The sequence below is a fragment of the Pseudorca crassidens genome, chromosome 16, assembly GCF_039906515.1.
Source record: "Pseudorca crassidens isolate mPseCra1 chromosome 16, mPseCra1.hap1, whole genome shotgun sequence".
Classification (NCBI taxonomy): Eukaryota; Metazoa; Chordata; class Mammalia; order Artiodactyla; family Delphinidae; genus Pseudorca; species Pseudorca crassidens.
Window position 1 is genome coordinate 44878898 of NC_090311.1, and position 70821 is coordinate 44949718.

Below are 70821 nucleotides of genomic sequence, written 5' to 3' on the forward strand. Positions count from 1 at the left end.
AACTATATATAAATAATAAGTGAAAATCAAATCTCTGCATATTTATATATATATAACTATATATAAATAATAAGTGAAAATCAAATATATTTTATATTTATCTATCTATCTATATAAAACTTTATATAAATGATGCCCCCAGCTTTGTTAACTATGTATGTAAATGTATACATCTAGAAAAGACCAGAAGAAGATGTGTTTAGATGTTAACATGTATTTGTCCGAGTGTGGAAATTTAGAGAGTTTTTATTTTCCTCTTTATACTTATCTCTATTTTCAAGAGTTCCTACAGTTGAACTCATATTAATTCCATAACTAAACACAAAAGGTGTTACTTAAAAAGAAGAATAAAGTACTATACTTAACAGCTGTTAATACTTATTACATGCCTGGTACTGGTCTGTTCTAAGTGAAGAAATAGAGAAGGAGAAAGGGGGAAAAAAGGAAAACAAAGCCCAACTTTCTTCCAAAAGGAAAAAAACACCCCCTCACGTCCTGCACTGTGTGGGTGGATCACAGGCTGGGCTGGAGAGAAAGACGTGCTTCCTGCTGCAGAAGCTGAGCTCAGGTGCTTGAGACCAGGTCGACCCACACCCCGGGAGCATTTCAAAGTGAGGGGCTGGGACTTCCCTGGTGGCGCAGTGGTTAAAAATCCGCCTGCCAATGCAGGGGACACGGGTTCGAGCCCTGGTCCGGGAAGATCCCACATGCTGGGGAGAAACTAAGCCTGTTCGCCACAACCACTGAGCCTGCACTCTAGAGACTGCAAGCCACAACTACTGAGCCCACGTGCCACAACTACAGAAGCCCACGGGCCTAGAGCCTATGCTCTGCAACAAGAGAAACCACCGCAATGAGAAGCCCACACACCGCAACAAAGTATAGGCCCCGCTCACTGCAACTAGAGAAAGCCCGCGTGCAGCAACGAAGACCCAACGCAGCCAAAAATAAATAAATGAATCAATGAATCAATAAACTGAGGGGCCGTTCTGGTCTGCAGGGTCCTGGCAGGCACCCAGCTGGGAGGCAGACCTCTGATTCCAGGCCCAGACCTGCCCCTGCATCTGGGTGTCAGGGAGCCTTTCCCTAATCCTCCAAGTCCCCTCTGTCCCTTCAAGTTGCCACAAATGAAGACCCCAAGACACTCTGTCTTGCAGCTGTGAGATTCTCCTAGATAACACAGGCTTGCATCCTTCCTTGACGCATGCATAGCTTTCTCCCAGATCCAGCTGTCCAATACAGATGTCCTCACAGCCCAGTTTACAGTCCAGGTCTAGACGTCATGGAGGCAAGAAGGCCAAAGTTCAGGAAAGGTGGATTTGCTTTCTTCTTGCTCAGCTATAAATGATGCTGTTCTGAATAATAAACTGGGGATAATTACTTTCAAACCCCCTTAGATCCCCAGAATCACCACCTGCTTGATTTCCCAGGGGTGTAAGGTGATCCCCTATGGCTCCAATCACTTCCACGTGCCTGCTGAGCAGGGCCTTCTCCTTTCTGGCTTTGTTTTGTCTTCTTCCTCTCTGTCTCTTTACAGATCCTTTTGTAGAGACTACATTCTGTGACTTTTGCAATGATGCATATTGGGAGCAAAGCGTCTGTCCCATCTGTGTGGTCTCTGAAAGTGCACATAGAACCAGCCACAGTGTCCACATTCCACAGGCTCCACCCCACACTGAAGCCCAGCATCACGTTTCAGGCACAGGGCAAAGGAGCCACTCTCCTCTGTCCCTTTGCCCGGCCCTTGGATTACCTAGAAGACGAAAATCAGCACTGCCACCTGCTTCCCTAATGAGGCCACGAGAAGGATCAATTGCACTTTCCCATGTAAAAGAGCTCTGAGATTTTCGAGGTCTTGTGCAGGGGTAGCCATAGTTATTATTAGCTGGGAGATGGTCGTGACTCATAGGATACAATTAGAGACTGATTCCCTGCTAAATCCCGTGGCCCGGACCACAGCTGTGGCGAAATCGGGCTGCAGTGAGGCCAGCGTGACCACGGAGTAGAGGGACGGAGCTGGGAGGAGAGGAGGATGGACGTGGAGGGAACACTGAGGGGAGGGATGCAGATGGCTGCGTGCAGGTGCACCAGCCCGAGCTCCCAGCCTGGGACACACAGAGCCTGCCAGCACTGGACAAGCTCAGGGGGCCCCATCCTGTAGGAGTGTGTGTTTGTAAACTCTTAGTTTGAAGGTTTCCCATTTAAATTCCAGTTGAGAGTGGAACACAAACTTTGAGAGCGTAACTTTGAGTGGTTGTGAGAGGGCTGGTGGGTGTGAATTTCAGTGGGTCACGCCTGGTCTGTGTCCTTGAAAAGATCATGTAATCTCCCAGTGCCTCAGTTTCCTCATTTGCAGGATAACAAGAGAAGCAGCCCCACTGGGTTCTAGTCTGCTCACACACATTAATACATGGGAGCCCCCTCACCGAGGGGTCTGGCACAGAATAAATGTTAGCTATTATTACAGGGATGCTTATAATTTAAATTTAGATCAGTCCATGATCTACAGCTACAGTCTGAGAGCCTTCAACTCTCACGTTCCTAAAATGAGTGCCTCTGCCTGCACATCACAGGTGGGCACAGAGCAGGTGATCAAAAATCAACCAGGAAGTGCTAGAGACATCTCATTGGCACTGTGCCCGACCACTACAGATGCAGGGAGGAGTCAGAGACCCGCACACTCAGCAAGCCCCAGGCCAGCAGGGGCTTCGAACAACGCCTGTGGGGAAGCAAGACATAAGGCGGGCAGAGGAGGTAGGCCCAGAGGTCACCCGGCTCGGTGTTCAGGGGACTCCAGCCACCCGCCACAGATTTGCAACTGGAAGTGCAACCTCCCAGCTCCACCCCTGCCCCTGTGTGACCACCCAGGCCGTTGACTTTCTCTGGACCCCACCTCTCAGGCTCTGAGAGAACCAAACAACCTGAGACAAGGACCAGCTTTCTGAGCACTGTTGGTCTAACCGACCAAGCACTGTCACCTTAGGAGGGGGGGCTGGGCTTGCTTCCTGCACTCAAGCCTTTGGAAAGGATGAGACACATTCACAGTCAAGCCTCCTGCCACATAACCAAGCCCAAAGCAGAGGACAGCGGATGCGGAGGGCCAGGCACAAATGATGGAGAAACCTTCCCAGTCAGCTCTGGTGGACAAATCTGGAATGGTTTTCTGCATTCAAGCTGAGCCTTTATCATGGATCTGATATAAAAACTGCAAGTTAAAAGGGGGAGGGTGAGAGGCACTCCAGGAACGAGGGAAGGAAGAGTCTGGAACATAATCAGGGAATATTTATTAGTTTCTCTGCATATATGAACACCGAATTATGCTAGGTATATGCAAAGATGAGTAAGAAAGGAGTTCCTACTAGGCGGGCGGAGACACTTGGGAGAACAATGGGATGAAGGATGCGATAGACGTGCGGGGAGCCCCACCCGTGGAGATTTAGGGCTGGGGAACCAACGGCTCTGGTCTGCTCAGGACTGTCCCAGTTTTAGCATCCACAGTCTCACGTTGTAGAAAACCACTCAATCCGCTTCAAACCAGGGCAATTACTTCCCTACTTGGGGCTTGGTGATTTGGGCTGAACTGTGTCCCCCCAAATTCATATGTTGAAGTCCTAACCCCCTATACCTCAGCATGTGGCTGATTTAGAAATAAGGCCTTTAAAGAGGTAAGTTAAAAGGTTACTAGGGTGAGCCCTAATTCAACATGACCAGTGTCCTCATAAGGAACAGAGGCTGGGACAGAGACATGTACGTACAGAGGAAAGACCTTGTGAAGATCCAGGGAGAAGGTGGTCATCTGCAAGCCAGGGAGAGGGACCTGGAACAAACCTTTCCCTCATGGCCCTCAGAAGGAATCAACCCTGCCCACACCTTGACCTCGGTCTTTCCAACCTCCAGAACTGTGAGAGAATAAATATCTGTTGTAGCAGCCACCCAGACCATGGTATTTTATTGTGGCAGCCCTGGCAGACAAATACACTGGGTAAGAGGTAGCCTTGAAACAAGATGGGGGTCATTGATTCAAGGGGTCCAGCATGTGAGAAGACACACAAGTGGCAGTGACATTGTGGTTTAGTAAAAACCAAAATAGGTGGTCAGTCCAGAGACACAGCCAGGACTCCAATAGTTAAAGCCACATGTGCCAAACTGAGGAGTCTGGGAATTGTCCTCAAGGACGAGGGGATGCTGGGAGGTGACATGGGGCCTGAGACATCTGATCAGGTTGGAGTTTTAGCCAGTTTCTCTGCTGGGTAGAGTAGGAAGCAAGTGGGCTCGGAGAGACCCAGCGGAGACACCCAGCACAGCTGATGGAGGGGCTCAGAATCCCGCTGTTCACTTTCACCTTCGTCTCTTACTGACACGTGTCTTCAGCACCGTTCCTCCTGGCCTACAGCCCTCAGTTTCCCCAGAAGTAAACAATACCCAAAACGCAGGCCCCCAGGAGAGCTGACGCAATAATTTTCAGGCCAGAACTCTTCCAGGTGGTACCAAATCTCACTCGGGTGTGGAGTCCTGGAGAGCAGGTCCCCCCGCTTTTGCTTCTGTGGCTTCTGCTGAAACATTAGTCAGTGAGCAGGTCTGCGGGCTCAAGTCAGAGCCAGGCGACTGCCAGAGACAAGGCTAATCACAGTGCGCTGAAGACCAGGCTCGGCCACATGTGCTGAAAGTCCACTCGGAAATGTCTGTCTGGGCCTCAACAAGTCCCTAAAAACCAGTCGACCACACACGGGTGGGTGACTGGACCACTGGGCACTGGAGGGCTAATTTAATGTTTTAAATGTAAAGCTTTTAATGTTTTAATGTTTCAGTATTTCAAATCTGCAAACTTGGCAGATTTACCAAAGTATTTATTAAAGTCTCTAGCGATTTACATCTGATGGATTGGCAGGTCCTAAGAGAGCTGTAGGAGTCTGGGCTGTGAGGCCTCCATATTCTGCTGATACTGCCAGCCCCTCCCTCTCCGAGTCAGGCAGTCCAGGGGGATCCACGTGCTGATTGCCTTTGCCTGTCCTCCATCAGAGAATTCCTTTACGTCCCGGTGCCCTCCAGGATCCCTACAGCAGCACAAGTGAAACATCCCTTAAAACATCAATAAGCTGATAAAATCATCACATCCAGTAAGATTGCCCAAGTCTCAATAAAGAATCAAAAGAAACAAGTTGTTGATAAATCTGTTTATTTATATGGTCACTGAATTAGTCATTTTGCCAATTGATTTGTGACTTAATTGGCTTTCATTGAATTGGAAGCGCAGCTGGGGACAGCCCAGAAAAAGAGACAATGAAATCTGCAACACTCCAGTGGGGAACCGGGCCTTGAGCAAGGAGAGAGAGGGAGGCACCAGGAATGGATGTGGCCTATGGCCACTGAGCCTACACGTCCGGAGCCTGTGCTCCGCAACGGGAGAGGCCACAACAGCGAGAGGCCCGCGTATCGCAAAAAAAAAAAAAAAAAAAGTGAAGAACGGTCTTCCCTTTTTTTTCTCATTTGATCCTCACACAGTCTTGTGAAGCAAGGCAAGTCTTTTAATTCCATTTGCAGAAGACTAAACAAACCTAGAGATGTGGCTTACCAAGATTAAAATTAAGACTTTACAAAACTTAAAGCTCAAACCCAATTTTTTAGAGTCTAAGCTCCATGTTCTTGTCTGTTTCACAGGTGAGCTCTCAGTAAAGGATAGACAGACCCAGAGGATGGACCACTATGTTCTCAGTGCTTTGCACACGGTAGAAATGTATCTTTAATAAATGAATACTGATGATGACAACGAGGATGATAATAATTAAAATAGCTAATAATAATATAATTAATATTAATAATTTTAATAATAATTTTAATAATTTTAATTTTAATAATAATTAAAATAATAATTATTTTTATTTATTTTATTATTTATAATAATAAAATAATAATTATTTTAATAATAATTAAAATTGAGTTTGCAGGAATTATTTAATTTTCAACCATATGTGATAGTTCGTATTATTAAACCCATTCTGCAACAGCATGATGGAACCAACAGACCTTCTAATGAAGCATGAAGAAGAAAACGCTGGACCAAGCAATGCTTTCCCCCAGGAAAACTGCAGAGAGTAGCTTGATTGTGTAACAGGAAACCGCGTCTGTAATCCAACCCCCGGGTCCTCAGTTTATACTCAGGTTCCTGGGCCACGTGGTTCAAATATTTAGAGAAATTCTAAATAGTCCAACTGTGCCTGTTAACTATTCGTCCTTAGAGGGGATGCTGTGGGGAAGGGACCACTATCCTCACCAGTTTCCAAGTCCCAGGGCTTTGCCTGTCCCGGTGCCTCGCCCATCACTTCTGCCCCATCCTCCACTCCTCCTGCACTTGTACGATTGTACAGGACCTCTTTCCTGGAGACAAGTATCTGCTTTCTCATTTCAGCCTGCCCAACACACCACAACCAGGGCAATCTGCTTTAAGAGGATCTCAGATCACAGTACTCTCTTGCTCAAAACTGCTGCGGGAGCCCCCAGTACCTGGGAGCAGAGGGTCTCAAACAAGAGCCTGCCTCAGAGCTTGCTGGGCCCCCTCCCCAGAGTTTCTCATTGAGTAGGTCTGGGGTGGGACTGAGAATTTGTATTTCTTGTAAGTTCCCAGGTGGTGCTCGTGCTGCCCTTGCTGCTGGTCCAGGGATCACATTTTGAGAAGCACAGCTTTAAATAAAAGCCAAAGCCTCAACCTGGCATCCCAGCCCGTTTTCATCATCAGGTGGCAGTCCTCGTGTCCTGCATCTACTTCCATGAAATGTCTTAGGCACATTCAGCTGTTAACAGGGCTGCCATGTGTGTTCCTGCCTCTGCATATCCACTCATCAAGTGTCTCTGACAGAAATGCCTGTGCCTCTCCACCTTCCCCACCATTCCCCCAGCTTCTCTGCACATCTGTATCTTACACAGATCCTTCCCCCCTCTGCTCCAAGCCACCTGCTTCAGGAAGCCTTTCCGTACTTCTCTGAGCAGGACAGGTTCATTCCTTCTTTGCTCTTAGAATAATTTATCAGCTCCTTTCTTCTAGTACTTATCAATTTCAACCTCAATTTCTGGTCCTACACATCTGTGTTTTATGTGCCCTGCTAGAATGTGGGCTCACACAGAGGCAGGGTATAGCTGAGCTCGTTCAGGTCTCCTCTCTGCTGCTTACTAGCTGTGTGAACCACCACTCACCTCAGCCTCTCCAGATCTTAGTTTCCTCATCTGTAAGAGGAGAGGAACAATAACATGTGATGGTTTTTAGCATGTCTGAAAGTGCTTTCAGACTCCTTCCCTTAAATATGGCCTGACCTCCGTGATGCTCGCAGCTGATAGAATGCAGTGGAAGTGATGCTACGTGATTCCAAAGTGAGGTCACAAGAAGCTGGCCAGCTTCTGCCTGGTTCTCTTGGGCTGTTCCCTCTCAGCACCCAGTCACTCTCCATGAAGGACCAATGCAGACGTTCCAGCTGACGGTCCCAGTGGAGGTTCCGTGACAGCCTCAGCAGCCAGACCTGTGAGCGAGTGAGCCTCAGGTGACTTCGGCCCTCACTGCCACCTGAGACACGTCCATGGGGCGCTTCCAGCTGAGCTGAGTCCACCCAGGACCACAAGGATGGATAACGAAATGATTGTTCCTGCCGCACGCCACTAGATCTGAGGGTGATTGGTTCAGCAACAACGATAACTACTCTACATGCTTATTTGAAAAGTTAAATGAGACAATGAAAAAGTTTGAGTACAACCTTATACAGTAAGCACACTGAGAGGAGGCGTCTTGTGGGGCGTGCCCTCGGCCATCCCCTCAACCTGACCCACATTAAAATTTTAGGTTCTGCCTATATGCCCTCTTCCAAGTTGTCTACTCTGTCACACAGATTAGACCCATGGTACACAAGCCACAGCTTCTCCCAAAGCTCAGAGCAAGACAGCAGTTCTCTCGACGGTTGGTCCTACCCAAGACCTAGGACAAATGTGACCTTGACCATCCCCTCTTGTCTCCAGTAAGGAAATGCATTCAGAGGCTGTGTGATGATGCCAGGGCTCTTGGCACAGACACGATCTTCAATCTGTACTTCGTCTGGCTCCTTAGATAATTATTGGGAACATTTACCCTGTGTCTTAGCCTAGTTCTCAAAGGGCCATTGTGGATTTTATAGTGGGCAGGCTGTAAGACATGGACCCACATTCCTCGACACGCTTCCTGTTGAGAGGTGGTCTACACGCCCTCCCCCTGAATCTGGGCTTAACCAACAGAGCATGGAGCAGTGACACTCTGTGCTGGGGCTCAGCCAGGAAAGGCCCAGATGCTTCAGCCTTCCGATTAGGTCTCTCGGGATTGTCCCTCTTGAGCCCCTAGGTGGTAGGGTTCTCTAGAGAAACAGAACTAATAGAAACAGAACAAATAAACAGAACTAATCACATGTTTTAAGGAATTATCTCACCTGATTGTGGAGCCTGGCAAATCCAAAATCGTCAGGTAGGTGGATAGGCAGGCTGAAGACCCAGGGAAGAGTTGATGTTACAGTCTTGAGTTCCAGGGAAGTCTGGAGGCAGAATTCCCTCTTTGGGAGAGGTTAGTCTTTTTCTCTTAAGACCTTCACCTGATTGGATGAGGCCCACCCACATTACGGAGGATCATCTGCTGTATTCAAAGTCTACTGATTTAAATGTTAATCTCACCTAAGAAAAAACAAAACCAAAACCACAGTAAAACAAAACAAAACAAAAAAAACGCTTCACAGTGACATACAGACAGTGTTTAACCAAATATCTAGGTACTACGGCCATGCCAAGTTGACACATAAAATTAACCATCACAGGCCCTTTCATTTGGAATCCAAGAAAGGCTACATGGAAAGGCAAGGCCTTCGTGCTGTGGTTGGCAAGTCACAGTGGAGCCTAACCTGCTGGCTGTCTAGCCCAGGTGCCAGACATTGAGAGAAGGCACCTCCAGATGACTTCAGTTCGGCCCTCAGCTGTGAGCATCACTCCTGGCCATTCAGTTCTTTCCAGCTGAGGCCCCCAAGTGCATGGAGGGGAGACCAGTCACCCCCTTCTTCCCTGTTCAAACTCATGAGCCACAGACTCCATGAGCACAGTGAAGTGGTGAAGTGTCTTTATGTCACTGTGTTTGGGATGGTTTGGTAGACAGTAATACACAACTGAACTACTCACATCTTTAGGAGAAATATTCCTCAAATATTGCTGAGGGAGGATTTTGTTGGCATGGCTGAAAGCCTATAGCTCCCCAAACAGTACTCATTACACCAAATACTAAGACTTCTCACCTCTTCCTGTCTCATCTTTCTTTGTTTTCCTTCCCCAGAAACATAGCCTTCTCTGAACCAGCTCAAGAAATCTCAATTTTAGAGGGTTAACTCCCGAGTTCCCCTCATTTCATCCTCTCGTGTTCCACTGAACCCTCAACAAAAGAAATCTATAGGATGGATCCGTTAAAAGCTTTAAAAGGAATCCAGTTATATATAGGCTCTGGAATTTATATTTGATAAATTGCTTAGCTGAGGCTACATCGGGGGTTACTCTATTAATAAAAAGAAAAAAACCATCATAATTACTGGAGTTAGTGAGTGATTCTTTCCATCTACAGGGGCTCTCTTGTGAATTTCATAGTTTCCCTTGAGCTGGCTGCGAGCCACTTGTGATGAAGGACACTGAGAACATACACAAATAATAAGACTGCTTTGGAGGGAAATGCATTTCTTTAGGGAGGGAAGAGAAAGGAACAGACTATTTGTTTCCCAGACTCCACCGCCCAGCCCAGCTCGGTGTAAAGAGCCATGCCCACTTCTGTTGAGGGGAGGGAACAAGGGGATGGAACATCTGGCTCTCCACATCCCGCCTGCAGAAGGACTCTAGGCTCATCCTTTCTCTTTAAACTTTTCTGAGCAAGAATGTTTGGAAAAATGTCATTAGAACCTTGGTGTATCTCTAAGATGTGAAAATGGGATTGCAGTGGGCAGCGTGGGGCATCCTTTCCCCATGGGGTGTAAATGGGTCACAATCCAGCTGAGAGAGGCAAGGATGACCGTCAAATGGATTAGACGAAGGGGAGTCCTTGATTCCACCTTTTCCCCTGAGGGAGCGGGGAGTCTCAGAGCCCTGCTTTCTAGTCCAAACTCAGCTCTTGGTGCTATTTCTTAAAAGGCACCTAAAAAACTTGAACAGTACGGAAGAGATCCATGGCAGTAGTGAAGGAATTAAAAGACACGTCCCAAAGGAAAGAAGGGGACATAATGCAAGTTAGTCCTCGACAAGACCTGTCGCCCAGGTCTCTCTCATCACCTGCAGACTAGGGGAAGAAGGGTTGAGGTGCCGAAAGGGCATTTGAGACGTTGGTCCACTATAGAAGTTCTGATCAAGACTTTGACCGCGTGTAGATGGAGGAATTTCAACTGCCTTGGATGAAAGAACCAAGATCCGAAGTTAACCTACCAACCCAGAAATATGTACACAATTTAGCAAGCCCTACTGCAGAGAAAAAGACAGGTGAGAACTTGACAGCCTTGGACATGCAGCAGTCATGCATCTTAGGGCTGCCTTGAAGGTTACTGAGATCTTGGGGCGTGTAGATCGGCGGCAGCCTTCCGAATGCACGCACACCTCTCCTCTGCACTGCTCAGGGACCAGCCCTTTCACCCCACATTTTGGAGACTGTCACTCTGAAAAGACAGAGCCCCAGGGCAGAGGACAGGGCAGCCGTGGGTGCATGGGCAGTTAAGAGTGCCTCCACGGGGTGCCAGCTACATGTGAACCTGGACGTGGCAGCTGCCCAGATCTAGCTTCCCAACCTGACCTGCCACATCTCATTTCTTAGTTAAACTAGTGTAGCTGCAGGGCGTAAATTTTCTTGCATTTAACTTTCTGTACTTTCTTCCAAGGTGGGGCTTGGAAGCATCAAGCTAACATAGATTCCTCTGAATTTCCTGTACATTGTTAAGTTGTCCCTGGGGCTCTTTGGGGGAAGAATCCCATGACTTTTTTTAGGGGGTGGGGGGGACTCTGAAAGGATAAAATATTACATGTCCTATACTTTTAAAAATTAATCAATCTGTTCTTACATTCAGATTCATACCAACCACTCATCCCGCCCAAAAAGTGGCTTCTTAACACAGGGTCACCTGGAACTTGACAGAACACAGGATGTGCTTTCGAATTTCAATAAACTGGGGAAAGAGAGAACTTGGATTTCAGGGACTTGAAGGAAATGACAGGAATCTGCCACAAACTCTTAATTAGTGTACTGCATGTTGAAGCTCACGATTATTTTTAATGACCTCGAGTAATGAATCCAAAGTTTAAAAACACCGAAATTACTTAACTGGCAATAAAGTCAGAGTGCGTATTAGAAGAGCAATTATTTATTTCTGCTCTGGAATTCTTTGGAAAGGGTTTGGACATACTGACCTCCCTGGGTGCAAGCTGGTCAGATGGAGTTCCCTGGTGACGATGTCTCTTTAAGGGGTGTTCATAGTGAGCTCTGAGGAATAGCTCCCCTTTTAGTCTGGTTGCTAGGAGGAGGCAGCAGGAACAGCTGGGAGGTCTCCTGCAGTTTGACCACTAGAGGGTGGATATTCCTTTCTGCCCCAAGGTCCGGGAGGGAGAGACACCATGGTGCTGCCAGGACATACTTCCCCAAGAGGCTACATCAGCACAAGAGGGCTAGGTACTGACTACACAGGAAAGTCACATGGAAGTACCTCCAAAAGGAGATGTCATGTGTTATATGATCTTGGCCCTCCACAATGGGTGGGGTTTGAATATGTTGAGAAATGACCCTTTAGGCAGGGGAAAGAACAAAGGTGAGCATGTGGAGAAGGAGCTCAGAGGAGCCAAACTGGAAGACCTCCAGGGGCATCCTCCTGGAAAGGGGGCGGGGCGCAGACTGGGAAGGTCTGGAACGTCAGAGGGAAGGACTTACTATTATGTTGTCCAGCGTTGGGGAGCGCTAAGTGAGAACCCAAGAGAGCAATGTAGTATTCAGCTGTGGAGTCACTGCAGGCTCCCTGCTTCAACCTGGTGAGCTGTGCCACCTCTAAGCTCAGTTTTCCTCTTATTTATTTATTTATGTATTTATTTATTTTTTTTAATTGAAATATAGTTGACCTACAAGAATATGTTAGTTTCAGGTGTACTACATGATGATTTGACATTTGCATACATTATGAAATGATCACCAACATAAGGCTAGTTACCAGCTATCCCCATACAAAGTTACAATGTTATTAACCATATTTCTTATGCTGTGTATTACATCCCTCTGTCTTATTTACTATATAACTGGATGTTTGTACCTCTTAATCCCCTTCACCTATTTTATCCGCTCCCCCATTCCCCTCCCCTCTGGCAAGCACCCCTTTGTTCTCTGTATCTATGAGTCTGTTTTTGTTTTGATTTGTTTGTTTGTTTTGTTTTTTAGAATATAAGTGAAATTCCATGGTATTTGTCTTTCTCTGTCTGATTTATTTCACTTAGCATAATATCCTCTAGGTCCGTCCATATTGCCACAAATTGCAATATTTTATTTCTATGGATGAATAATATTCCAAGGTGTATATACACACACACATATATATATATGTGTGTGTGTATATACACACCACATCTTCTCTATCCATTTTTCTATTGATGGACAATTAGGTTGCTTCCACATCTTGGCAATTGTAAAGCTACAATGAACACTGGAGTTCATTTCTCTTTTCACATTAGTGTTTTTGTTTTCTTTGGGTAAATACACAGAAGTGAAATTGTTGGATCATATGGTAGTTCTATTTTCAGGTTTTTGAGGAACCTCCATACTGTTTTCCATAGTGTCTGTACCAATTGACAATCCCACTAATATTGCACGAGGGTTTCAGTTTTCCTCTTGTACAGGGATGGGGGGAGAAATAGGGGTACGTGCATAACGTGGTGACTTTGATGAGCAGGTTGATACCATGTATGTGAGATGCTTAGCACAGGGCCAGGCACACAGTAGGACATTTGTGTACGTGTCAAATATTAAACCTTGGCTTGAGAAAGATTTAGCTCGTCAAATGCATTGGAATGGAGGAAAACTGAAGAGGGGGACAAATGAAGATGCTACCCCGCATAGTGCTGTTTGAAGAAGAAGACGAGTTGGGGCAGCAGAGAGGGGACAGGGAGGGTGGCAGGGGTGGGGCTCACTGGGCTTCACAAGGGAGTGATTTCCATTTAGGTGGATGGTGGTGTCTGTTATCAATTTATTCACTCAGTGAACAGCCATTGATCACCTGCTTCATGCAAAGGACCTAGTAATGTGTGGGGAGGTGGAGGAATACTGCAGAAATACAATTGCTTTCCAAGCAATCCTTCTACTTCTCATTTTTGATGCACTCCTCCTATTTCTGTATATTACTTGATGATCAGAGGCCAGATTTTAGTAAGTTTGAGGGGTCGATGGGGCATCAGGCTGGAGGTGGTAATAGAACATGTGAGACTGAATTTTGGAAGTGAAATGAGGACAGAGTGGAGATTTGGGAAAGATTTACGTGGAACAATTGGGCTAGATAAGCTCTGGGTGGGAGACTGCGTAGGAAGCAGGGAGAAGAGGGCTGGACAGACCCGGCAGGGATGGTGCTAAGCTGCCTTATCTCTCTTCTCCACAAAGAGCACACACTAGAAAACGGAATTTCTGGAGAGACCCGTTCCTGGAAAGAGAGTGCTTCTGACTCGGGTGTTTGCAAGCAGGGGCTCCACAGAAGTTCTAACCTATGAAACTTCATATGTTGATCCCTTCAAAGTACCTCTAGCTTTTCAAAGTTCCATTTTGTTTAGTTTTACTTCAGAGAAATTACGTAATCACTCAGCTCTTCCTTTGCTTCTTCCTCGGTGTCTCACCCTCTCCTTCATTTTCCTCGTCTTATTTTCTTCCGCTTTTCACCCTTTTTCTCATGTATCCCTAGTCCCTCCCTCCCTCCCCTCTCCTCTTCTCCCCTCCCGTCCCTCCCCCATGGAGATTGAGCCAGGAAGGAGGAAAGTGTCCACACTTTCCAGTTTGTTTTCCTGCACTGGAGCTGTGGCTTCAAACCAACAGAGAAACTCTTTGGGAGAAAGAGACCCCCGAGGATTCCGCCCTTATCAAAGGCACATCAGCGTCCGGGCAGTGGACTTCCTGTTTACACAGCTCTCCCCCTCTGGGAAGGCTCAGCTGAGCCTGGCCAGCTGTGGCCTGGGCAAGCCGCCTAGCTCCAAAGCCCAGCATCCCACTCGTTGGTGTCGGGCTCAGGCTTGCTGGAAACCCACAGCATCAGCACCTGTCCTCCGCCACACCTGAGTGTGCTCCCCACACCTGAGTGTCTTCGGTTTCTGAATACCCACTTCTCCTGCATCCCCAGTCTCTCTGCATCAGGTGCACTGGGGGCCTGCACTCTTCAGAAGCCAGGCTGGGACACTTCCTACCTCTATTTCCCTGTTGTGTAACTGGTCCACAGGGGGCATGGCTGCCTGGGCTTCTCTGGGCTCTCTGGCCTGGAGCCAGGACCCCCCTGTCTCTAAACTGTGAGGCACTTGGGGAATCATCACCCATCCTCACCTATTTATTAACCCCCTACTATGTTCTCTTCACTGTCCTAGGGGCCTGCTGACACAGGTGGAAATGAACAGGCTCTCTGCCCTTACACGCTTACGTTCACAGACAGACAATGAGGGAGAAAATGTCAAATGATAAATGGGTTGGGGGAAGTTAGGGTGCAGGCAGGACTGAAGAGGAGAGGGTGTCTGCCTGAGGACCAGAAGAGGGCTCCCTGGGGGGGCTTCTTTAAGGTGGGGGTGAAGAGGGGGCAGTGTGGGAAGATGTAGGGGACAGTGCTCTAGTCAAGGGAACCCTAAGTACAAACGTCCTGGTCCTGAGGAGGGAGCAAGTGGGGCTTGGTCAAGGGACAGAGAAATGGTGGGGAGATTGGATCTCAGGAAACAGGTGATGGGGTGTTTTTTGATGAGCACTGGAAGGTAACCAGAGGCAGAGCTTCCTGAGCCTGTGGGTGGGCTCTAGAGAGATGCTTGAATTTTATTATAAAGGCACAGAAAAAAAGCATTGAAGAATTTTACTCAGGGAGAAGGGTATGAACAAATTTATATTTTAAAGATCAGTCTGGCAGCTGGGAGCTGTTGGATGCCCAGTAGAGGGTCTGGTGCCAAAGAGAACCCCACTGGTGGACACGTGTCCTGCAGCTGGGCCTGGGGTTGCATAGTGGACACCAGGAGCTGAGCCCCAAGCCACGCGGACCCTACACCCATGATCTCCGTGATCCTCCCACAGACCTGGGCCATAGATGTGCAGAGGGAGAGTGGCCAGGGAAGGACAGAAACAAGAGTGTGACACAGTCCATGGAGACCAGCTGTCCTTCGAGTGCCATCCCGAGAGGCTCCCGTGCGAGCCTTTGCTCCCAGCCCATAGGGGTGGGACAAGGAAGTGGCTTCGGTCTTTCAGGCCTGGAGACGTAGAGCTTCAAGGTGACCATTCCTACCTTCAGCTCCGATGAACCCCAGATGGACAGGGTCAAACACATAATGCTTTTTCCACTGAGGCCCTCTGACCACGGAGGAGTGGTTGGATGGACAGAGACGACAGGGTGCCTTTATAGGGGAATTGTCCCGTGTCCCGTGGGAGCACTGAGCTTGAATCTCATTCAGGAAAAGACTGTTCCCGAACAGCAAACGTTTAAGATGGCAGCCCCCAAACTACACTGAGCCAGACACAGAGCCCTCGCGTGACCGACAGCAAGATGCTTGTCCCAGCTGACCACCAGGCTGGCGGCTGGAGTCCTGGGAAGCTTACTGGAGGGAAGCTTTCCTCCTCAGACATCAGGTGGTAACACTCTGTGCATGAAGTGACCTTTGAATGACTATAGATCCTCAGACTGCGGATCTTCTGCCAACTGTGGCAAAGCCCTTGAGAGGAGGGCTTGCCACCCCAAGGCAGAGCAAATTGGGCCTCAGGTATTTAGGGACCCTCAGCTGAGGACGGACAGAATAGGGGCTGAAGACCTTAGAGCAGCCCAGGCCAGACTGGGACCAAAAATGCCTCTTGCCACACATGATATGTGAAAAACTAGAAGTGTGTATATCGTCACCCATCTTTGTATTCACGATTGCTCAAGGTATGGAATAGCATTTATAATAATTATAGGAGAATTATCTCCGTGTTTTGAGGACTTGCTGGGTGCTCATTTTGCTAAAGATTGAAAATATATTATCTCATTTAATTCTCTCCACAGCTGATATTCTGCCAATGACAAGGTTGGGGTTCAGAGAAGTTAGGTGACTTCTCTGAGGTCACTCAGGCTGGAGCCCAGGTCTGCCTAACTCCAAAGCCTGGCCTTGTAGCCTCTGAGCTTGAGGTAGACCTTGAAATGAATGCAGAGTAAAGTTATAACCTTCTCACTCCAGAGGGTGAATTGAGTCGTTCTTGGCAAATCCTTTTGCATCATCATAATTCGCTGAGTTAAAATCTTCCCCTGGGTATTTTATGCACAGATGCAGGGACCTGGGTCAGTTCTGTGTCCCCTTGGGGGTTGAAACCTAGGCCCAGAGTGGGCCAGGTCAGGGAGCAGCTCTCCGCCCCATGCAGCATACTGACTGCTGCCTTTCCTCGCTTCTCCTCTTTGCTGTTTACTTCTTCTACTGTAAAAGTAACATGGGCTTGTTATAAGAAATGCAAACATCATGGAAAAATATAATCTGAAAATGTGAAAGTAAACGTAGCAATCAGGGTCCCAGCAGAGATGAGACGGCACACTCCAGTTAACATCATTTCAGGAGAGTTTAATAAAGGAATTCCTTACAAAAGTGCAGGCAGGACACAGAGTCACCTCCCCTGGAGAGGAGGGAGGGGAGGGAGAAGTCACCAGATACAAAGTCAGGGAGCAGGCCTGGACAGAGGGACAGAGTTCCCACCTTCCATCAGCAGAAGCGGGCCGGGGGGGTGGGGGAGGTGGGATGACTTGGCTCAAGGTTCCGGGGAATAAACATCCCGTCGTCCTCAGCTCCTGCTGGTGATGCCGGCAGTGGTGTTGGCCAGGTTGGTTCCCAGGGCAGAGGTCAGGCCCAAGAGTGTGGGACTGGGTCTGGAAGGTGACAGAAGATATTCCACACAGTGCCCCAGAATCCCATCCTATAAAGTAACCTCTATTGGCAGCTATGTCTCTAAATACCATCTTAGGAACTGAGTGCTTGACACACTCACTAAACCTGGACCGTTCCTCCCAACCAAAGCCCCCGCAGCCCACTGCCCTCAAGTTCTGCAGGGCACTGAGTGAGTAGCATGAGGTCGGCCATATACACTCAGAGAATCCCACTAATCAAACGAGAGGGAAGGAAATTAATGCAGAGGAAGAGGGAGCAGCAACACAGAGGCTGAGTCCTCAATGACAAGCTGAGAAGAGGAAGAGGAGGGTGCCCATGGCTGAAGGCAGCAGATGGGCAGGACACCTGCCCCAACACGGCTGCAGGGCTGGCCCTGCCTCTGCCTCCGGACACCCCTCCCACTTCCACGTGCCACTCTCTCCCCGAAAGCCCTGAAAGCTTCCTGTGCAGCCGGGTGAGGTATAGGCAAAAGCAGGTATAATGAGGCATGGGGGCCCAGAGGCTGTGTGAAGCTATTAGAGTGTTTGATTTAGTTCTCAAACAATCCCTGGGGCTTTATCTTTTCCCCAAGGCAAAGCATCCCAGGTCCAGAGCACAGGCTCGCTGTCATCCTGTGGTCCTGGACCTGCAGCGTCACATCCCCTGGGACCCGTTAGAAATGCACCTGTTTAGGGGCCACCCAGGCCTGCCGAGTCAGAAGCTCTGGGGTGCTGCCAAGAAATGTGTCCTAAGAAGCCCTCTGATCACCTCTCAAACGTGAGCACCTGTGGTCTACAGCAGTGATTTGCCACCATGAGTTTCCCTAAGAGCAAAGAAAGTACTGCCACCTGGTTCCCAACCCCAGACTCTGATTTTGTTGCTCACAGTCTGGGAATTGTGGTCCTAACGTGCAGCTCGGGCTGAGCCCCTGGACTGGGCCTTCCTCCAGGAGGACTCTGTTGCCTCTGGACTTTCTCTTCCTATCTCTTTGCTTTCCCGTATTTCTTTTTACTAAATCCTCTTCTTGGATTTGCCTTCTCTTTTTTTCATCTACTCACTGAAAACAAGTTGGGGTGATAATCGTCTTTCCAAACATGCACTGCCAAAAAAAAAGTGCCTGAACAAGATAGATCCTTGTGAGCAAATCCTCTGGGGGTTTTGCACAGTATGTTAAAAATAACGTATTCGATTTTTCCTAATGCTTCAGCCTGTAGTCTTGGGGACTTACAGTGTTCCATATGAAACTTGCCAAATGATTTTTTTTAAATAAAATGAATACTACAGTTTATATTAATGTATTAACATACATTACAAATGTAACCACATGAAAGTTTTTAGAGAAATATTAACTTACCACATTATTCAAATTATGTCAATTGGACCAATGCAAAACCCTCAGGGCGTGTAAGCAACAGCAACAAAAAAGGTACTGCTTTGTAAATAGTTAACAGGAGACAGTTTTGCTGCCTTTCTTCTTGGGATAGTAGATCAGGCTTTGGCTAAAGACAAGGTAAACAAACTTGGACTTGGCTGTGTGACAGGAGAAAACTTCCAGAGAGACAAGACCGAGGAATGCCAGCTGCCCGCAGAGGCTGTCCTACCAGGGACAGCTGGGGTACGGTGTGGAAGAGAGTGCCTGGTGGGGCTGGCAACCAGGGGGAGGACAGACCACAGACACAGACACGTGAACAAGGGAGTGAAGATGATGTGGAGATCTGTGCGTTGTGAGGGAAACAGGGTGGAGCAGAAATGCTTATCGCGGAGGCATCTTGGTGGAGGGGAGGGTCCAGATGAAGGATCAATAGAGCCATGGGGTGGAAGGTCTGGGAAGAGGCTTGGGCAAAGGAAAGATGCATTTGAGGACCCTGGTGAGATGGTGTGATTGAGGATGGGGAAGGGAAGTGGGGCTGCAGAGGGGAGCTGTGGGAATTTCTTGGAGGGTTTCAAATAAAGGATGTTAAGATCCACGCAGAGCATTTTTATTTAGTGCCTACAATGAAGTCACACTTTCTTGAGCACACAGGGAACCCCAAAGCAAGGTGAGGCTGATCTTTCTTCTCCAGAATCTAACACGTTGCTACCTTTGAGATACTTTTCATTCGTCTGTGAGGAAAGACACTGAATCCAAAATCCTAAAAGGCTCAAGACCATTCCAAAGGCTCTCCTCACATTGTTTAAAATTAAATGTTTAATATTATTTTGTAAATTATGTTTTCCTTCCATCCATTTCCATTTTTGCTTGGTTTTTCCCTCCAGGCTCTTCTTAAATCACTGCATCTCTTTTCTCCCCATGGATGACGCCCACTGGCCATGTCCAGCGAATCAGGTAACCTCTTTTGTTTCTCTTTCTGGATGCTGGGAAGTGCAAAGGTCCAAAAACATGTCTTCCCTTGTCCTAAGCATTGGGGGCACACCCAAAGAGTCACATATCAGGCTGGAGTTACTCCCAAAGGTTGGCAGCAGCTCCCTGACTCATTCATTTCAGGTTTGGCTGGGTCCCTGAGACGGGATTTCTCATGTGTCTTTAATTCCAGTCACAATTCCAAGCCCTAACCCGCCAAAGATGCCTTCTTCTGTCTTTTGTTTCACTGTGATAGTGAATCGTGCAAGCATGTGAGCAAAAACAATGGGGAAGTTGCATTTGGTTGCTGGAAACTTCACAAGTTTGTTCCACTTTGATCTGATTCCTGTAAAACAGCCCACGGTGTGTGTTGGGAGAAGAGATGCAAGTCATTTCCAAGCTGCCTTGGACGTTCTGTACGTGTTTCTAAGCAACCTCTGGGTGGAGACCAGTTTGAGCGGTGAGTGGCTTAGGTTGAGGGGACGAGGTGGAAGACTCTGTCTGCCTGTCTTATTTTACTTGGAAACCATTTTTAATTTTAAAAAATTTTTGCATAAGAGGCCATCTGGCTGCTCTGAGAAAGGATCTGTAACACTGGCATGAGGTGGTGCTGGGGTCCCCTGGCAGGACAGCTGGTGAAATGAAATTGCTGAAGCTGGAACAGTTGGGAGTGACGGATGAAAGCTGGGAATTTGAACTCCCAAGAATACATATGTTCAACACTGTAAAGATCTGTGGTTTGTGAACCCTCAGCAAAATTAAGCAATGGTAAAATCCAGATAGAAGAATTTCAGTTCAAGATAAAGGAGCAAAAATGATTTTCAAACCACATCCTCATTAGCAGACTTATAATCAGATGCGCCACGTGTGTTGAAGTGTCACAGGGATGGGCAACTCTTTCTGGGTCCAGCCCAGAGCACAGTTGTCCCAACGCTTCCAGAGCTGCGGGTCAGGGAGCTGCAGCCGGTGGCAATTACACAACCTCAGTTGTTTGTTTAAATATTTTCTTCAGCAAGTAATTAAAATTTCTTGCAATGAGCGAGTGGTAGACCCAAGATGGAGCCTTAGGAGCTGGAAATTTCCATGAAACTGGGCAGAGCTGGTGACTCTTGATGATGGGCCCAGGGGAACAGGGCCCAAAGCCCTGGGTGAGTGGGAAATCTTGGAGAAGGGCTGAGCTAGGAGCTGGGGTCCCTGTGGATGGGGTGAGACTACAGACAGAGAGCAGCATGGGGATGAGGAAGGGAAAGGAAGCAACAGGCTGAGCCCAGGGTGGGTGGACTGTGGGCCTGTGTACCCTAAGGCCGAGGACAGAGCCTAACCACATGAATCTGAAAAAATTCCTGAATCCTGGCTTCATGAGAACATCCTGCCCTGGGTACTTCAAACAGCCCAGGCCACCCCAGGAGGAGCCCACTGGGAGACAGCCCTAGGGAAAAAGCTGAACGGGGGGTGGGGTGGGCTTTAACCCTTTATCCCAGTCTAGTCTCCAGCAAAGGAACACCCTCAACACAGACAGCTGAGGGGATGAACGTCACCAAGAGCCCCTGGCGCTTCATAAAGATATGGGTTTGATTACAAATGGAGGACGTGGGAGGCAGCCCTGAAAAATGAAAGAGTCTCATGCTGGCAGCTTTGAGGGGCAAAGACAGGGAGGGGAACCCCAGCCCAGCACCGCACTCCCTGGAACCCAACATATCAAGCTGCAGAGCCCCCATCGCTAGCCTTCAAGCCCACACCATGCAGAGATGGGGTGGCTCTGGGCCGCGTCTGCCACTGATCCTGCGTGGCCCTGAGCAGCTCACTCCCTTTCTCCCAGCTTGAATGAGGTCGCAGACCTAGAGCAGCCAGCCCTGTGTGGCACACAATCAGCATGTGGGGAACGTTAGCGGGCATCATTCTTGTCCTTGTTATTCCTGTTATTCTTTATCAGCCTCTACCTTGGCTCCCTCCATGCCGCCTGCTCAGGGCAAGGTCTAACCCCCACCCCTTTTCCAACCCAAGAATGCATTTCTTCCACCCACACTCCTGAGTCCATGGCTGCGCGTGGCTGGGGGTATGTCAGTCAACAGGGTCACGTCCAGGAGACACTTCTGCATACGTTGCATGTGCAGACCCCATGAGAGTCGCGATCACGTCACCCCTCTATCCCTGGGCAGCCCCCAGCTAAGTGGATGGTGAAAGAGTGTCCATTGCCTTTTAGGCTCAAAGTGACTCCCGCCTGTCATCATAACCCCTCCCCACCCCAGCACCTCCCTTTCATCCCTTCACGGCTGATGGTTACTTCTGAGACACACAGGAAGGAGGACTAACTGGTGATACAGATGGTGCAATAAAACATGTGGAGACTCAAAGTTCTGTTACTTTTACACACATGGCTTGGGAAAGTGCTTAACTTGACTTTTCTGATGTGCAAAGTAGGAACACCATCTCCCTTGCAGTGAGCACCCATTAGTGTGTGTTGTGTGCCGGGCACAAGGAAGATGCAATGAATGCAACGTTGGTAGCTTCCCTGCACTCAGGCGCCTGCCCTGCCCACCTCCAGGGCAATCCAGGGTTGTCCCTTCTCCCCTCTCTGTGAGCTCCAGATGAGGAACCACAGACAAGGAGACCAGGGCTCAGGGAGGTACAAAGGCTTCCCTGGGTCCCCAGTGTAGTCTGAGACAGGTGGGCATTGACTGTGGGTCCAGTGACTCTTCCAAAGCTCTGTGGGTTGTGATGTCTCCTCTTCCTGGGCCAGCTGCCCTATCTTGTACCTGGCCTCTGGGGAGAATGAGGGGCCCAAGGCTGGGCCAGGGATTCAGATAGCCCAGAAAGCAGCTCTGGTTTGGGTGAGCAGAGGAGATGAGGGCCAGGGGAGGAAGTGGGACAGGAACCTGAGGCTTGTTCAGGCTTTCCTGAAGGGAAGGGAGGAGAAAGAGGGGAACGAGGGCTGGGAGAAGCAGGCATGAGCTTAGCAGAGTCCACACACTCATTCCTCCTTTGATAAGGCGGCCATATAATTTGTCATTCAAACTAGGACATTCTGAGGGAGAAAGGGCACTATTAGTGATTTTGTTGGGACAATAGGCAGACACTGGGACTGTTTGGGCACATCGGGGGCCAGGATCACTCCAGTTTTAAGGACCCTGAAAGGGCATTTTAACAGCATCACCGATACTCTTTATTGCCCTGGGGACTACTCCCTCTGGCTTCGCTCTTCGGGAACCTTGAGGTTCAGGCCCTACCCTCTCTGGAACCCAGGCTCCAGGCCCTTGCTCCTTGGGCTTCCTGCGTACAGACCAGGCTTGGGGAGGTCAATTGGGGTCCCCTTTGGAACTGGACTCCCTGGAAAGGCATAATGGTGGGGATCTGGCTCCTGCTCCCCTGCCACTTGAGAACATGGGCCAGAAAAGTACACGGTAGGTTAGATCTGATTTTGCTATTCTAGAGAAGCCTACAGCTCTTTAGGAAAGAAAAAAAAAAGTAAGTAGCCATTTGATGCATACTGTTATTATTACTGCATCCTCATTTTAGAAACATAAGAATTTTTTTAACTCATTGAATCAAGGAAATCTAGTGCTATCCTCTAACTTCTTTCCTTCTGCTCAGGGAGGGTGAGACACATTCATCACTGGGTTGTACGTACACAAGACCAGTACACTTTTGACCACTGTCTACAATAAAAATTGCATTTGACGTTATGAAACATACACACACACATACCCACACGAGTGTGAATTGTTCTTCCCTTTAGTAAGTGTGACATATTCCCGTATTTTCCAATTTATTCTCTTCTTTTCTATTCAGTGCTGTTTCATTTTTAAAAACTGCTGCTTCTGACAGGCTATACTGACATCACAGCCAGAGTCTGCCTAGCGTTTCTTCTACATGGATTCTCATTTAAGGTCTGGAAATACGCTTGGCCCATATAGGGCAGAAGGGATCCGAAACCCAGCAGCCCTTGCGCCCCGCCTCTGCCCGGGGCCCCGCTTTGCAAACAGCAAGGACGGGTTGTCTGGTGCACTGGAGCCAAAATGCCCCCTCCACGTCCCAGCTCTGAGGCATGAAGGCTCCATGGCCGCCCCAGACCTGTGTCCATCACACGGGAGAGGGCTGGTCTCTCGTGGGATTGTTGGGAGGACAAGAAGACCATGCCTAGAAAGTACTGCTATGGGCCTGGCAGGTGCAGGCGGCACCAGAAATGTCAGCAGGATGGAAAGCACCTGACCGAGGGGTTTGTTTTCCCCCCGGGAACTCTGTCCTGCCCACATAGGAAACGCGTGGTGAATGCATTAGCCCCTGGTTCCCCTTGGCCTCCTGAGCAGGGGGCAGGCCTTGGCTGGGCAGGTGATCTGTCAGGGGAAGAACTGGAAAGAGCTGGTCCCTCACAGCCCTCGTGCCTAGGTGCCAAGGACCTGGCTTGGTGCTGGGGGCTCCCACAGTGGCTGGAAGGACAGTCCCCTCCCCCACAGCTCAGGAATGCTCAGAATGGTTGTTTCCTCACGGCCTACAAGCCTGTGTGACCTGGGCTGATGTTCCCGTGTTCAGGAAAATGCCCGGGAAGAGGCCAGGACAAGGTGAGAGCCTGTGGCTGCAGCTGGGGCCTTCTCGGCTGACAGGTCACCCCTTCCCCTGAGCAACTTCTCCAGTGGCAGTGCAGTGCTTTGTTGCTGCTTAGGAAAGCTGAGCACAGCCCCTGCTGCCACCCACCTTCCTGAGCTCTCAGCCCCTGGCCTTACCTCCTCCTGGGTCTGGCTGCCAGCATCCGCCTTCAGGCCAAGCCAGCAGCATCCAGGTACCTGGAGCCCTCCACTTGGGAAGGGCAGTGGGAAAGACATGGGCACCCCTAGAAATGAGGCAGGGAATCCTGATGGTTATGGAGGTTGGAACCCCTCCAGCCTGTCACTTCCCACTCGTGTCCATTTGTGGTCACACAGCCTCAGTTTCCTGTAGCTGACCCCTGTAGATTGTTCTTTTCTGCTCAGTATTTCGGGAATCGTGCTCCTCTAGGGTTCTTGCTGGGTCCTAAGGTCTGGCCAGCCATCCACTGCCTGTGATGAAACGCCAGCAGCAGAGATCTCGTCCCTGGGGACCTGTACTGGCTGTGGCCGTCCTCCCCCTGAGCCCCCGGCCAACTGGACCCCAGCTCAGCACTCACCGGCCCTGTGGTCTGCACAGGGAGCGTGTGCAGATCCTCACAGCGGGGAGGAACGCTCAGAAGGAGGGGCCTCTGGGGAAAGGGATGATTCTTTAATCTGGACTCACAGGAAATGAACCACTATAGTTCTTCATGTGATGGGGACTTCAGGGGGAAGGGTCAGGCACAGGGGATTCTAGAGAAGGGTCATGTGTGTGACCACTGACATACGGACAGTAGAGTAAGATGAATTGGATGCAAGTAATGACTTACCAGTGTGACCTTGGGTGCATGAATGAACGCACAACCTTGCGAGCATTGCTATCTTTATTTTACAGATAAGCAAAGAAAACATCCAATATGTTAGCATCCTGTTGATTTATCAGGCAGTCATTCAAAAAATATTGCTTTAGTACCTTCTATGTACCAGCCGCAAAGAAGAATAATTAGTGAGTGAAACAGACCAAGCCCCTCTCTTCTTGCGTGGTATTAAACCTCTCCTGTGGGGAAGCAGTCCGCAAGCAAGTAAACAGGGCAGGTGGTGCTGTGGACAGGAAAAAGCAGGATAAGGTGCCAGGGTACATGCAGGTGAGGAGCTGCTGTACAGGATCGGGGGTCTGCAAAGGCTTTTCTGACAAGCTGGTGGCGATCAGAGACGGAAGGAAGGGAGGGGGTAAACCATGTGGTTTCTAAGCAGAGACCACCAAGTGCAAAGGTCCTCTGCCAGGGGCAGTCCTGGCCTGTTCAAGGGAGAGGAGGCCAGCGTGGCCAGAGTAGAGAGAGGTGACATCAGAGAGATGACAGGGGCCCACAGGGGTAAGCCTCTGTTGGCCACTGGAGGGTCTGAGTAGGGGTGACATCACCATGCCCGGCCACCCTTCCTGCTGTTGAGAGGACACTGCAGGACATGACGGTGGGCCAGCTTAGGGGCTAGTGTAAGGATTCAAAGAGGAGATGACTGTGGCTTGGATCAGATGGTAGCATGGTGATTGGGTTCTGGATATATTTTGAAGGCAACTAATTGGGTTTGGTAATGGTTTAGCTGAGGGCTGTAAGATAATACAGTAAATCAAAGATAACTAAAAGGTTTTGGCCTGAGCAACTGGAAGAAATAGAGCTGTTATTTGCAGAAATCGGGATGAGCAGGTTGGGGGAAAATTGGGAATTAGCAGTTTCATTTTGCATATGGTAAATTTCAGAGGAGGTGCTGAGTTTACAAGGTGAGAGTCCAGGACAGAGATCACTGGTTTCCTTAACCTTCACATGGAGTTCAAGGCCAAGAGAGTGAGTGAGTTCACCTGGTGCTTAAGAAGAGCATCTGAGGACTGAGTCCCGGGGTGTTCCTGTCTGGATGACGTCTGGAGGATGAGAAGGAAGCAGCAAAGAGACACGAGAAGGCATGAAGCCAAAGAAACAGTCAGGAGTGGTCTCCTGACAGCCAACCAGAAAACGTTTCCAGGAGGGTGTTCCACGATGTCCAATGATGCCAAGAGACTGAAGAAGCTGAGGACTGATAAGCGACCATTCGATTTCCCAACGGGGCCCAACGACGCCCTCGACAAAGAGCAGCCCTAGTGGAGTGAGTGGTAGGGTGGGTTCAGGAAGGATAAGGGGGGGGGGAAAGGAGGTGGACATAGGAAATACAGGCAACTTTTCTGAGGACTTTTGTGTGATAAGAAACAGAAATACTGTAGAAGTTGTAGGGGGACCTAGGGGTAGAAGATACAGTATAGAGGCTGTTTTTATTTTTGCTTTGTTTTGCTTTCCAAGGGCGCTATCATAGCATGTTGGCATGACGGAGACAGTGAAAGATTGATGGTGTAGGAGACGGGGGAAGTTAGGAGAAATGTTCTTTTGCAGGTGAGAAGCACTTGGCACCACTCCCAGGTGACAGCAGGGACAGTGGGTACAGGATGGACAGACAGTGGACGAGAGGGGAAGCTCACGGAAATTCCCTTCTTACCTCTTCCTTTCATTCTGACATAGAAGCCAGACCATCAGCTGGGAGTGTGGAGGGAGAGGGAGATGAAGACTTAAAGAGAGAGGAAAGTGTGGAATCAGCACCCAGGAGAAGTAGGAGAAATGGAACAGGGAAGTGTGGTAGCATCCGGGCGGCACTAAGGACCCACTTGTGGTGAGTGTCAGGAATTTAAACAGACCGGATGGCGGGGATGTACTTTTTTCTCTGAGCTCCAGTCAGCTGCAGAGGTGCAGGCAGGCGGCCTGTGGACTGAGTTAGATTGAACTGGGGATGGGTCATACAGCAATCCGCAGCTACTCGCTTTCACTACGAATCCAAGGCTCCTCCCACCCACAAGCACCCCTTGCCACTCTACTCTCCCCCCTCCATCTAGGGCTTCACTCTGCTATGTTTCTGTTTGGTTTCACGGGCCGAGAGGTAGCTGCAATTCATTTGCTCTAAAATGAGTGTTAACTTCTGGAAACTTAGCAGAACAACCTCCTTGGAATTTGAGATTAGCTCCAGTGCCAGGTAGGAACACCAGGGCTTGGTTGTGGCTTGCCCGGGAAGCTGCTGCTAGGGTCTGTTGGTGCCTCACAACTCGAGGACATCAGCTCACATATCAAATGTTTGTTAAACACCCACTATGACAAGCACTCTTCACCGCAGAGCTCCCCCATCCTCAACAGGACGTTACAGAGCCTGCAGCCCGGCAGGGGATGCCCTGGGGATGGATGCACTTGAGAATCCATTGTCCCAGTTTGTTCTCATTGGACACATAGGCTGTGGGTGGACTGCAGCCTCCTCTCCACACTTCTGGGGTTGGGCTAGCGCTCTCCACAGGCTGACGGCTCAGCCATCTCACCACAATTTATGCTGGGCGGGTTGGGTTGGTGCTTTTCAGGGAAGGAAGAGCATCTTGGTCCTAAACAGAATCTGTACTTTTTTATGTGGGGAGGGGCTTAGGGGATGCTTCTGGGTCATTTATCAGTCTTAACAAAGTAGCAAGCACAGGCCTGAGGGGTCTTTCCTTGGAGTTCAAGTTGAAGCCAGGGACAAACCCCAGAAAAGACCCCTGGGGAGGCTGGGGAGGAGGGAGGGAGGTCTCCAAAATGATTCCTTGTGCAAGTGCGAGCCCATGTCCAGAGCCTCATTGCTCCCCACCTGCCTTGCCCCCTATGCCTGTCTAATTGCCTCCAATGATGGTTATTTGGGTGTAATTAGGAGAAATCCTCATCCTAGCTCTTGACAGGGATTCATCTGGAACACACAGAAGCCGAGGACAGGGGGTGTGGCTGGACCTCCCTGTCTACTTCTCACCTGCCTCTAGGGCCTCCTGCTCTCTCACCCCCCTTCTCTCCCTGAGTCTGTTTCATCCAGTTGTACCTCCCTCTACGTCTCTCTCTCTCCAGCTACCCACACTCCCGAGAACGAGGCTCTCAGTTGTAGGCCCAGAGAAACCCGGAGAACCTGATGAAGTGTGAATCACAACTCTGCACTCCCGGGGCAGAAAACTGGACCGGGCAGCCAGGGTCAGGTGTCTAAACCACGCAGTCAGCTGTACCGAGGGTACCCCTTTATCACGTTTCCCAGCTGTCAGGACCCCATCCGCGTGGGGGGCCCAGCCCTGCTCAGCCGCCGTGTGCAGTTTGTGCCTTACGCAAGGGTGCAGCAGGGGAGTGAAGGGCTGAAATCCAGCTCTCTCTGCCGTCATGCTGGGCTTCCCGTGGGAGCTGCACCCCTGGCAGAATAGGCTCCCATTTCTAACTCACAGCAGGACACCATGTGGGCTCACAAGGGCAGTCCTCATGGGTCAGTGGATACTCCCCTCCCTGGAAATAATCTACTTCTCTCAGGTCTCAGCTTCAGCAGCACTTCTTTTAAGGAGCCCTCGATGGTGCTCTAAGCTTCCCTGACCCCTGGATGCACCCTGACCTACATTACCAAGCTTTACGAAAATGCTCACTTAATTGCAAGACAGTCCCCCAGACTACAGGCTCCCTGAAATCAGGGGGCACGCCAGCTTGCTCACCACGGTATCCACACTGCCCACCTAGTACCGGGCCTGGCGTGGCGGGTGTTGTCGGCTGGCTAAAGGGGGGCCATCTGCTGTGTAAAGCATGGTAGGACATGGGTCCAGTTATTCGTTATTATTATTTTTTAATGCAACATCATTCTGAAGAGTCAACATCATTCCGTGGAATTAATCCAGAGGTTAGGTTGTGAGTTCCCACTGCCAGGATAGTGGTGGGACATGCTGGGGCCAGCACCGCACAGGCACCGGGACACCTACAAGACCCAACCAACAGACTTTCCCCCATCTGTTGGCTAAGTGGGTAAAGCTCAACTTCTAAGATCACTTTGAGCTCCAGCTGGTATCAGAGCTTTGCTGAGGGTCTAAGCAGAGGCAGGCAGGATCTTATCCCAACACTGTAGACCCCGGGGAGCAGTGGGGTGAGAGAGAAGGATCCCAGTCTAATCCTCACAGCTCTTGGTGATTCTAAGCTCCAGCGTTACATGGGGAGACTGAGAGTCAGGCAAGGGCCTCAAGTCACACAGTGAGCAGAGAGAAGACCAGGGTTCAAGCACTGGCCTGCTAATCCTCACTCCCATGCCTGTCCCAGGACGCCACGCCGCCTCTTGACGTGGTCTCTCTAATCCTTCCTTCTTCCTCCAGTTCATCTGCAACTTGGTAACCACATTGCAGTCACCCTAGAAATAGCCGGGATGTACTGAGCACAGGGGTGACGTGGTCACATCTGGGCATGTGGGCAAGAGGGTCTGGAGGACAGAACAATCTGGATTTGGGGGGTTTGTGCTGGCCTCTTCTTTCCATCATGGTTGACTGGATCAGAGAGGATGTGGTGGAAAATGGGAAAGGCTGACCGACCTCTGTGAGGACAGAACCCTGTCTGTTGGGCTCAGCCCCTGTCCCCAGTATTCAGGACACTGCTGGCTGAATCAGCAACTGGCTTCCAGCAGAGGCCCCGGTGCAGGACAGAAAATACAAAAGGTGCTGGGTGTCTGGCCATGCCTTCGGGGACGGGGCCTCTGTTGCCTTCTACTAAACCAGAGAAGTACAGAGTGGAAGTTTCCTTCCCCACGGCTGACAGGCAAACACCCAGGCCCTTGCACAAAACTATCCCTCCTGGAGTAGCGGGCTGGCTCGCTTTTAAGAAGGGATTCCCGCAAAACCAGGGACATTCAGCGAAAAGGGAGAGCCTTTCCCCCTGCTAAGTACACAGACTAGGAGACGCAAGTCTGCCCCCAGAATTCTTGCCTATGATGAGTATGATTACAATGGCCTGTTTTTCACTGACTATTGCAGCTAGAACTACATAACCCCTCCGTGTTGGGTTTGAGGAAGAAAAACCAAGTCTGGAGAGTTCCAAATGGTAACACTAATTTCAAACCGTTGGCTGCTACATTTGAGTACATGTCTTTATTAGGAAAATTATAAGTGCATATACATCTTTTCATTGATATGACTTCAAAGTAGAAATTGTTGTTTCTCAAAAGGAGTTGTTACTTGTTAAAAAAAAAAAAGCACACTGCATATAGAAAGCTGCCTTCTCCTGGACCATTTTCACATTATGTGGGAGATGCAGTTTAAACAATACAAAATACAGTATTTATCGCATTTAACACTGAACCCATCACCGCTCAGAGACTGAGAGTCCAGCGAGGTTGCAGAGTAACAGTCTATGGGATTTTTCAACTTGACAATGTCAGTGGTCTCCTTAGGGGACTTGAAGGTTTCCAGGGAACATTTCCCAGGGATGGGAAATTTCCCAGGGAATATGTGTAGAGAGATCAGGACCCCACAATTCTCATCCAGCTACAAAAGGATGCACCACCTGGGAAAGGTGATGAACTCCCAGTGAGAGATCCCATAGTGATAACACCAGGGGGCAGTCAGAAAAGGAAGGTCAAATCGGATCAAGTGAAAAGGCTTAGAAGTTCTCTGGACTTCACACAGTGGGGACTGCAACCTTTTGCTACTCAGGCCCTCTGCTCAAAGCTGGCCCTCCTTTCTCTGGAGGACAGGCAGATAAGCAGAGGGTCCTTCGTGTGTCTCGCTGGGGTCTCAGCACCTGGCCGGAGTGGGACAAAGAACGGTGCAAAACAACACAAGGCACAAATTCGGATTCCAACACACAGCACGTCTGTGAGTTCAGTGCCCCCACGTCTTCTCTGCCTGGGTCCTGATGCAAAGGCTGGCAGTGGAGGACCACCCTGGAGGTTACACGGAGCCCAAGGGAAGGTCAGGTAGAGGCAGCACTGGACCAGGAAGAACAGCTAGGTGACCCCTAATCAAAGTGATCCACTTGTATTTTGAAAGCAAAAGGGGATCAGGAGAGCCTTTTCCTTTGCAAATGGACTATTTAAATGCATATTTGCTTTAGCTGGGCAGTCTCCACTCAGGAGCAGATTGCAAGTAGAGGGATTGTCACACAAATCATTTTTCCTGCAGTTTCCCCTCTTATCTATTTTTTCCCCCTATAGGGGAGAAACAAAAATTATTCTTAACTGTAGTCAAGATTTATTTAGGGCCATGTTAATTTTCTTGGAGAAAGAGATTTAATGGTTCTGGTTCATGGGTTCCAGGGGATGGTAATTCCAAAATTTCCATGAGATTTTAAAATGTCTTGAATTACTTGGAAAATGACTCTCCCACTGAAAATTAGATCATTTCATGTATAATTCAGAAGGCCTGTAGTGACAGGTTAACTTCAGAAGAGGGTTTTGAAACCAGCTCTGTATCCCTTATAACTAATAAAGGCCCCTCCATACTCTATTGTTTTCAATATAACAAAGCTGGTTTGAGGATGTGAATTTTTGTTTGGTTGATGGATTTGCGTCTATTTGCATGAAGATCTAATTTAAAGGCATATTTATGGAAATGCCTAACACATGGTACTGATAACCCAAAGGTTATTAAATCTGAGAACACCTACAATTCAAGATTATTTTACAAGAATATCCTTTCTGCATGTTGTTTACATCATCCTGTCAATTGATACATTTCCTTGTTTTGCCCTTCTTTTTTTTCTGCTTTCTTAATTAAAAAAAAAACTTAACCAGAGGGGAAAAGTATTAGTGAGACCAAATGAAAAACAAAACAAGCCAAAAGCCCTCAAGTGCCTCCTTTTCAGAAAGTGAGATTTTTAAACTGTTTAATGCAGCTCTACAAACTGCTCTCAATAAAGGGAAACACCCTAAACGTCAGGATTGTTAAGCTACTTTCCCAACCAGCCCATTCTTTTCTAAGAGGAATGCCCTGCTGGACATCCTGTAAGCACAAGATGACAGCGGCAGCAGAGAAGGTCCAGGGGCCACTGTGCCAAGTTAAGAGATGATGGGATCATCAAATGGTGAAAAAAATGAGGTTAGATTTTAATCGGGAAGGAATCTTCATGTCCAGGATTGATTATTTTAGGGATTGGGCTTTCAAAACCAAAAAAAAGTTGAAAATTCTTTTCTTGTTATTCCCCAAACAGTGCTGACACCGCAAAGACAAAACTCTCTGTAGTTCTGAGGTACCAACAGTTACAGACGCCTTGAGGGTCTGCATCCTCGAAGGTCATACTGCTGCAAACCGAATTCCCTTGGGCTCTGTTGATCCAACATGGGTTTGTGATCATGGGGAAAACAAGGTTCCATCCAAAAGGATCACAGCCCTAATCAAAAATCTGGTCAAAGGCCCCAAGGGGCATCTCCTCACTCTCAGGCTTTGCATTTAAGGAACTGACAGTGCATGCACCGAGGACATTGGCTTTGAACAAAAACACAGGATTGGACAATGGACAATATTCCAAACAAGCCACAGACGTGCACAGTGCTTCCAGGACCAGGTAACACGAGACATTTTGATTTACTTCTTGGTGCCCAGTTTAAAGTAAAGCTTTGCTCTTGAGAGAGTCCTTTTCCTGGGTCATGGAGACAGTCTTGGATACACATGATGATGGATGAGAGAGAGAATGATGAGAAGGACGTGATGGGATGTAGAGGAGAGCTTGGGATGAGGGGTGAATCTCACCCTGCCCTGGCCTCACACTCCTGCCTGCCTCAGCTCAGGGAAGCCCTGCGGTACTCGCCAAAGAGGCAGAACCCTGCTCTCACCCTGAGGAAGGGTGAGGCTCCTGCCTGGCTCCCCAGAACCTCTCCCCCACCCGCCTCCGCCCCTGCACAGGGCAGCCTTCACTAAGGTCTGCCCACGCTCACTGGTGCTGACACCTCCTGGTGGCTCTCCACCCTGGACACGGTGATGTGGGCAAGGCTCCCTCCGTCTGGGGTTCCAGCCTGCACAGCTCAGAAACCTCTGGCTAGATAAGGGGTTCCGGGAAGGATATTATAACAAAGCAGGTAAAAGAATGGCCTTAATCTAAGTTCCTATCTGTCGCCAGTGACACTGGATAATCAGACTAAATGAGAAATAAACGCCATATATTTGCTACATAATCAAATGGTGAAGTAAGACAAACTGTGCAAGACAAGGCTCTTGGAAATGCATTCAGGCCTGCCTGGGTGCAGGGGGGTGGCTAGCTACAGACCCTTCCTAACTCTGATTTCAGACCTGGGCTCCTACTGTAAGGTTTCCTCAGGCGTCTGACCCAACCTGCGCCTCTCACATCTTGAACCTCCTGTTAACAAGAACAGAGGGAGACACCATTAAGGCGGGTTCCTGCAGTGGTCGGGCCGCACACCTGAGACGCTGAACCCCGCTCCAGCCGGGGACACACCCCTGATTTCCAAATCTCTGTGGTGCTTCTGCCTTCCGAGACCCTGAGCAGGGGGACTGAAATGAGAGAGACAGCATGGCGGAAGCGAAGGACGGATGGAAGGCGGGAAGCAGAGAGGGCAGGTGGGCACAGCAAGCACAGGGCGGATGGACGAACAAGGGCACGGAGATGGCATGGCACAGTGGTCACAAGGCAGGACGAAGTGCGATGCCTTAGCCCAGCATAGACATTAAGCCCCAGGACCTCTGGGCTGGCGCGGCGGAGTGGCCCCGGAGCTAGGCGCCCAGGCAGCCGGCACTGGGACCGCGCATGCGCACCTGGTGGCAGACGCGCGAGCGCTGCCTAGTCAGTTTCAACCCACAACGGAATGGAGGTCCAGCTCTTCGGCTCTTCCACGACGACCCTGCCTTCAGCGGGGCTGAGGCCCGCTGGTCAGATACAGTGAGGCCCCAGGGCCAATGGAGTCATATAAGGACAGACAGGGGCTTGCCTATGTTTTCTAATGTGGGTCCAACCCTCTGAGTCCCCGCAGCCCTGGCTCCCCCAGGAGAGGTGGCCCGTGCTGTCTCCCTGGGCACTGCAGAAAGCAGTCTGTAAGCTATTGCTTACCTCAGGGAAGCAATAGCTTGACCCACAGCTGCTACAGGGCAAACAGCTCTCCCAGAACAGACCTGTCACCCTCTCTGGCACAGAAATGTACTGCTCCTGCGGTGTGAAAAAGGGAGCGTGGAGTCACAGGTCTGACCCTCTGCAGGTGCTTTTGTAAGAGTAGCGCTACCCTGGCCAAGGTCCTGCAGACAAGAACTGCTGCTGGCTTCCACGGAAAGGACTGCAGCCCTGGGTAGCCCAGCAGCCATGCAGAGGCCTTCGGAGGCACCACAGGCAGGATGAGGTAAGTGGGCAACCCACACGCCCGGGAGCAGGCCTGCCATCCCTGTTGCTGGCAAGAGGGCCACAGGCTGGGGGAGTTAGCCAGGTACAAGGGATGGCAGTGGGAAGTAAAAGTCTTTGGCTACAGTGCCCTAGGGGGACACTTCTCCAGTGAGGAAAAGTAATGGCTGTAATTCCTTATGCTGCAATTAAAAGGAGCGCACTAAAGCGTGAGGGGGACACAGCGCTCTGTGACCCAGGTGACAGGCAAGGACCTTGGGTTTCTTCTCCTGAAATCCATGTGCCCCATCCTTCAACCATGTCGTCTTTCTGGATCCATGTACTGAAATTATGACCAGGGGTCTGGGGTACAGGGTGAGTGTGTGTCCATGTGTGACAGGGGGATGGGGAGAAGAGTAGATATTCAAGGTTTCCCTTTTCAAAGCACTACTGAAATCAGGGCCTTGCTCTCCCCTGTGATCCCCCTCCTTCCAGTCCAAATTAGAGAAACTTGGCAAGAAAGCTCAGCCCTGAATCTGCGTGTGTATGTGTGTTGAGGTCGGGGTGGTGAGTGAGGACCGAGGCAGCTGCGTCCCAGAACCTAATCACTTGGGGTCATGCAGAAGGGGGAAGGGGATAGGCTAGGGGTCCCCAGAGCTACAGGCCCTTCACACAACTCCTCTGCATCAGGGACCCGTTTAAAGAATCTACAGAGTGAATTGCCCTGCAAAGAGGCTCCCTGAGAAGCATTTCCACAACTGCTCTCTGGAAATGCGGAGCCGTCAGCCATTCTCCCCACACGGTCTGAAGAAACCCGCCCAAGCTTGGAGGTAAAGCCGCTCATACAGCCCCAGGCCCAGGGAGGGAGAGGCCAGAAAAGTCCTACCCCAGGTGGCAGAGTGGTGGAGAGCCAGGCAGCAGGCATTTGGGGAAAGGAGTCAGTTACCGCCTGCAAATGGCATGGCCACAGCCAGCTCTGCCCCGCAAAGGCAGTGATGCCACCGGCAGTGGCAGGTGAGAGGGTATCAGGCACATGGCCCTTGCTGGGTGAGATGCCGGCTGCTGGGCCAGCGGGCCGCTCTGTGCACAGGCCAGGTGGCCACACGCTGGCCCCAGACGGGAACGCAGATCGTAAGGGTGTGGAGCTGTGTGAGCTCTGAGCGCTCGTGATCATGGGCCTTGCGAGAGAGGGAGCGGAGGGCAGGGTGGAGGCTCCTCAGCCCAGGGTGATGCTGGAGAGAGACCCTGGGCCATTCTAGATGGAGCGCTGGGCCATTCCGGAGTCCCAGGCTGTTCTAGACAGAGTCCTGAGCACACAGGCTCTGTGTCATAGACTCCAACCCCGGTCTTTGTACAACTACTTTCTTCTTAACTTAGCAGACCAGGAAAGGCCCTAAAAAGCACATAAATACAGGACCCGGGGTGGCCACAGTGGCGGCAAAATGCTGCTCCCCCATGGAAGTCTGAGCGCCCGCCCGGGAAGCAGGGGCTCTGCCCTGGAGGAGGGTTGGGGCAGATTTACAAAGCGCCGGGAGACACAAGAGCAGAGTGCACTGTGGTCCTTCTCGAGGTGGCAGATAACTAGTTTTTCCTTTTCTGAGCAGCCTTTCTCTTCTTCTGTCGCTTCTTTTTTCCTATCTTTTCTCTTTTCCCCACTTTTTCTTCTCTGCGCCCCCTTAGATAAAATTAGTAGAACCATTAATAACGTTGAAATAAACAGGAATCTTTCTCAGTCTGCACAATATAAAAGTGGCCCGTGTATTTGTTTAACCCTGTCTTTAGTCTCAGGTCTGGAGGCCCCCGGGCAAAGCACTGTCTGTCAGTACTTCATTAAAATAAATTAGACATTTTCCCCAATTCCAAAAAATGTTAGACGGGCTTCCAGAACACAGATACCCGTGAACTGATCCGAAAGGGTGGGAAGGCACGCCCAGGGCCAGGCTGGACTGGTCTTCCGTCTCACCCCAACCTGCTCTCCTAGGGCTTCTTTACATCTCAATGCAGAGCTGAACTCTCTGCTTTATCTTTAAAATCTCTGCATTTCAAATCGAATAAGCTTTGGAGGTTGGAGGCCCAAGGTTCAGATGGCCTTCCAGGAGGAGAGAAAGGAAGCAGCCTGATCCCACCTTCTCCTTTCTGGACGCCTGTGCACACACCCCCTGGGAATGACTGGGATTGTTCTGGAGGGCAAGGGAGAGAGCTGGTTAGCAGAATTTTATTACAGCAACTTTATTAGAGCAATTGGCTCTTGACTGTCACATTAAAATGATTCAAGCTGAATGGTATTTAATGATTTATGGGGTAAGGCCACCTGTTCCTGAGAAAGCTTGATATTAGCCATGGGCTGGAATGATGGGATTTTTACATGGGAAGATGTGAAAGCTGGATATGATGAGGATTGAGTCTCTGGAGATTACGTGGGGATGTTAGGAGGACCAAGGAGCAGTAAGAAGGGGAGGAGGAATTAGTGAGTCAAATATGATTCTTCAGAAAACTAGCCCCACTGCTTCTACTGGGTTTAAAAAAAAAAAAAAAAAAGACATAAAAACTTGAGCTGCAGATCTAATCTGCTCCTGAGCAAGGCCCATGTGCTGTCACTTGCATGTGAACTCGGCAGGAGGGATGGAAGGCACCTGACCAGCAGGCCAGCTTATCCGAATAAATTCCAGAAATGTGTGTGAGCCCCAAGTCTGACAACTAATGGACTTCACCTCAGGTAAATAAATTCCCACATACAGTAGGAGGTTTATACCATGAAACAATGTGCATTTTATTGCTAGTGCATATAAGGTCACATTTGATACAATTTTAGTACAAGTGGAAAAATACACTGTGGGTAACATTAAAAAGCTGCAGTCACACTTATATATCATATATATTTCTTTACAAATCGCCAGTAGTTTACGGTAATAGAGAAATGTAACCCACTGACATTCATATGGTTCCACTTCAAATATAGGAATTGTTCGACTATAAATATATTCTGAAATACATTTGTTTACTAAAGTAACGTTTAAAAAATTGTGCACGAAAATATATATAAAAAAATGCCTTGCAAAAAAGTTACAAATACCACCAGGCCCATCTGTGGATCACGTTTATGCAGGGGATTCCATCTCGCCAACATTTCTGATTGGAACCCGAAACCATCTTGTGGCTTCAGGAGGAGGGGTTAGTGGCAAGAGGCTCGTTGATTCATCTAATTTTTCACTGCTGATTTCAGAAACCTCAGAGTTTGTAGAGCCTCCGTGGCATACGTAGGTTTCAGAGGCAATTACAGAAACCAAATTCCTCAAAGCAAGCTCTCAGATTGAAAACTGCATTTGATTCTGCAAAGACCGTCTTTCACGGGAAGGAGGAGGCATGATCTCATACCCCCAGCAGAGGGCCAGCCCCGTTCTGGAGGAGGCCAGAGAAGGATCTCACAGAGGGCCTGCAGAGGAGGGGCGGGCAAAGGGAGGAGGGGGCCACAGGGTGGGAGCCCTGCGGTCACCCTCCTCCAGCTGGGTGCGTAGAGAAATGAGAAGCAGAAGCGAGATGAAAGCATATTCTGGGAGGCAGGAAGAGGCCGGGAGTGACCCGGAGAGGGTCTCTGAGCACAGTCCCCAGTGATGGCGGTTCTGCATGGAGCCCACCCGTCCAATCACTGAGCTTGAAAGAGGAGGCGAAGGTAGTGGCCGCTGCCTAGCACTGGTCAGCACGTGGGTTGTCATTTCAGGAGAGGCACCCCCTGCTGGAGTCGCCCACAGTCTTCCTCCGAGCCTCAGCGTCTGGAGGAAGGATGCTTATCTGAGCTCCCTGCTTGGCCATCACCTGACTGTGCTCAGACTCCCCCGGGGAGAAAAGGAGAATCTCCAAAACAAACCAAATACAAAGCTTGAAGTAATCATCGATTTAAAAAAGGGTAATTAGAATGATGATGATTGTGATGATTATGAGGGAACGGACTGGTGGGAAATGCTATTGGGATGATACAATGTCTTAGAAAAACCCCAGTTATAAAACAGCCAATGTGAAAGGTACGGGGCACAGATGAACACACGCTGCGATATTGTACCGTAGGCTATAAATGCAGTTGTCTACATGCTGGGCAAACCTCTCGCCCGTGCCCAGGTCAGTGCGCTGCCCCCCAGGCACACCTGGTCCTCACCGTTCAGGCCTTCCTCCCCCGCACCTTTGCCCTTTCATCTCACATGGGTTTAGCTTTCCTCAAGTGGATCTAGTGGAAAGTCCTTTTTGGTGGTTGTGCTTACTTGTTTAAAGCTTTCTCCAGGTATTCCTGAATCCACTTCAATTTCGGGTCGATGCACACTTGTCTGTTGTTGTTCTTCAGCCTTGCCCTGGCAAAACAGAAGAGGCGACAGTGTGCAGCTGATCGGAGGGGAGTGTGGCTGTGACCTGGGCATCTGCTCATCCGACACCCAGGTTAGGACCCAACTGGAGCGGGGTGCCCCGCCTGGCAGGCTCAGGCTCGGCAGAAACCCCAGGTGTGCTGGGGAGACAGTGCTAGCCGTGCTGCAAGTTTTACCCCAGAGACACTGGGGAGTGAAGAAAAGTCTTTAAGGAGTCCAGGGAGAATTCACACAGGAACATTTGAGTTGCCTTTTGAAGGATAAGTAGGAGCTGGGCAAGTGAAGTAAAGGGGGGAGGAAAAGCAAGAGCAAATAGCCCAAAGGGGTAACAGTGCAGAGACGGATGTGAGGAATTTGGGAGACAGGACATTCAAGAAGCCCACGGCCAGATGTAAGGGGCAAAGCAGTGGGGCTTCATCTGCAATTCTGTTTATGACGGGACCTTGTGGGGTGGCAGAAGCAGATTTTTCTTTTGATGGACCATCTTGATAGTACATGGAAGACAGACTTAAGAGTAAGCCTAGAGGCAGGAGACCTACAAAGGGGTACCGCATAGGCTGGGGGATGGAGAGGTGAGAGTACAGTGCGGGGAGGGGCAGTGGGGGGGAGGGGGAGGGGGAGAGGTAGTCTAGGTAGTTTGCCAGAAAATGGTTTCCAGAGAGATTTTACAAGTTCACTGAATGTTCATGGTCTCATTTGTTCTTTGAAAGTTCGTACTGCACCTTCCTCCCAATTCTCACCTTTACTCAGAGCCTCCCTCTCTGAAGACTCCTGGAAGAGGACCTGGACTTGTCTCTGGATCCCTCTCCATAAAGCCCCTGGGTACCAGGTAATCTCAAGCAGCCCGAGGACACCACCGCCCAGCCGCTCGGGGTCTAGGAGGACCCGTGCGGCCAGCACAGAGGCTCATGGACACCAGGAGTCTTCACACAGCCTGCCTGTTGAGTCAACGAGCTGTGCAGAGGGCCTGGCTCAGAGCAAGGCGTATCCAGGTCCAATTCTGGGGATTGCTGTTTGTTAATGTGTTTGCCCGGAAAGACATGAGGATTCTATCTGGCTCCTTCAACCTCGAGGCAAGGGAACCCACAGAGTCTGCACTGCAAAGTGGGCCCATCCTCGCTGAATTCATTATCTGATTAAATACTTCTCAAAAGAGAGTATTTTATTACAAGCAAAGAAAATGAAAACAAAAAAATTCGTCTTCTAGTGCCCTAAAGCATACTGTAAATGACCAACACATTCAAGGCAGCAAAGGCTCGAGAAAAAGAAAAGTCAAACCTAAAACCAGTTGGTGTTGGGTGGAGAGTCGTCAGATGGGTGTAGCTTTTGCTCCAACTGCTGTGTTCCCGTCTTGCTTTTAGTGCTGGGACTTTTCAGGAGGTGAGCTCTGCCCAGGAGACCCCGAGCCTCCACTCCCCGACATCTAGACACATGGTCAAGCTCGCTGTGAGCGAGCACGGGGACACATGGGCACCGGAGGGCCGAGCAATGGACGGCCACGTGTGGCTTTCTTTCTGGACTTGGTTCAGGCTCCTGCTCTCCAGGAGAGATCTTAGTGTCTCATGTATGTGTGATTTTGGCATGTCTCGTTTCCCACATGAATAAAATCAAATGTTAGCAGCTGCCATCAACACCAGCAAAACTGAAACCTTGTGTGTTGGCTTTTCAGAAAATGCAGTTAAGTGCGCTGGTAATTTTGAGTTTCACCAAACAGTTTAACGATGACTTCAACTGAATTTGAGTCTTGTGAGTTTGTGCTATGTGATAAAGGATTAAATTAGGGCACCAAAGCCCTGAAATTGGCAGAACTGTTACTAGCAAGGGGCTGGCTAATTTACTGTACTTCAGCAGAAAGAAACTTTGGTGAATCCCATGTTTCTCCAGTCTAAGGGTGCATCTGAATGTGCTCCCATCTCTTGCACTAAAGGGAGGAAGCTTGGAAAGAAGAGGCAAGGACCCTCTGTGAGTGAGCACGGCACCAAGGGTAAGAGAAGCTTTTAAAACTCCTGCCTGGTGGTACTATCAGCTGCCTCTAATTATGCCAGGTTCGAGCCTGGACACTCGGCATGTGTCATTTCTCTAGCTTTAACAAGTCTGTGAATTAGGTGTTACTATGGCCATCAAATGGAACATCCCTGGAGGAGGATGTTCAGACTTACACGATTTGAAGGGCACAATTCGGAGTGTTGAGGATTTTGAGATGCTTGACATTGGCTCTGGCGACGTGGCTCTCAAAGAATCGGCAAGGGCATCTGTAGCTCAGGCTGACCGGTTTCCCTAGAGAGGTAACGAGAACAAAGCAGCTTGTTATTATCCTGCCAGGCCTTGGGGATACAAGTGTGTCTGAGTCTGCAGCCGAGTGATCAGACGGTGGAATGAGGGTAGGATGGGGAACGATGGGAGGAGTCATGGGTGCATCCTGGCAGAGACCTTTTCCTTGGGCAGCGCAGGGAGCTCTGAGTGGGCTGAGGCTCAGCTTCTACAGGGCAAGAGGCCAGAAGGACCTGAGGAGAGCTGGACCTTAGGAGGGTAGGGAAGCTAAAATCGGAAGGCCCCTGCTTGGGTGTCTCAAGATGAAGGACATTAATCACAGGAGAGAACTGTTTCAGTCCAAGGTACTGAGGTTCCTAGTTATTCTTTGCAAAATAAATTCCTCCATGGCCAACTGAGAAAGACTTCCGGATTCAGGGACCAGGGAGGGGGAAGAAGGAGGCTCCAGGCTCGCTCTCTCCCAGGAGCCACTGCAGCTCCCCTGGGAATGCTCCCCTCCCCCACCTGCAGTCTTCTCTGTCCTCACATTTACCTTAAGCCCAGGCAACCACAAAAGAATCCCACCGGCTTCCTACCTGGGCGTCCCCAGAGGGCAGGCAAGGGCCCATCTTCTCCCTGCACTTCCAGGGCTGGAGGCAAACGTGGCTTTCATTGCCTGTGCAGGGATGCTCCAGCCTCCTGGGTTGTATTACATCTTTGTTTGCCAATTCACCAATTTGCAAAATACCATAATTGACACTCATTAGTGTAAATTAGCAAAGGGCTCCTGCAGAACCCACAGCTCACCCTGGAAGTCTAGAATTGCAAGCCCCGGGGGGTGGGTGGTGGGTACTGACTTTTGTGTGTGTGTGTGTGCGCGCGTGTATGTGTGTGCGCGCGTGTATGTGTGTGCGCGTGTGTGTGTGCGCACGCGTGTGTGTGCGCGCGTGGATGTGTGCGCGCGTGGATGTGCGCGCGCGTGGATGTGCGCGCGCGTGGGTGTGCGCGCGCGTGGATGTGCGCGCGCGTGGATGTGTGTGTGCGTGTATGTGTGCGCGCGTGTGTGTGTGTGCGCGCGTGTGTGTGTGTGTGCGTGGATGTGTGCATGTTTTCTGCAGATTTTATCCAAGCCCTACATAATACCCCAAATTATTTGAATTTGTGGATCCTTTCATCAGGGATTAAATGTAGGTCTGAGAATATTTAGTCCAGAGATTAAAAAAAAAAAAAAAGTTTGCCTGTTTACAGAGCTCCCAGAGGGCTCCTGGTGGTTCTGAAGCTCCATATGTGGGGCAAGAGAGCTGGGGAGGCCTGTGAGTGAGGGACTTAATTTTTTTTCCTCAAGGCTGAACTCCGTCAAGAGATGGCATGGCCAACAAGTCAGGCGGAAAGCAGACCACCTTGGCCCCCCAAGACCAAACTCGACTCCCTGAAAACCAGGAAGAAGAAAGCCTGGCTTCAAGGCTCTCAGTGACTCGTGGCACTGGAGAGCCTGGAGCAGGCTTCAGGTTTACACCTGGGCTAAGTCCAGAAAGTCGCTGCTGGGGCCTGGCTTTTAGCAAGTGTACCGGGTCCCTGCAGAAGTCTGTATGGCCCTGTAACCAGATCACCTGGGAAAGTGGCCTGCAGCTGGGGGCTGGGTGGCCAGGGTAAAGGAAGAGCCAAAGTCTCCCCTCCGAGTGTCCTGCCTCCAGGTTCCCCTGAAATTCTCAGGGGTCCTTCAGAGCTGAGCAGAACCGGCATGTGGGGCCCACTGGTGAGGCAGGACTGGTCCCAACCCCAGAGCAGCAGACTGCAAGGTGCACAGTAGGACAGCTGCTGGGGGCAGCGCTGTGCAAGATGGGGGCTGCTCCTCCCCCGTGTCCCTGAGATGCTGTTCTGAGTCCATTAGCGAAGCAGTGGCGATCAGGCCAGAAATCAGAGCCCATTCTGAGCTCAGAACACAAGCTTTCTCTTTCTCTCTTCTCCCCTCTCCATCTCCTGGGATTATCCATTTCCTTCAAAGGCAATTTTTATTCCTGCTCCCAGGACCCAGTTGCCTGCCTGTCAAGTGGAGAATTTCAACAGGTTTTTTAAAGTGACAGAGCCCCAAGTGTTCTTACCAAGAGAGCTAGGTGCTGTGTCCAGCTGGTGACCTTCCTGCCAGCTTTTTGTCAATATTACTAACTTTTCCAACTGTTTTGCATGTGGTCCGTGTACAGGCAAGAGGCCTGACTGGTCCAGATGTTACCCAGGGCTCGGGGGAACTTGGCTTCTGGTGAACTTGGCTCCGCTCCGGAGCAGTCCTTCCACTCTAATGCAGAGACAAGAGCGCCCAAGCCAGCCCCTCCAGCCAGGCCTAGGAATGGGGCCCACCCTGACTTTAACCCCTAGAAGCCCAGGGCATCCGGGGACCCAGCTGCTTGGCTGAGGTTAGCCAATGGAGGGAGGGCAGGAGCCCGAGTCAGAGCCTGAACAAGGGGACCCAGCATGGGTACACAGGCTCCAGGTGGTCAAAAAGTTCATTCTGGCCTATGCGTGCAAGGAGAGCCCGACTAAGCGGGAGCCCAGGACCCTGACTTGGCCACTTGGCTGCCAAGAGGGCAACTCAGATGGGCAAGCAACCAACCCTTCCCAGAGTCAGGAGGAGTCTGTGGATGAGGCCCCCACTCCTTCTGTGCTCCCCCCAGGTCAGCCATGCCCAGAACTCAAGGACCTGGGTCCTTGCATTCTAGTCACTTCTGCAGTTCCCCAGGGGAGGGGGCAGCTAGAAGAAGCACCATTTCCTCCCACAGCTGGATGATGACACGTCTACTCTCACCAAACCACTCAATTGTTAATACCCAAACCAGAGTGTGCCCCATGACCTGGGTTGGGGGTGTCAGTGTCAATGTAAAGACACAGGCTAGGATACTTTTTCAGCTTACAGAAAAATTCTGAATTCCCTTTGGTGCCAGTCTCTCTGCAGCTCTGACCAGCAACTTGCTACACTTTTAAAGAACACTTCCCAGGTGGTCAGCCACCAGCCAGTGAGAATGCAGCAGAGGTCTTCAGCTGGCACCTAGCAGACTGCTCCAGGGCCTGGGGCCCTGCACAGACCTCAGCTGCACCAAGCACAGTGTCCTTCAACCCTTTGCAGGATTCGTTGGAAACTTCGCAGCCAAGAAAGCTCAGCATGGCCTGACCGTGCTGACATGGTTTTGTTTTGTGCGTTCAGAGGCAACAGTTTATTTTGGTTTGCAGCAGTGGTGTCCTGTAACAGGACAGTGAGATTTCGCTTAAGCCTCAAAAGGAAAAAAGCTCTCTCCCTCTCACAGTGAAACGGTACACCACCTTTCCCCATGGCCTAAAGCCTTGGCGACTGAACTTTGCTGCAGCGCTCACTCCGAGATAGAGCAGTGCTCGCCTGTCTGGCGACAAAGGCGCCAGCCTGCAGGTGTGTTTTGGGGGCTGGGCAGGCGCATGCATGACCCAGATCGCCCCTGGGCCTCTCCTGGGTGACCCCAGAAAGAGGCAGGGAAGGCACTGTCTGGACGCGCTTCCAGCTTCGCCGCGTCGCTGCGGACCGCGTTGCGGTACAGAAGCGCAGCCAGGCGTTCGCTGCAAACCCGACAGCTGCTCGGAACGATAAGACTGCGAGGGACGCCTCGCAGCTGTACCCGATCGCATTGCCACCACAAGCAAGTCGCGATGCCAGGCAGGCTTTGCAAAGCGCTCTCTCCAACAGGAACCGCAGAACGCATCTCCAGCGCGGTGCTCAGCGGGGCCTTGGCGCGGGCCGGGGCAGAGGAGCCGTGGCCTCGCACGGAGCCAGGAGCCCATTCTACTCTGGAAACCGAGCTGGGCCGCGGGAAGGCACTAGCTGGGAGGTGGATGGTCAAGGGCCAGGGACCCGCGGCTCCCGACTCGGCTCCACACCTCCGCGCCCTCCCGCTCCGGCTCCGAAAGCGCCCTGGGCGCGCTCGCATCCAGTTATCCTGCCCGACCTCGCTCTGCAGCCCGCCCGAGGTCTGGCGGCCGCTCCCGCGTCCCGGAACCCGAGCTCAGCAGCGGAGTGCGAGCCTCAGCGCGGGGGGCGCTACGCTGGGGACCTCAAACGCCGCACGCCGAGGGAGCGCGCCCCGCGAGGTGGGCTGCCTCGACCTCCCGGGTGCAAAGCGGCTCGGATTAGGTTCGCTCGGGACGGCGCGGGCCGGGGCAGAGGAGCCGTGGCCCCGCACGGAGTCAAGAGCCTGGCGCCTGCCCACGCCTCCGTCGCCGGGCGCACTCACCGTCGCTGAGGCACAGCGCAGCCAGCACAAGGGCCAGCACAGCGACGATCTTGGCATCCATGGCAAGAGCGGGCGGCGGGTGGACGGAGGCAGGACGTGGAGGGGATGCGACTGCGGAGAGTGAAAGTGCGGCAGCAGGAGGCGCGCGCCCAGCACTTTAGAGGCGAAAGCGGGGCGGGGTGGGGCGGGGCGGGCGCGCGGCAAGGGGCGGGCCTGGAGCCGAATTCTGCCTGCGGCCCGGGGCTCTGACCAGAGTCCCCTCCCACGCGGCCGCTCCCCCTGTCCCCTCCCTCCCACCCCTGCTCCGCGCCCGGGATGCTCCTGGGCCTGCGGTGCGCCCCAGCCTTTGACCTCTCGGTTACGCTGGGCCCTGCTTTGTAGGCCTAACCTGCACCGAGGAAGTCAGCCGCTCAGTGAGGGTCGGGGATGGGACTGGTTACTGTTCCCATTATGCAGATGGAAAGATTGAGTCTCAGAGGCGGGAACAGAATGAGAACCAAAGAAAAACAAACAGGTCGGTCCTAGAGGTGAGGGCCAGCTAGGCCAGCTGCGTCCCGGGTAGCTAAGAGGGTCCTTTTGGGGGAGTGTAGGACCTGGAGGTGACCACCGGCTTCAGCTCGCTGCTCCGCGGCCGGGAAAGCTGGGACTAAGGGAAACAGACTAGTCTTTGCAGTCAGAGCGACTCCGATTCGATTCCAAGCCAGAGCTATAACTTATTAGCCGAGCCTCAGTTTCCTCAACTGTGAAATTGAAGCTCTAAAATAGAGTGCTCTGCCACCGAAAGGAAATAACGGCAGTTCGCCCCGGAGGCTCTTAGTAAACGTGAATTTACTTAGCCCTTTGCACCCCTGCTCTTTCCACTGTGAAATGGAATAAACCCAGTTCCCACCCCGCGGAGGGGAGCTGTGGGATTTGACTTGAGACTCCCCTCCCGACCACCACGAAGTGCTCAGCACTGCGTCTGGCACATAGTCTGTACTCAAGAAATGGAAGCTAGAAATAATTGTTTACACTTCAGTTATTTTCTCCCTCTCCCCAAAGGATGCCCGAAGTGATGAAAGAACTCCCCTCCCCCCCCCCACATCCAGGAGGGTGCTCCACGTCTTTCTGGTGCAGAGAACTACACCCACGGGGTCGTTTCTCGGCGGTGTCCAGCCCTCCTGGTAGGTTGCCGCACCCTAACCTGGACACCCGAGGTGGCCCCAGCAGAGCACAGGGTTGCAAGCAGGCGGCGGTCTGGGAGGCGCAGGAGTGAGAAGAGCGCCCTTCTGAGCCTCGCCAGTGGTCACAAGCCTCTCCGGCCACCTCCCTCTGCTCTTTCCCTCATAACCTGACAATGGAGTGGATTCTGTCCCCGCGTCCATTCAAGGGGTGTTTGGTGGGAACAAGTCTCTGGAGTCCCGGATCTCTGGCTTTGGGGGAGTGGGAGGGGCCCGTCCGGCCTGGGCTCAGCTGCTCCAACTGGGGGCCAAGGGAAGGGGCAATCAGCAGGAAGCTGCGAGAGCCCCGGGTTTCCGGCCGTGGGGATGGGTGTCTTTTGCATTTTTCGTTTTTTTTCCCAAACTACTTTCGCGCCCAATTAGGTGCTCTGTGAACCTGTATTCATTCATTCATTCATTCACTCTGGGCCGAGCCCGCTTCTGGGTGCTGGGTGTAGAGCCGGGAATCCCACTGACTTGGTCCCTGCCCTTAAAGAACTAACAATCCAATGGATAAGACGGTCCTCCGGCATTCCCCGGTCTCCACCTCCTCTAGGGAGACCTGGGGAGGGTAATCTCCCAGTTGGAGCCCTAGCCCGCTGCTGACAAGCTGGCGCGCGGCGGCTGAGCTCGGACGCCCTCTGGTGGCGAAGTCTCTCATTTCCCCCCTTTCCCCCCACCACCTCCCCCGCGCTCCTGCGGTCCGAGTGGACCAAGACTCAGGCCTGCCCCAGATCACTGCACAGACCGGTGAAGCTGCAAGGTTCAGTCATATATCGGGTGGCCGGGACTTAGGGGCACACCACAGAGGCCAGAGCCCGGCGACAGCCGCGCTTGTGGAGCCTTACCTGCAAGTCCGGCCAAAGCCAATGTCAAAGCATCTCGTTTGTTTGCTTTTGGTCACAAATCGGTTGTTGCTCCCACAGCCTGAGGGAGCCACTGGGAGGGACCCGCGTGGGCTGAAGGGAAACCAGGGCCTTCTGTCTGGCCGCGCCCCGCAGCCCCAGGACAGACATTAGTGTGGGACCCATCAGTGCCATCACTTCCTCCATTCATTCATTAGAATTCTTACTGAGCACCTGTTATGTTCCAGACATGGGATAAGTGTTTGAAATACTTCAGTAAAGGAAGCACAAACAGACGAAACAACCCAAACCCCCTTCCTCCTGGAGTGTACATTCTGGGGGATGGGGGAAAAGAAAATGGCACTATACATAAGTAATTAAGCACGTAAACTATGGAAGGTCATTAAGTTCTTTGAGAAAATGGACCGGTTGGCAAGCTACTTAAATTTAAAACTCTGCACAAGTCAACACTCTGGGGACCAGACTGTGCCTTTTTTAACCTGGGCTCTGGGCTCTGTCACAGGGGTGCCTCCCAAATTCAGGGTAGCAGGGCCCACTACCCTTTCTCCTCTGTCTCTTGCTTATGGCACTATCTCTGCTTAAAAGGCTCCACCTTTCTTTCTCTTCCAGGAAACTCAGTTCCCTGTCAAGGCCCAAAGCAATACCACCTTCCCTATGAGATCTTGCAGATTTCTCCCACACTCGGCACTCAGAGCTGCAGCTCCTCAGAGACACCTCAGTCATGAGGAGTTCAAGGTGAGAGGGAGGCAGGGGTCTGGCTGTTGGGTTAACAGACAGGTGCATCTCCAAGGCTCGATTTTGTACTATGGTCTCTAGACCCCTAGTGACAGTCCAGGTGCCTGCCCACAGCCCTCTGCCCAGCAATAGGCTGTTCACACCTTCAGAGTTCAGTGACTGGATTTTGGAGAAGGACCTTAATACAGGGTTGAAAGTTTGCACCCAATCATTGTTTCCCAGTGTGAAACCAACAAGATGACTTCAGGTGGTACTCTGAAAACATTACTTTAAACAACATAGATTTATAAACTTATTTTTTAAAGTAATAAAAAAATAACTAGCACATTAAAGCAGACATTTCAGATATTGCTCAAGACTGATTTCATGATTTAAGTTTTAAAAAATAAGTAGATTTAAACTACCAAAGCATGCAATAGTATAGGTGGTTGGGGAGATAGCAAAAAATCAGACAGGGGTACAAAAAGATCTGAAGTTTGAAAATAAATAAAGAACATATTTAAATTGCTTGACATTCCCCCTTTTATAAACAAACCATTTGGTCTCAAAGTAGTAAAACGAAATAATACAAAGGAGATATGGCATCTTCACTCTTGCCATCCAGGTAAGGCCAGAGAATGCTCACCCAGGAGTGTTCAGGTCCTAGGAAGGGTGTGGGGATCCATGAGATCCCAACCCCCTGCCCTGGATACCCATGACCCTCCCACCCCAATCATGAGTCTTCTTTCATACAGTCTTGAGTGCGGGCCTGGAGGGGCTACACCCCACCCACCCCTGCTCTCCCACCTTTGACATCTCGCATCGGGGTTCACTGGTATATGTCCTACCCTGGGAACCAGGAGGCCCGTGAGAAAGACAAAACCTCAAAGCCTCGATGCTATAATCTGTGGAATGGGTATATTATCTCTCAGGGTTGGCCTTTGGATTTACTAAGTGTGAAAGCACTTGGCACAGAGAAGGCCTTCAGGAAGATATTTACACAGGACTTCAGTTTGCTTTCTCCGAATTCGTCACATTTGGTTCTGACAAAGATCACACCAGCAGGATAAGCCCTAACATCTCAGCTTTGAAGACAGGAGCCTGAAGTTCAGAGCGGTTCGAGGCCTTGGCCAACGTGGCAGAGCTGGCCAAGGACAAAGGCGCAACTCTCTGGACCAGCGTCTCTGGATTCTGGAACACCAGTGTGTGCGGGGATGGAGGTCACTTCCGTGGCAGGCGTCTAGGGAACCTCTTGGAGTCCTGTTCCCAGGACCTGGGCTTAGCATCTGTCAGGCTGACTATGTTTTCATTGACTGGATCCAAAATTGACCTCAGGAGCCAGTTCCAAGAGCCTCAGTTCATCCTGGAGGGAAGGACCCAGGGAAGCTGAGGCAGGGCTCCTGCATGGGGCTCGCTCTGTGCTGGGTCCTGGCTGGCTTTGGGACACAGCTGCAGGCAGGGCTCACCCTAGGTGAAGGTGCATGTCCAACAAGCCAGATCTTCTGTGTAAGGTGGCTGTACCCAAACACTCTCCCTTGATGGACACTTGTAAAGCAGGGGTGGTATTTTCTGGGACATCCTCGTGCCCTCAGCCTGCACACCAGCTCCCACAGACCAACGCAACTCTGCCTGCACCCCATCGCCAGAATCAGTGGAGGCAGGTCCAGATTTGCTCTGTCAATCCTAATCCTACCCCTCTCTCTTGGTACCCTTGCCTCTGGGCAGCCTGGCCTCAGCATCTGGAGCTCCATCAAAGTTTCTGGAGCTGGAGTACACACCAGCCCCTACCATAAACCCCTGGGTGATAGGAAGTGTGTGCCCTGGGGGATAAATAACATTTACACAGGAGTTACTCCGTGCTGTATACCTTTTGCCTCCTTTATCCCCACATCTACCTGCGAGGCGGGTTCAGTGTTAACCCCATTGCCTGGATTTGGGAACTAAGATCACACGGCTACTCTTTGGCAGAGCGGGGATTTCAACCCGCTTAGCCTGCCTCTGCAGTAGAGCTGTTCCTGGTGAAGGATAGAAGAGTAGATTTGCCACGTAAACTAGAGGACACCCAGTTAAATTTGAATTTCAGATAAACATGTCTTTTTTTTTTTAGCATAAATATGTTCCACATATTGCATGGGACATAGTTACACTAGAAGGAATTATACGTTGTTCATCTGAACTTCAAGTTTAACTAGGTGTGCAGGATTTTTATTTGTTGGGTCTGGTAACCCGACCCCAGGGTCTTACACTCTTCGCGACACAATGGAGCCCCTCTCTGTGAGCTCCCTGCCTGCAACTTCAGGACCTGTGGGCAGAGGGTGGGAAGGGCATTGGGAAGGTAAGTTGTGAAATCACCCACTTTCTCAGTGAGAGAATTTCTTGAATTTTACTGCAACAGAGTCTTATTAGGCTGGCAAGTGGCGCATTAAAGCAGTATGGGAGTGATCGTTTTTTATTCTCCTTTTTGCTATGAACAGTTTAATGACACACTAGCCCCAATTCTGACCTTCCAGAAATAGTCCTGGTCATGCCTGAGGCAAGGAGATCTAGGCTTCTTCTCTCCAGCATCACCAGCCCTCCTCTTCCTCTGGTCTGGGCAGGTGAATGTGAAGTCCAGCTACTGACACCCTTTCTGTCTGTTTAGGAGGCCTGGGCTGTGTACGGGGGAGGAGGAGAAGCCGTCATGCCAGGAATGAGCATCACATGAGCAGTATCCTATCTGGAGGGATTCTCAGATGTAGAAAGAGGTCAAGCACTGTTGTGGGTCATGGAGGAGGGGCTGGGCCTACTGCCTACACAGCTGGGCCCCTAGTCGGAGAAGTAAGGATCCCAGCCCCACTGGCCCTCCCTGTTCAGAGGAGGGACTTGTACATTTCCTCCACCTTACATCCCTGTGGCCAGAGTCTGAAGTCTTTCTTCACAGATGTGCTGGACAAGAGAGGCTTTCAAAGCCAAGTGCAAAGGCGGGTCCCCCTGGCAGCCTGGCCCAGGGGATATAAGTGGGAGATGGACTCGGGTGAGGATTGCCAGCACCTCTAAGGTACGCATCCTCCCACCCCACTGCTCAGAAGCAGACTGAAGAGGTTAAACAAGTTGATCATTAAAAGATATTTTTGTTTGGGAATAAGTTATCGATAAAACTTTGTAAATTAGCGGTGTTGTTGTTGTTTTTAAGCAATGCAAATCCAGGATGCTGACTGGGAGTTTGAGTCTCACCCATGAAATCTCACTGGCTTCCAGCTTCCAGCAAGCTTTCTCTTAGGTTCCCAGAATGTTTTTACGTTTGTAATCAGACTGATGGATCACTGATGCTCCCTTTGTCTCTGTAAAGTACCCAAGTTTTGCCTCACAGCCCTAGGCTTGCCACCAAGAGATGCTATACTTCTTTCATAAGTCTGCAATCCAACTTTCCATCCATTCGTCCACACATCCATTCACCCTTCCACCACCCATCCATACATCTATCCATTCCTCTATACACCCACTCATCCATTCATCCAACCATCCCCCATCTGTTCATTATCCACCCAACAATACATCCATCCATTTGTCCACTTATCCATCCATCCATCCACCCCCCCATCTGTTTACTCACCCATCCATACATCCGTCCATCCAACCACCCATCTACCTGGCTCTCCCTTTCAACCACTCCACACCAATTCTCTCCAGGTACTGCTCTAGCCCTGAGAAGCCTTTTCCACCAGGAACAGAAAGATGTACCTCCTGATTTCTGGGCCACAGGGGAAGAAGAATCAAGCATAAAGGGCCCAAAACCCAGAGATCACCCAGCAAGCCCTCACCTTGAAACAGATCAAAACCTTCGCTCTCTCCTTGCTGAAGGAATGGGCTCCCAGAAAGGCAGGGAAGGTTTCCTGGCTTCCCACCCAGACAAGGCGCTAAGGAGGGACGACATCTGAGTACCCTTTACCTCTTATTGCCCATCCCATGATTTTCTTCCATAAATAACAAAAAAAGAAAAAAGAAAAAAGAAAAAAACAGCAAAGAAACAAAGCTTTATTTCACTGTTTACTCCTTCGCATTTAATGAGCAGTTGTTAACATGACTAAAGCCATCTGATGATTTTTGCCAAATGGAAAAATCTCCCTACAGGGGCAATAAAACAAATATTCAGGGTAGAGAGAGGCAGTCATAAAAGGCATTACCCGGTTGTAAACAGAGACGGGTGGTGGTGATGTATTACCCCTGCCTTGGCAGGTTTCAACAGAGTTCTGAGATTCCAGGAGGGGCTCTGACCCGAGGCAATATTTACTTCTGCGGCTTCTTCCGCAGGTCAGTGTGGGTATAATTCTGTCTACCAGTTGACTGGAGCTGAGATTTTGAGCAGGAAGCTCCAGCCCTGAGCACTCATAACTCAGGAGGGGTCAGGAACCCCTGCCCAAAGTGGGCCAAGAAAAGCACATTGTCCTGTCCTGGCTGGGCGGGGTGAGAGTCGCTGCACACCAGGCCATTATCAACAGAGATGCGTGACTTCAGTTTGTACCCGGTCCAACAGCACCACTGGTTTGTGAAGTTGTAGGCTGTATTTCGTCCCAGTGCCCTCAGGAGGCCCATGCTTTTCTGATATTCCACCATGCAGAGATAGCAGTCTTAGCTGTATAAGAATCTCATGCCTCAGTAGAAAGAGCCCATTAGACCTCACACAGATCTTGAAGTCTGAAGGAAAAGCAAAGCTTAAACTTATGCGGACGGCCGTCCTTCCTTAGGGACCAAGCGCGAAGCCGCCTTTCGAGGCTGCATTTAGCCTGAGGTCCTGTGTGTGAAGATAACCACGGCCGAATGTCAGACCCTGACGATTCCAGAGCTGGGTCACACTGCCAGCTCAGCGGAGCTTCCCAGCAGCGCTGTAGGGTGAGCGTGCTCGACCCACTCTGCAGATGCTGACACCCAGGCCCGGACAGTGAATGGACTTCCCATCACCTGCTGAGCTGGCAGTGCAGACCAGACTCTGCCCAGAACTCATGCTATGGCCCATGTGTTCCCGGCTCGCTCCAGTTTGGGTGTGGAGGTGCCTGTCTTTTGGTTGCTTTGGACGTGGAAGGGAAGACTCCCCCCTGACCCAAGGCCCACTTTGCAGAGCACTGGCTGGTATGTAGTAGGGATCTGAAACTTCACAGGTAGGTTCTACCCTAGAGCTGAGAGGAGGCAGTTTAATAACCCTACAGATAGCTGACCGCAAAGACCAGAATGAGGCCCCCAGTCCTTCGGTCTGTGTCTGAGGCCTGCTGTGGGGTCTGCAGAGCCTCGGAGGCCCAGGCCGACTGGGAGCCCCAGCGTGGGCCATGGGCCTCCTGTCTCATACCCATTGGCGCCTTCCTGGAGGATTCCAGGCATGGCTCTCTGGGCTCCTGACGAGGGCTCCCCTCATCCCTGCCCTAGCAGATCTGGACTCCTCACAGCTACTTAGAATGGAACATTGTTTATAGGAGCTAGAAGAGGTGGTGGGATCTGCTCTTCCCTTTTGGTGGAGCCAGAAGCTTGGAGGACGGCACGCTTGCATTCTGTGTACGTGCAGGAAATGCCAGCGCTTATTATTACTTACGTCTTCCCAATTTACAACTCTTCTTGGCTTATGAAGCAGTTCTTGCATGCATTTCTCTCTCCCGCTGAACCAGGGGCTCTCATCCCCATTTTGATGACAAGGAATGAATCCAGGACTCAAAGACTTGAGGGAGGTCGCTCAGGGGGCGGGTGGAGAGGCAGGGTCCTGGGGGGTTTCACGCCCTCAGCTGCAGGACCTCTAAAGGCTGGTGTACACGTTGAGAGGGTTGGGAGTGCCGTCAGGAAGAAGCAGCTCGTGCAGGGGTGAAGGTGCAGCTGCTTCAGCAGATTTGACCTTAGCAAGACGCCAGGAAAACAATTCATTGCCTGTAGTCACTGTTGGCCACCTCAATCTAAACACAGAGGCTTCTCAGGCAGGTGTCTGCATGCAAATGGTCCCTGCGTCAGACCTGACAGCAAGAAAAACAGGTTTTGAGCACCCACTGCTCACCCCACCCCCTTGCTGCTTTCAGCCTGGCACCTTAACAGGCTCTTAAATGGGAGCTTATTTTCTGTAAGCACCTGCCCCTGGAATTCGGGCAATCATGGTTTCAGTGAGAACCAGCCTATCTGCAGGCCTAGGAACTGATAGGAGATGGGAGTGAAGATAAATTGATCTCTCTACCCAGGGCAGCTCCCCATCAGCACTGGGGAAGGGGAAAGGGGAGGTGGAAGGAGACAGGAGGGCAGGACAGGAGAGCTGTACTGAGGTCCGGGGAGGGAGGGCATTTCCCAGGAGCTGCATCTTGGTAGGAAGAAGAGGGTGCTTGTTTGTAAAAGTCAGTCACCCTCCCTGGAGCAAGCCTCCAGTTCCAGGACCCCAGGGAGAGCAGTGAGGGCAGGGCCAGGCTGGGGTTGGCTGCCACCTGTCTGCCCTCCACCCCAAACAAGGGCAGGCCTCTCCTGCCCCGGCCACAGTAGTGAGACCTGCCTTTCCCCTCCTCTCGCTTAGCCAGCCCAGGGGTGTCCTTACCCCAGAGTACTTCTGGGGCCAGGAGGTGGCCCAGGCTGTGAACAGCTGGATCGATTCTGAGAACGACCAGGAACCAAGAGGGGAAAAAAAAAAAAAAAAAAAAACCCAACGAACAAAAAACTCGTTTATTCAGGCAGAAATTCTTCATGTGTGCAAAATTTGACCTCCATCTCCCCAGGTTGCCAGATGGTAGATGTGTTTAGTTTGCAGATAAGATAAAGGAAGAAACTGGACTGGATGGAGAGCTACCTGTCAGACCTCACAATGGGCCGCTGCCCACTTCAGGCTCCCCTTAGGGTCTGTGCCCAGTGAGGAGGGGCACCAGTAGGTGGTAGCACCCAGCGTGCCCCTAAAAACAGCCTTAAGCTCCCTAGCCTGGCCCCCTCCACCTTCCCAGCCCCTCCTGCAGTGTCCACGCTAGGACCCTGGGCACTGCTCAGCCACCGCTAAGTTCAGCTCAGATCACAGCCGTGCAGGGAAGAGGGGCATTCAGCACTGCAGCCAGCGGGAGTCTCCGCCCACCAGCCAGGCACCTTGGACAGAACCCACTTGGCTTACATAGCTGCAGATTTGGGACGCTTTGGAGCCCAGCATGAGTGTGAGCCCCACACATTCCGCCTCTGGTGGGTCAGCTCAGGGAGGGTGAGTTGATGGTGAGACAGGCCAGCCAGCAGCCACGAAGGCTCTGTGTTCCTGCCCAGTAAGCCCCCCACCTCCTGGGATCTATTTGGGGCAAGAATCTGGAAAGGCACCTCTACTCCTGTCCTTGGGCACTCAACGGCCTCCCTGGCCCCTCGCCCCACACCCTGTGTATTTGCTTTCCCCGAGGGACCAGCAAACCGAGTCATCTCAGCGATGCCACATCTCCAGCCCCAGCAGTCACACCTGAGCACCAGGACTGGCCCTCCTGGGCACCCAGCGCCACCCTCGGGTGCTCCTTGCTTCCAGTCTGCCCTGCAGTGGCAAGGGCACACTCCTCCCTTGTGGTCCCCTGGGCTCTTCCTCCCTCCCTTTCAGGGGGTAACTGGAGGTCCTGGCAGAGGCTGACCCGCAAGAGTATGGCTTTCAGGCAGAAGCCAGAGTGGACAACCCGAACTCCCCAGAAGCTCTTCTGCTCCCGGGAAGGAGAGTCCTCGGAGCTCACCTGGTGCCTACACGTGGTTACCCACCCCTCTGTCGCAGATGAGGAAACTGAGGGTCGGGGAGTTTGTCACCCATAAATGGAACAGATGGGATCTGAACTCACACTCAACCGCAAATCCCAGCTTCTCCCCTCCTTCATGCGGCACACACCCTCTCAGGGCAGGAGGAAGGGGGTGTCTCATCAGGATGGGCCTGAGGTCTTGAGCTACAAAAAGGAGGGGGGGAGGGCAGAGGAGAGGCACATCGTGGGGGAGATTTGAAAGGTTGGATCAAGGAGGGGGTTTCCTAAATGCTTAAGACGGAAAAGATCTAAAAAGTAAAGATGAGGCAGGTGGAGGGAGAGGGTTAGGGGAGCACAAGAGAGGACGAGGACGCTGTCCTCGGGGCATGTTGGGGGCACCTAGGACCATGATTTGGTGGAGTACCAGATGCTAAACAGTGAGGGCAGGTTGTGACCAGGTCACAGAGACCTCGAGTGTCCGACCAAGGAGTAGGGTGGTATTACTCACTGTCCCCACCTTTCCCAGCCCATGGGCACAAATGGGTTTCATCTGCAGGAGATGGTCACTCTGCCCCCTTTCACTGGAGCCCCCCCTTCACAAAGGCATCTGGCTGCGGCCGGCTATTTCATGTCCGGCCCGCACAGCTATTTGAGGACACGCCGACGCCGGCCCTCCTACTGGGACTCACCCTAAAGCCACGGTGCGTGCCATGGGCCGAGTGGGACCACGCTGCTCCAGCTGCCAAGGCAGAGGCCGTGCTCCTCTCAGCGCTGGCTGGAGCAGCCCCTGTTTGTTCCCTGCACCAGGCTCCAGGCCTCAGAGCTTCCATCTTGGTAGCTGTCCACCTTTGGCCGTCTCAGACCCACTCAGGGGGCTTGGCCAGGGGCCAGAATGCCCCCCGCAGCCCTCCTGTCCCGCCACCTACAGCTTCATGTCTCTGCTTTTCTCTCTAGACACTGTCTTGGCCATCTGAGCCCAGCCAGTCCATCCCTGGCAGGACATGCCCAGGATGACCTGAACCCCCATGCTTGGCCTCATTGGACCATGGTGGGGAGTGCAGCAGAGTTCTGGGGGATAAAGGGGGCCCCCTGAAAATGTTTGAGCCCAGGACTACTGGGATTGCAGTTGATGTCTTCATTTACCTGTGTACTTTGTTAATATGCAGCAAATTTATTCTGGAGTACTCCCGAGGCTGATACCTGTGGAAGGGGAGGGAAGGAAGCAGGACCGAGCAGAGGGGGATGCCTTAAAAAGATGCCAGTTAAGAGCCCAGACTCTGAGGGAAAGGGGCCCTCATGCTCCCACCCTGCTGGGCTGGTGGTGATGCCGCCCTGGGAAGAGCACGACCGTGGGTGAGGCTGCTCTCTCCAGCAGAGGGCAGCTTCAGATGGGGCAGCCGCAGGCTGGCCTTCAGCCGGTGACACTCCCAGCACTTGGAAGAAACAAGTCCTTCGGGCCGGAAAGGGGACCTGGTGACCCATCACAGCGTCTACTACAGGCTGCCCCTTGCCTGGCCAAGCCCTGTCTCTCAGGAAGTGTTTTCTGTTAGAAGGGGACCTGGCCTGTTAAGGCTCTGGCCTTGGACTGTGATAAGGACCCACGCACATGCACGCAGGAGGCTCCTGGGTGTGGGTGGTCTGTTTGGACAAGCCGGCTGGACAAGGCCTCTGAAATCTCAGGGTGCCCAGTGGAGTTTCATGGCACACCTTTCAGAGCAGCGGTTTGGCTTGGTTTAAGATGAAATGTAATTCTAAGAAGCTTTTATAATGGAAACAGCAGGGATATAAAAATTCCACCGGCTTGTTAGAAGAGAACATCTACAAACCTTCTGCAAGGGTCTTTTGCAGTCACAGGTGACTAAAACCCAACAGAACAAACCCAGGCCAAGGTTGGGGGGGCACGGCGTTGGGATTGACTGTTTCTCCTAAATAGACGGAGGAAGGGAAGGGCTGGCGGACTTGCCTCAGGGAAGATTAGGTCTCTGGTTCCCTCCCCCTTTGCATATTTAAAGTATAGAAGGAGCGCTGCTCCAGAGAAGAGGATGTGGACCCCTCCTGTATTTCACTCCTGGGCTTGGTCCTAAGGCAGGTCGGGGGGCCTCAGTGGGGCCCCTGACTAGGGAGAGGGGAGGAGCAGAGCGAAGGATGCCTGGGAGTGCCCGCTGGAGAGTGGGCCGGCCCAGCCCCAGCGGTTCAGCCAGGGGTGCATAGATCTGGGTCCTGTGGCTGCAGTCCCGATCCTGGTGCAGGGTCCTTGCATTCTAATGCCCTTCCACTCCCTTTCTTCCCCAGCTACTGGGAAATAGATGAGCTACTGGATATTCCCCAGAGTGGGGAGCTAGCAAGAGCAGAAGCGGGGGGCTGGCAGGGTTCAGAATCCAATGTAGGCTCTCACAGCTGGCTTTTTTCTGCCTTATTTCTTAGTGCTGGATTCTTTTCAGAACGTAGTAGGATACTCAGGATGTCTGGTCAGAGACAATAGTACCCTCCCTCTGGGTCGTATGGCCTGGCGAGGCCCCTCGAGGGTGAAGAGTGGCATTGCGGGGGGCTCGCGTGGTTGCTTTGAGGGATTTGGTCCTCATGGGCCCCTTAATCCTGAGCTCACAGTAGACAGTGCCAGACAAGGAGGGCGTGGAGGATACCAGCTGCCAGGTGACCCGAGAGCCAGGCCTGGGCATCACCAGCCTTCAAACAGATGTGCCAGCAAGTGCACAAATTGAACATATTCTCTTCTGGTTACTACTGTCCGTTAATATGTGTGCAATACCTACAGTGCAGGAAACACAGTGAAAGAAGCGGGGAGGTGAACTTAGCTCTACCGAGCATATACTGTGTTGACATGCTCCTGGGAAACAGACATACGTTAGATTTTTAGTTGACACAGGAACTCTACAAAGCAGGCAATCTTATTGCCATTTGTTAACTTAAGAAAGAAACAGGCATAGGAGACATAAATAACTTGCCCAACCGTAGAGCTGATGAGTGGCCAGGACTAAAATGTGGGCTGTCTGATTGAATCCTGGGAGGACCACACTGCCTGTCTCTATCAGGCAGCACTCCTGCTGTGCTCCAGGGAAAGTCATTTAACAGTGCTGAGCCCCCATGCTCGCAGACAAGGCTGACCAAAGCCTTTGGTTACAAAGAATAAGTAGGTGAAAGTGCTTTGGAAACTGTGAAGGGCGCATTGCGCCTCAAGGTGCCACAATTCTTACCATCTCAGCTGGTCACAACACGGCTCCATCAGGTTACAAGGGCACCGCTGTTTGCTTGCGTTCTGTTGATTTACAAAAGCCTCAGAGGGTCATGGGAACACTGACGTCTCATTCCATTAACGTAGCACCTGGCCCGTTGTCATCTGCTGGCAGGTGGTTTTGCAGAGGAGGCTCTGAATGCGAAGCTTGGAAGGTGCACTAGACTCACTGTCACTGGAATGATCAGCCTCTGCTTCCCTGACCTTGGTACCCTGATGCCCAGTGGATGCAAAGCACAGAGGACCCCTCCTTCCTGGAGGCCACTCCAGGAAGTGCTCTGAGGGATTGATGTGGAGAGAGGTTAGGTGACCTGTCCGAAGTCGGTAAGCCTGGGGATCTGACCCCAAGTCTCCTGATGTCCAGTGTGGGCAGATTTGACCAGGAGAGCTGCTAAACTAGAGGGAGCTGCACCCCAAACCACGTGCCTTTTTTAAAATTAACCCTGGTGGGCCCAGCGGTGGAAGGACCTGTGTTCCTTGTTACAAAGACCTCAGGAAGCCCACTTCTCCCCACTGATCTGCAAACACCAAGAGCTCAGAGACCGTGCAGGTGCCAGACTCTTCTCCACCCCAGCTGGGCCTGGGAAGCACAAATTGATTTACTTCTCTTTCGAGGAAGGCAGAGCACAGACGGTTCAAGGTAGAGATTTCTGTTTGTTTCTTCCCCCAAGAAAAGCACAACTAAAGGCGCCAATCCATTCCACACCCTCTTTTCAAAGCCTATTAATAAGGAGCCTGGGGCCAAATCATAAACATGGCGAACTCTGTAACCACCGAGGCCAGCAGAGCGAGGGCTGCATTAAGGGGGAATTTCAGCAAAATGCCGCACGGTTCCTAAATTCATACCAGATGAGCTCCAGAAGATTAAAGTTATTACAATAAAGCCCCAGTGAATCAATCATGCTCTGCCATATAACCTTCTCGCTTTACCTCATCATTTACACAAATCACTTTCTCCAGGGCCTCGCGGAGGATGTGGAATCAATGGAGTTAAATGTGGCAAAGGGCAGAGGGACAGCTTCATGGGTTCAGAAGACGCTGGGGCGTTCCAAGCTGGGTTGGACTTCAAGCTGGAAAGCCCCAACAGTGGGGAGAACGAGGCCTGGATGGGTGGCTGGACCTGGCATGTGACTTATTTTGCGACTCATCATAGTTGGAGGGGGAGCACAGCAGGGGAGGGGTGTGCTCCCTAACTTCCCAGCCTCCCTGGGCGTAGTCATTGTCCAAACCTTGACAAGAAACGCTAAAAGCTGTAAAGAAGCTTGGTAAGTTGTAAAGCAAGGCACATTTCTCTTTGTCTTTTGTCGCTACTTTGATGTTTTCACTCTTTACACTTTTATTTTTCTCAAAGTTCCTCCCCCGCCATCTAAGATAAATCTCCTCTGTGCTCAGGAACTGTGAAGCCCCTGAGTCTGGGCTTCAGGCTCCTGTCTTGCAGACCACTCTGTTCCTGCTTAGAGGAGAGTTCTCTCTCCCAGAGGCCACTGTGGTCACCCCACGCCCCTGCACCTCTGTCCTGGAGGGAGAGCCCAGCCCTCATTGCTCACCGCACCTCTGAGGCCAGGCGTCAATGCTCACCGCTACTTTCCAGCAGAGTCCCAGAACCATTCACAGAGGCGTTTCAACCTCTCAGACTCAGACCCGCCTAGAGTCTTTGCCTGGTACCGGCATTTTGCTCCAGACCCGTCCTCTACAAACACCCCTAGCTCAGCCGCACTTGGTCAAGCCCCGGAGGCCCTTGGTCCAAGCACTCAATTGCATTCCATTTCCTCCAGCCAGGACCCTGCCTTCAGTCTCAGAAACGTAGTTGGACCCAATGACCAAGAAAGATACTCACAAATTGGCTGCCATTGGCACATTGCCCCATTTCTCATTTATGCATCCTTACTTAAGCTAATGTTTAATTTAGGATTTATGCATCAATATCTGTGAGAGTTTTCTCTACTTTTTCTGTGCTATCTCTTTTAGTTTCATGTCAGAGATGTACTACTAGCTTTCCAAAAAATAATTGAGAGGCTTTTTTCCCCCCTAACTTTACAATCTGGATCAGTTTAAATTCAGTGTTTGCAAAAAGCTCAGCTAGAAAAAAGTTTGGATCAGGTGTTTTAAAGGGCGTAGTTCTTTGACAACTGTTTGGATTTGCTCTTTAGGCTTTCCTATCTCTTCTGGAGTCCATTTTGATAATTTGTATTTTCCTAGAAAAGAGGGCATCTTATTCAGGTTTTCAGAGTCACTAACATGTATGTATATTTCTGTTTCTTCTTTTTTAATACCTAAGTTTGTACATTTGTGCTTTCTCTTACTCTATTTTTTCCCATCTTCTTTTCTTCCTTTCTTTTTCTTTTATTAGTTTATTTTTGTTTTTCTTGACTAGGCAAATAAATATTCTATTGTATTCTATTCTATTCTCCTTCCTCCCCCCAAAGAAATACCTTTTGTATCATGATGAATTGTATGCTGCTTTTGTGTGTTAACTTCTTAATTTGCTTATATTCTGTTTAATGTCCTTTTTAGCAAATTTAATTTTTTAAATGTATTGAATGGAATTCTCAATTCACTTGTTTTTGTTTTTTCATATTTATTACTAAAAATATTAATGGCTGTACATTTTTCCATGATTATAAACAGAATCCCACATTTTTTGATAAGGAGTTTTAAGAAAGTTCCATGAGCTATCTTCAGCTTTTCTTGACCAAAGTATTGTTTGGGGAAGAGTTTTTAAAATTCCAAAATTGTTCCTTGTTATTATTGGCAGTGACTAACCTTTATTATGTATTTCTAGTTTGACTCTATTGATTTTGTAGAAAGTAGTTTCTGCTATTTGTCATCTTATTTTCTTTTTTAATTTGAGATCTTCTTCATGAAGTAATATAAGAAAACGGACAGTAGAAAAGAATGTAAACTTTCTGTTTGCAATGCATGGAGACCTATTCATATAAATAAATGTGTTTATATAAATATATGTATGTGTTTTATATATATGGTCAGTCTAATTAATTGTATTATTTAGATTCTCTGCATTTTAATCATCCTTAATTTCTTGACTTATTGGTTTGAATGAGAGAGCTACATTAAAATCTTCTAATGATTTTGTGATTTGCCAAATTTATACTTTTACTTACTTTGGCTATTGCTTTGTTTATTAGTGCTATGCTATTTAATAAATAAAACTGACTCTAAATCATTGAACAAAAAATCATACAGTATTTTATATTTTTATATTGAATATTTATGTTGAGCACAATATTTTTATATTGAATACAGTTCAATATTATTATGACACAATCCTCTTTTTTGGCCCTGAATGTAACTGTGTATGATATTAACACCCAGATTTCTATTTAGGTACAATGAACTGGGGTATTTTTGTTATTCTCTTTATTTTCAACCTTCCTAAGTTCCTTTATTTTAATTGCATATTTCTGTAGAGTGCCTGAGATTTGTTTTGTTTTGGTCCTGACTGAGATAAGCTTTTCTTCTGTGAGTTGGGTTTATACATTTATATTTACTGCATAAAATAGATGCCGTAAGACATAGCTTTTGTGTTCTATTTTAATGCTTCTTTGGTGTTTTAAAATTTTTTCTATCTTTTGAACTATGGTCTGTTTTCTTCCATCTCAAAAACCATCTTCAGGAATTTGGAAGGGATATAGTTGATTTTTAGTTTTATTGTATAACTTAAAATTTAAAATAAATAGATATACTACCGTGTTATAAGACTTGATATGTTAGTACAAAATCAGATTAGAAAAATGCCTTGTGGCTCAAAAACTTTTCATGATTTGACTTCAGTGTATTTTTTCCTCTATCGAGTCACTTATGATCTATTGTTATAAAGTCAGATGTCTCCTCACCTCACCCCTCCTGTCTGTGAAACCTGGTCACAGAAAATAGAAACCTTATTTGGTAACACGTTTCTCTAGTCCTTTTGCCCATATGGACCAGCACTGGGTGGGAGAAGCGAATTGGGGTTTACCCTCGAGTCTCAGGGGAGTGCCAGCCGCTGGCCCTCACCCTCCTTGCTGGAGGGCAGTGGGGACACGCCCTCAGCCAGATAGCGTTGTCCTGGGGTGGCTAGTTTTGTGATGTGACGACCTCTGTCCCTGAGCTCATTCCCAACTGTGGTGCGTCTGAGGCTAGTCTACAGAGATTCTGGAATGAGGTGGGACTTCCCTGGTTTTGTGTAGAAGAATATTTTTCATTTTTCCTAGATTAAGTTATTTTGGTTCATTTGAGAAATTACTGAGCAGGAGGATTGGCTACATTTACTTGAAATGCCATTATAAATTAATTCTAAGTCTGTCTATCTTCTCCAGGATGTGACTCTTTGAGGAGGAGGAGTGTCCTTTTCATGTTTGGGCCTCTAGTGCCCCGTCTAGATGCCAGCAGGCAAGCAGGGCTCAGGGCATGTTTGTGGAGCCCGTACCTTGATGGTGTGCAGGCTGGAAGCCTCTAGTCTCCAGCACAGACAACTGATGGTCAGGTTCAGATTCCCGTCACAGTTGCTACCAGCGAGGCCATATGCCCTTTCTATGTTATAAATACCCAATTTGGACAATGTGACCCTTTGTCTTCCATCTTTAGTGTAGCTAATAGTTCTGTTTTGAGATAAGAACCTTGTTTTAAGTGAAATTAGTCAGACACAGAAAGACAAATACTGCATGATCTCACTTATACGTGGAATCTTTTTAAAAAGTCGAATTCATAGAAGTAGAGGGCAGAATGGTGGTTGCCGGGAGATGGGGAGGTGGGGGGAATGGGGAGATGTTAGTCAAAGAGTACAAAGTACATCTCTAGATGAATAAATTTTAGAGATGTAATGCACACCATGGTGACTATAGTTAATAATATGGTAATGGATACTTGAAGTTTACTAAGACCATAGATCTCAGATATTCTTACCACACACAAAAAATGGTAACTATATGAGGAAGCCAACTATGTTAATTAGCTTGACTATAGCATTTCACTATGTATAGGTATATCAAAATATCATGTTGTAAACATTAAATGTATACAATTTTTATTTTGGAATAACTAAAAATTTATAAATACCTCACCAGAAAAAAGAAAGCTTTATTTTCAAAAAGGAAAGATTTACTCTTTAAAACAAGCATTAAAAAAAAATTTGGAGTGCATTTTCTCATGATCTTGATTTTTATTATGAAAAAATCCAGAAATTCCTTGGGAAAAATTATTAATGGCCAAAGTTCTGAATGGAAAGTTTAACTTTCATTGAAGAAGAACCATTTTCAAGTTCATATAGGCAGTAAATTAGCCTCTGGAGCAATGATGCTGTCCTCAAGAGCCTGAACCATCTGGAGAAGTGGTTTCCATGTGAAAATTTACAGTTGCTTGGTTGTATTTTAGTGCTTTTAGTTTGGTTTCTCATGAGAAATTTGCTTTTGGTGAAGTTATTTAAATTTCGATATGGCTTGTGTGGTGACCACAGTTCCAAATTCTCATTATAGGAGAGTCAGTGCCTCGGCTATATGTAGATGGTCCCTCTTTTTGATAGAATTTAATCTGAAAATGGATGTCTATTTTTTCTAAAATAAATTGCTGTTCTAAATTTGAAAGACTACTTCTAGATTCTATGTCAATAACCCTGACAAATGCTGGTATAGAAATCACTTTTTTTTTCTTTTTTCTCCTCTCCTCTCCTCTCTTCTCCTCACCTCTCATCTTCTCTTCTCTCTTTTTGTAGTCATGAATGATCAATGGATTGGTAAATTTAAGGGATTTAATGTTGCGTCAGTAAGAAGATAATTGTGTACATACCTATCTCCCAATTTGGTATTTTTCATTGTTTAGAAGCAAAAGATGGATAAAAAGATAAAAATCAACAGGCTAACATACAATATTAAGAACAGTGTAGCTCGTTATTGATAAATATGCTGCATTATGTAGGCCTTGTTTTGGTCAACAAAGTTTTTACAAGTATGTCCGGTATTTTTGTTGTAATCCCTTGGTAAACTTGAAGGACTAGATACAGAACTGAAAGGTAAAGGAAATTATTCAGTAAAATCATTTTATGAGTGGACAAGTTGTCTAGTAACAAAAGGAAGTACTGATTTTTGCATAAGCTAAGGAAAAAAAGGCAGTTGTGGACACTGGTCCCAAGCAGTACTCTTGATTTTAACCAAGTGATCACAACCCCCACCCCACCCACCCACCCCCAACCCTGCCTCCTCCCAGCTCTGATTCCCTCCGCACCTGTTTAGACTCCATTGAAAGAAATCCTTACCTAGTCTATTTCTATTTTATGTTTTCAATTTAAGTATGTCTATATCTATACACTTAAAAAAAATCTTTTAGTTGTTGTGTTAGGGTTTACAATATACATTTTAAAATAATCTTGGGCTTCCCTGGTGGCGCAGTGGTTGAGAGTCTGCCTGCCGATGCAGGGGACATGGGTTCGTGCCCCGGTCCGGGAGGATCCCACATGCCGCGGAGCGGTTGGGCCTGTGAGCCATGGCCGCTGAGCCTGCGCATCCAGAGCCTGTGCTCCGCAACGGGAGAGGCCACAACAATGAGAGGCCTGTGTACCGCAAAAAAATAAATAAATAAAAATAATAAAATAATAATAATAATCTGAGTTCACCTTCAAATAATATTATACCACCTCACATGTCATATAAGGATCTTTATTCCCAATTTTCCTCCCATCTTTAGTGCTATAGCTGTCATATATTTTACTTTTACATAAGCTATAAATATACTGTACATTTTTACTAGTATTGCTTTAAAGATATTCCATTATCTTTTAGAGCAATTAAAAATAATGAATTTTATCTAACCTTCATTTATTCTATTTCCAGTGTTCTTCATTTCTTTGTGTAGATTCTGTTTTCTAACCTATGTCATATTCCTTCTTCCTGAAGAAATTCCTTTAACATTTCTTGTGGAGGAGGTCTGCTGGAGTGAATTATCTCAGTTTTTGTTTGTCTGAGAAAGTCCTTTTTTTCCCTTCATTTTTGAAAGATATTTTTACTGGCTATGGAATTCTGTGCTAAAAGTTTTTTTTTCCTTAAGCATTTAAAAAAAATCACTTCATTGTAATAATTTCTAATGAGAAGTCTATTGTAATTTTGTGTTGTTTTGATGTTTATTCTGTTCAGTGTTCTTTGAGCTTCTTGGATCTGTGGTTTGATGTCTGTCATTAATTTGGGAAAATTCTTGTTCTTGTTGCTATTTCCTCAAATATTTCTTCTACTCCATTGTCTTTCTCTTCTCCTGGCATCACAACTATGTGTGTCTTAAAATACTTGATATTGTCCCATAGCTTTCGAATGTACTTTTTTTTTACTCTTTTTTTCTCTTTGTATTTAAGTTTAGCTGACTTCTATCAACTTATCTTCAAATTCATTGATTAATTACTCAGCTATGTCATACCCATTGGTGTCATACCCATGTTGAAGGCATTTTTCATCTATGTTACTATGTTTTTCATTTCTAGCATTTCTACTGAATTCTTTCTTAGAATTTCTGTCTCCCTTCTGAAATTACCCTCCTGTTTTTGCATGCTGTAATTTTTCCATTAGAACGTTTAACATATTAGTCATAGTTATTTTAAATTCCTTGTCTGACAGTTCCAACTTCTGATTCTGGTTCTGATGCTTGCTTTGTCTCATGCAGTATATTATTTTGCCTTTTCATATGCCTCCTATTTTTGTTGTTGTTGTTGAAAGTTGGACATCTTACGTAGAATGGTAGATATTGAGGTAAGGATATAATTTTATGCTTGGATATGAACATGCCTTTACTTCTGCTAGGCTTTTTGTTTGGGAATTTTTGTTAACATAGTTAGGAGTTGAGTTATGTTTGAAGTTTGTTGTTGCTCTGGTTACCCACAGCACACCAGAGACCAGAGATCTCAGATTCCTCTGGTAATACCTTGTGTTCAGGGTGTAGCCTTATTTTCCAAAGGGTTTTTCTCACTGTCTGCACCCTGCTTGGCTTGAGGTCTAGCTGGTTCATGTTCAGTCCCCACTTTGTATTGCTCCCTAGAGAGAGTCTGTTTGTTGTCACTCTCCCAGCTATGCCCACTGTTATGTTTACTTGATGTTTGTTATTACAGTGCTGGGGAAAGGGGAAAAAAGCAATCTCTGCTCTTCTGGTTAAGCCTCAGTCTCAGGCAGGCACAGTGAAGCTGGGTGTCAGGGATCATGACTTTCATGAGTTCCTCCTTTACCTCCTTCAGATATAACGCTGGGCCTAGCACATTTTTCTGGGCTTCTCCAGGCATAGAGATTTACTTTAGCTGTTCTCCCAAATGCACTGTGTTTCTACCAGTGCCCTAAGGTGGCAATATTTGTTGCTCTTATTCTGAAGATTAAGTCTGTTTTTACCTTTCCCCATCCATCACAGTGAGTTAGACTATTTCAGAATTTTCCAAATCTTCCCTGTAAGTGCCTGGTGGTGGCTTCATGGAGGAAAAGCCTGCCAGAGGCTGCTAATGTCCCTATACCTCCATTCACCACCCCCTCCTCAGGAGTTTGATTTGCTCATGCTAGCCCACAGGTGGCATTTATCAACTTTTCAAAATGTTTTAGTTGAATCTCCTTACCAGTTTATATGACACCCAGTGGTGTCTGCCCCAGGTAAGCAAACACTCAAATCCTATTTCTCCCTGAATGCGTCTGTCTCTCCCCAGATTTTGGGTTGTTGGTTGACCTGTGACCTCAGTTCTCTGATGGGTTCAAGAAATATCATTGATTTGCAATTTGTCTAGTGTCTTTCTTGTTGTAAGGCTGATGCTTTTCTCGGCTCTCTGTGTCTCTTGAGCTGAACCTGGAAGCCCCCTCCTCAGATCTAAGCCCACAGAGAGCAACGCTTTCTCAGATATGTGAGCCAGAACTACTGCTTGCCTCTTTTTCTTGGAGAGAGGGCCCATGTGAACTGGCTGGTGAGGCCCTGCTCTTGATTTGAAAAACACATCTGCATATGTTTGTATTTGCCAGAAACCTCAAGTCGTTCAGCCAGTCTCCAGAGCACTATAGTTTTCCCATTTTGGAAGAAGCTTTGGAAAATGGGAATGAAGATTATGTTGTGCTTTAACCAGGGTTTATGTATTCTGACATGAGGGGTGCTGGCTAGAAGAATTGTTATGGATGGAATGGGACCAAGGCAGAAACCAAGCTGGGGCATTAGGATTGTCAAGGTAAGCCCTGGAGGACCTTCTCAGTGCCCTGGCACTGGATGGGCTCCCAGTTCCCTGGAGAAGTTTTTGTAATAGTGGTTTGAGAGAGGAAGTAAAAGCTTCCTCTTGTAAGCCATGTCATAAACTCCCTCCACCAAGTTGTTTGTTGGAAATGGTAGAACAAATATTATTTAAGGAACAGTGCGGAGAGATTAAGACTCTGTCCAGCCAAGGAATTTAATTTCACGTGAGGGGGAAGTGAATACGTCCAGTTGCTAAAGAATGTTAAGTAAGCAAACTCAGCCTGAACTTTTGGCCACATATTCTCCCCAAGTGAATGAAGAAAAGTGCCCTTCCCATAAGACCAGGGGAGAGAAGAAACTGGGGAGTCATAGGAGAGAAATTTGGAAATCATCTTATGCAGCCTTTGTATTAGTTTGGTAAAGCTGCTGTAACAAAGTACCACAGACTTGGTGGTTAAAACAACAGAAATTGATTGTCTCACAGTTCTGGAGGCTAGAAGTGTGAAATTGAGGTGTTGGCAGGGTTTGTTCCTTCTGAGGGCTGTGAAGGAAGGATCTATTCCAAGGCTCTCTCTTTGGCTTGAAGATGGCCATCTTCTCCCTATGTCTTCACACTGTATCCCCTCTATGCCTTTCTCTGTGTCCAAATTTCCCCCTTTTTTAAGGACAACAGTCATATTGGATTAGGGCCTACCCTACTTCAGTATGACCTCATGTTGACTTAACAAATTCCATCTGCAAAGACCCAATTTCCAAATAAGGCAACATACTGAAGTACTGGGGATTAGAACTTCAATGTATGAATTTTCAGAAGGCATAATTCAATCCATAACACTCTTCATTTTAGAGATGGGCTATTGAGACTCAGAAGGGAGATGAAGTGAGAGTGAGGCATTCAACAACAGGTATTTACTGAGGGCCAGCTCTATGGCACTGTCTGGGGCTAGCACTATGATTAAATCTAACTCGATTCCTGTTCTGTGGACTTCACATTCTAGTGAGAAGATTGTGGAGACAATCCACACACACACACACACAGACACACACACACACAAAAAGACAATTCCAGGGAGGGATAAGTATTTTGAAAAATATTAAAGAGGGTGCTGCCCTATACCTAGAGATTACCTGGGTGGGTATGTTTTGGGGAAGAGTCCCTTCATCTAGGAGTGGCCATGGAAACCTTGGTGAGAAGTGAGATTTAAGCTGAGATCTGAATCATGATGTGGAGACAGTCACAAAATGGTGTGGCAGAAAAGTGTTGCAGAGAGTGGGAACATCTCATGCAAAGGCCCTATGGTGGGAACATGATTGGTGTGTCTGAGAAAAAGAAAGAAGGGCAGCCTTGCTGCAGTAGGTGAGAGGAGATGAATTGAGACGAGGTTGGAGAGGTAGCCAGAATACAGATCACGCAGAGCCACAGGGGCCAAGGGCAGGAACATGGGTGTTACGCTAAGTGCACGGGGAGCCAGTGGAGGGATTGGAACTTGGTGGTTACTTGGCATTATTTACTATTAAAGAAGATCATTCTGATGGTTGGGAGCATGCACAGACAAAGTGGTCCATAAATTCCCTTCTAGCCCTCAAATCCCACGTTTCCTCATATCTGCACTTCTAGGGCAAGGTAATGGGCATTTAGCTTCTTCTGCTTCCACATCTCTCAAAATATTACCCATCCTTTAGGTAACCTTTAGTCTCAGCCTCAATGGCACTTTTATTGTTGGGTCAACTCTGGTTTCCCAGCTGGAGGTTGGGTCCTTTCTCCATGAATCCCTGAGGACTTGGTAGGTTCCCCTCTCCTGGCACCTTGACATCCTGCCATGTGGTGGAGTTATGTGCATAGCTCATCTTCCCTAGAGGGAGGCCTCTTCAGGGCTGGGCTCTGCAGTGCACAGGACCGCGCTCGGATTTGTTCACATGGTAAGTTCTGGATCCGTGTTTGAGCAGCAGAGGAAAGAAGAAAGGGGGGAAGAAGGAAATAAAATAAGGAGGAATGAAGGAAAAAGCACTGCTAGTTAAATACTGTGGTCATATTACAGGGTTAAGTTGGCTCAGTGAGCATCTATGAAGGGTGTGGGTTGGTGGGGGTGTGTGGAGGATGGTGTCTTCCCTGCCTAGACAGCACACCTACACTTTCAGAAGAAAGAGCTGGAAGGGTGGTGGTGACGATCATATTCCATCTCGCAATATTATATAAAATAGTTATCACAGGGGGATTTAATAAAAATTGCATTCATTGCTGTGTTCCGCAAAGTCTCCCTGTATCTGGAGAGTGGGTCCAGGACACACAATACTTTGCTTCAATGTGATCAGTTCCCCTTGTCCTTTGTTCACTGAAAATCTTCTGGAAACCCATTTTCTCTGGAAGGTCCTCTCAGACTTATTAACTCAATTATTCTCTGTCAACATGTGTACCATGAGGCACTTTGAACAACAACAACAAAAATACATATAACCACCATTTAACGAGAGCTACCATAGGGTGGATACTGTGCTAAGGGGCTTACATGCATCATCTGAATTCTCAGGTAACCTTGAGTATAAGCACTATTATTATCCCCATTTTATAGATGAGTAAATTGAAGCTCAGAGATGCTAAGCAAGTTGCCTGAAATCACAAAGCTACTGAGTAAATGGAAGAACCACGGCTTGCACCGGCCTGACCTGCTCTGACACCCACCTAGAAAAACCATGGCTCTCTAGCTCGGCACTGCTCAGGGCTGCTGACCAGGCTTGTGGGAGCGCACACTGACAAACACCCTGCCAGCTCAGCTTTAAAGGAAAAAATTATTGATCATGGACTCCAAGGGAGGCACTTGAGAGTGCAAAGCGCTACCATATTACAAAACCAGATGGCAGTAGTGCCGGGCCTTCTGCGGAGCTGGGGAGAAGAGATTCTGTCGGGGATCTAATCACCTAAGTGCACAATTAAGTGTTCAACCTGTGCCTCTATACACAGTGGGGACACA

At 49.3% G+C, this 70821-nt stretch overlaps 1 protein-coding gene across 6 annotated transcripts; it reads right to left on the bottom strand.

Moving 5' to 3' along the window:
• Nucleotides 1-16776: 16776 nt before the first annotated feature.
• On the bottom strand, nucleotides 16777-45138 carry CXCL12 (C-X-C motif chemokine ligand 12). Of its 6 annotated transcripts, XM_067710177.1 has the most exons (5): nucleotides 44983-45138; nucleotides 40642-40759; nucleotides 38384-38470; nucleotides 24160-24266; nucleotides 16777-17099 (listed from the first exon to the last, which is right to left on the bottom strand). In XM_067710177.1, the coding sequence occupies exons 1-5, from the start codon at nucleotides 45041-45043 to the stop codon at nucleotides 17074-17076; spliced, it is 399 nt and encodes a 132-aa protein (XP_067566278.1). In that variant the 5' UTR covers nucleotides 45044-45138; the 3' UTR covers nucleotides 16777-17073. The 6 variants fall into 6 exon arrangements, with proteins under 6 accessions (XP_067566278.1, XP_067566280.1, XP_067566284.1 ...); XM_067710179.1 differs by lacking the exon at nucleotides 24160-24266; XM_067710180.1 differs by lacking the exons at nucleotides 16777-17099; nucleotides 24160-24266 and adding an exon at nucleotides 29941-33161.
• Nucleotides 45139-70821: the final 25683 nt, after the last annotated feature.

What these genes read in the sequence shown, in the direction of transcription:
- CXCL12 (XM_067710177.1), bottom strand. Translation starts at nt 45,043, where the DNA reads ATGGATGCCAAGATCGTCGCTGTGCTGGCCCTTGTGCTGGCTGCGCTG. An exon ending in AATTGTGCCCTTCAAATCGT is followed by an intron (nt 38,471 to 40,641) that starts GTAAGTCTGAAC and finishes CTGTTTTGCCAG; the next exon opens with GGCAAGGCTGAAGAACAACA. An exon ending in GCAGCCAGACCCAGGAGGAG is followed by an intron (nt 17,100 to 24,159) that starts GTAAGGCCAGGG and finishes GTCACCTTCCAG; the next exon opens with ACCCAGTCCCACACTCTTGG.